We start from the raw sequence: 60948 nt of genomic DNA on the forward strand, positions 1-60948 counted from the left end.
GACGAAGGAAGTCCTCCAGGAACGGAAACATCTGGAAGCTGCTGTGGAAGGCCTGCAGCCCCAAATCCAAGCAGGTCTGGTCAAACTGGAAGAGCTGAGGAAGACCCAACTAGCTCTGGATCAACACAAGGATGAGATGGCGGCCAACAGGGATTTTGAGTATGAGGTGGAAAAAACTGTCCCAGAGAAGGAGGACATCTCTGGAAGTGGGAATTTCATAACAAATTGTATGAATTGCCATTACACCTGTCACTATCCTTGTGGAATTCCTCAGGATGACCAAAAGTACAATTGTGCAGCTATGACTTCTAATGGAAGGTGCGCTGCATGTCCTGGAAAGTGCGTATGGACTGTCCACTTCAACCAAAAGTACAAGTTTTCCTATAAAGTTGTAAAAGAGAAGCATACCTATGAAGAGCTGAAGCAAAAGTATGAGCGTGCTTCTGGTGAGTTGATGACCACAGAGAAAGTGATTGAAAACCTCAGCCAGGAGTATGAAGCGGTCAAGTATATCTTGGAAGAGCTGATCCAGCGGTCCTCTCAAAGCCTGCGGCGCCTGCAGGAGATCGCCCTGAAGCCCAACCCGCTCTCCACCCCGGAGTACATCGACCTGCTCATCATGGCCGAAAAGGAGGAGCTGAAGCCGGGATACAAGGAGAGGATCCAGTCCCTGAATGAAGTCAGGAGGCAGGCTGAGATCATACAGAAGATTGCTAACAACATGCCCCTTCTGCCCGAAGAAAAGGTTATGTATGAGAAGACTGAGCAAAAGAAGAATTCCAGCCTTGGCAAATTAAAGGAAGGTGTGATGGCTGTCAAAACTTGGTTCTCCTCCTGAGGCAGTAATGCACCCCTTTCCGTTTGCTTCTTTGCTGTCACCAGCACCTCCATATTAGATGGGTTCCATTCAGAGAGGAGGAGGAGGAGGATGTGCCAGCAATGTCTTCAGCCAGTGGCGTCACTTGGGTACGGGACGCACCAGGCGACACCCCAGGAAATGGGTGACCCCTGTTTTGGGCCCTCTTCCCACAAAACAACAACAATAAGGATTGGCTAGCAACACTTTGCAGAAGTTTAATGCCCACCTGGCTCCTAGAAAGGGTTGGCTCCTCTGAGCCAGAGCCAAGGCAGTGGGGGGACGGGGGTGGGTGACATTAGGCCCAAATAATAATGATAATGATAATACTAAAGTTTCTTTATGGTCTGTTATGGGCGAGCTCTTCAAGGAGCCAGCCAAGTCTTTTCGGCTGAACTTGGATGCAGGCTCCAATTCAACAAGGGCACCGGTGAAGGACGCCAGCAGCCCCTCCTTGCCTGCCAGGGAGGTCCAAAGAACTTCAGGCTGCCAAAGCCAGAGGGGGCCCTATGGACCATGTAGCCCAGCCCCATTCTTTCAAGGGGCAAACGAACAGGATGGGCATCCCCTGTGTCTCTCTGTGTGGGGGGAGGATCTCAGATGCCCCCTAAGGGAGCCCTTCCCCAGAGTGGGAGGAGGAGGACAAGGAGGACCCCCCTATAGAGCCCTTGCTCCACGTCCCCTCCCCTCCATCTTTTCTTTTGTTTTGGCTCCAGCACACTTTCTTGGTTCTTGCCAAGGTGCCCCTTTTTTGGAGAGGAGGGGGTGTCTGCTGGATGCTTTCTCTTTGGCTTTGGCCTCAGCTGGGTGCCCCTTCCATGCCTTGAACGGGAACATTCCAGTAGGAGCCCCCCAGAAAGACCAAGCAGCAGCCTCGCAAGACACATCCCCCTCCCCAAAAGAGAGAGGGAGGGAGGGGGCGAAGAGAGGTGCCCTTGCTCCTTTTCCAACGCAAATGTGGGGAGGGGGCAGACTGACTGACTCCCCTGGTTCTTATGTGGCAGTGCTCCACGCAAAGCGGCAAATACCTTAGGGTCACCATAACTTGGAAACAAATTGAAAGATCACAACGACAACAACAACAACAATGTTGTGATACAGGAGGGGGTAAATGTGTGGCACCATGGGTTACTGCCCCGGGTGACGCCAACCCTAGTTGATGCCACTGTCCTCAGCAAGGCCTTCCTCTGTCCATCGCTGCAGAGAAAGCGTTTGTCCACCACCGTGAAGGATATTACATACTCTGGCCTGGTCATTGTCCATCCGTTGCGTTGTGCCTGTGTTATCCTCCACCTCTTTGAAATGACAGCAGAATTGTTATTCTTGCGCTAATCTTTACACGTGTTCATTGTAACAATCAAATCAAATGCTTTGATTTCCCCTTTGTTGGGATATAGCAACTTCGCATGCTAAGACTTTCTAGTAATGCATGTCTATGGTAGTTCATTGCTTACTAACAACCCCCTCCTCACTCCCCCTCCTCAGTTCCTGTTTACCATGAGGACACCTAATTTCCTTTGTCTTGAGTGAAGAAGCAGCAGGATGAATCACCATTAGTACTAACTTGCTTGCAAACTCATCAGCATGTCTATCTCCGGAGCGGAAGCATGCTGAGGGAGCATCTTTCTTAAGATGCATGGAGACTACTTTTTCTTCCTCATTTTTCTTGCAATATGAAGCTAGACCTGTGTATCTCTTCATACACATGATTTTGTAAGTAAACTTGTTTCCTTTTTCACTTTTAACCAAGTGAGTGTGGGTTTTTATTGGGGACACTGGGGGCTGGAAGAGAAAGGAGTGGAGCTAGCTAAATGTTTTCTTGCTTGCCCCATCATTTTTCTGCTGTGTAAGCTCTGCTAGTGAGATTAAACAATCTTGCTTACTTTCCTGAGTTTTCTCAAGAAAGAACTACATTTCCCAACACCCTTTCACTGTGATGAGATGGATGACACTCTATGTCTGTAAACTGATCTACTTGTATCACTGCCTCATTAGCAGTAACACTTGCTTATTAACCCTTTCCCCCTAGAATCCAGATGTTTTTTCCCATTTAGAATATAGAAACCATGTTTTGTAAAGCTGTTTTGCCAGGTGTCCTCCTGTTTTTGATTGCCTGAAGTTTAGCCATTTTAAAGTTGCCATTCCAACTGGAGCACAATTATTTGCTTTCTGAATGAATCGACTTCTCTCTCTCTCTGTTTGCTTGACTTGATTAGAAATAACTGGTTTACTTAAAGAATTATGTTGTGAAGTCACTTTGAATTTCAATAAAGTGCCAAATTACCAATCAGTGTAAAGAGAGCTCCTATTCTGGCAAAGGTTGCCCCACACAAACCTACCTTAAGCACCAGCAGCTGCATCAAGCAGCAGGAGCCTGTTCTTCTGGGGATCTGGGTGCAAGAGGAGGACGTTTCCAGCAAGTGATCTCTGGGGCAACAACCAAAGCAGGGCTCCGTTGCAGCTCCCCATTGCTCCAGAGATCACTGGTGGGAGAGGGCCAAGAATGCCATCCTGATGCGCCCCAAATACCCCCAGAACAGATTTCCAGAGATGGCTGGAAAAGCCATGATCACCCCCAGAACAGACCTCCATTGCTCAGTGCAGCTGCTGGTTGCTAGCTCTTCTCTGATCATTCCCAATATCAGGACTTCCTGCATGGTTAACGGCTGGGTCATACAGTTCCGGATCTCCACCCCAGACACATCATGGGCTATTTTGCCTTTGGAGAAGCCGTCTTTCTCTAATAATGGGAGGACATCTTCAGTTTGTTTTTGTTCAAATGTGGATTCATATTAAGGATCTCTGTTTAAATAGACTATCTGCTTAAAAGGTGCATTGCCACTTTGGGAAGACTCAGGAAAGTGGCAATCTGCTGCGGAGGAACCAACTGCCCCTGAAAGCAGCCTCAGGGGCCATATTTGTGGGGTCCTCATGTGCAGCCAAAGGTGAGGGATAAAATCCACTCTGTGTGCCCTTCATAAATGCAATAAAGCCATTTCATGCCAGGTCTCTTGTTAGGAAAAGAAAGCTTTAGCTCCTCACAACCCAGACATTTAAACTGTTCCAAAATCTGTTCACAAGAGTCATGAAGATCTTGAGAAGCACAAGGGAGAGGCAAAGGGATGGAAATGTAAGCTTGTCCGGGGGATAATAATAATAATAATAATAATAATAATAATAATAATAAACTGCAAGCAGAAGACTTACAGAAACGGAGGTGTGATGAAGAGCTGCAAACCACAGAATCTCCCACCGGCTGCTGTGGGATTTATAGCCGCCTGAACGTGAAATGCCAGGTGCTTCATTGCATGGTCTTCCTTATTTCGGAGGCATTGGCTCTGAGAGACGGCTGCTCCTTGCCTTCTCAATGCACCAATAGCAAGTGTCTCCTCAGGGTCTGCCAGTTCTGACTGGGATAGGGGTCTCCGGCTGAGGTTCTTTGTCAACTACCTCTGGCAATGGCTTTTAGGATTTGGAGCGGGGTGGAGGTGGGGGGAACACAGTGGCGCCATCATCCGGAGCCAGAGGCCTTTCCAGACCTGACTCCTTTCTATCACAATCCTGGACTCTACATGGTGACTTATGGCAAGGGTGATGTCTTCATCCAAGGTAATAGGAGACCTAAGCATTCAATTAAGCATTCCTGAAAGTTTGAAAGAAAATGAGTTAAGTTATGGAACTTAAGAATTGGAAGCTGCTATATCCTTATGGTTATGAAACACAACGTGCAGAAGAAATGTGTGCTGTTCTTCATTTATTAAAATATAGTATCTATTAAAAAAATAAAAATAAACATTAAACCCAATGAGGAACTTGGTTGGGGGAGACGGGTAGGTGTAAGTGACTTAAACCTTGGAGACTGTGGTGGAGCCTCCTTCTAAGGAGGCTGGGTGGCCATCTGGCAATGGGGATGCTTTGAAGGGGAGTTCCTGCATGGCAGAAGAAGGGGGCTGGACTTCATGGGCCTTCTGGAGGTCTCTTCCAACTCTAGGACTGTATGGCTCTATGAATCCCGCCTGAGGCTGCTGTACTCTTGTTTGGGGAAGTTCTCAGGGCCTTATTTTCCCACTGCATCAGATTGAAACCCCCCCCCCTTTGACATTTCAATATGCGCATTGTTCATGCTATATTGACCACCCACACATTTTAAGGAGCACATACCTCTGCTGATTTTTAAAAAATATATGCCTTTTCCAAGCATATTTTCCATTCAGTAACTTGTCCTTTTCCCTTGAATTTTAAGAAAACAATGCATTTTTGTATGCATTATTTTAAATATATACATGTTCATGTGCACTTTCCCAAAAGCATGTCTTTTCCAGCCATTTTCAGAGGGAAAATTCATTTGGGCTGGAGACCACAAAACATAATGCTTGAAATAAGATGGTTACTCTTTTTTTGAAAGGCCAAAAGACTGCTTTTCTCCCTTTTATTCATTCTTTGAGGCAAACTCCAGAGGAAGCTTCCAGAAACGGAGGTTTCCCAGGTTTAAGTGCATTGCAGTATGTACTTTGTTTTCTGGGCCATGTTGGATTTTTGGAGCTCTCTTTTCAATGCCACTTGAATGACTTTCTGGAGCCATTCTCTACTTCTTTGCAAGGGAGCAAGCAGGATAAACTGTCAGCCTCAGGTCAGCAGAGGAGTGAATGGCACACTCTGAAACCTCTATGCATGGCCCTGGCACAAATAAAGGATGCCATCTTGCCAGGGACTCACCTGTGGGTATGTCTGTGCCAAGGATCTCTCTCTGCGCTCAGGGCTACTTCTGTGCCAGCTGCGTTTGAGAGCTCCTCTGGCCGAAGTGACAGAACCAGTCCAATTTACTGAACTTTGACCAGTTTCTTTTTGCCTTGGCAGCTCTCCCTTGGCCAAGAGACGTGCCAAAGTCTGGCTGAGGAACCAATCTCTCTTTCTGGGAGGGTCTCTGACTGCCAGCCAGGTTATTTCAGGAATGAGGAGGTATATATACAGATATATACAGCCGAAGGGACCCTTCCTTTGCCTACTTTGCCCAGAATAAAGGAGAGGCCAGCCCTCCAGGCAGGAGGCGAGAAAGAAGGAGACCCAAAGCCAGATGAAGACCCACCATTGCCAGCAACCAAAGAGAGCAGGTACAGCTGGCTCCCTTGTCCTTCTGCTTCAGGGCCAATGTAACAGTGAACAGTGACCAAATTATCAATGGGGAATTTAATTAGCTCAAGGTCACAAGAGGAGGCCTGTTACTACACCTCAGATGGGATCGCCCCTTCGATCTGGATACCACACAGGCACATACACACATACATTCATACCAGACTCAGGAAATAACGTAGTAAATGTGGGATAGATATTAGGCTTTCTAATGGAAATACTCACCTGATGTGGAGGTTCTGTCTTGGGAAGTCCAATTTTTGTGTGGGTCTGAAGGTCTGCGTAAGATGTAAGGTTTAGCAGACAAGTCAGAGATAGACTCTGACTTCAAACTGACATAGATGTTGGCTGCAAATCTGATGTGGGAGACGAGGGAAGGAAACCAGCCCTCTTCCTAAATAGAAGACAGTTTCAAAGAAGAGGATGATGGGCCAGGAAACAGACAATGTTAACCGGGAAGTAAATGCCCGAGGAAAGAAAAAATGCTTCAGTTGATGACGGAAACATGCAACATCAGCAGACATTGCCCTCTCAATGCAGACATTATTCTCCTCTGCACCAAACAAACCATAGAAAGACCAGGAGAGCTATCCTGAAAATGGCAGACTCTTGGATAATCCAGTCCAGTTCAGCACAGAGCCTTAAAAGTGATAGCCTGCCTTTCTCCCAGTAGCTAACTGGAAACCAGTGCAGAGAGGGGGTTCCTCTGAGCAGCTTAGCTGTTGCTATCTGAGGCCTGTAAACCATCCTCATGGGAACCTCTGACTAGGGATGCCATAACCCTGCTGTAGGCGGGACAATCCCGCTTTTGGCAGTGCTGGCCCGGTCTGGGTCCGGCTTCCTGCCAAAAGTGGGACTGCCCCGCCCGCGGCCACCTCTGCCCCCGTGCGCGCCTTCTTTATGGCCAATGCGGCCATTGCCCCAGCCGGCGGCCAATAATGTGCCGGCCGGCCTGCCGGCTGGCCAACCACCCACCCACCCACCTCCTCCTCTTCCTCCTCCTCCACGCTCTGCCTCCTGGGTGGGCTGTGGCAGCAGCTGCACCGCCCAAGGCAGCTGTGCGGCCTACGGATGGCTGTGGCTTGCGCACGCCATGCATTAGCACGCACGCGCCGTGCTAATTTGCACAGCTCCAGCAGGCCAGCCAGCCAGCCAGCCAGCCAGCCACCTCCTCCTCCTCCTCCTCCTCCTCCTCAATGGGCTGCAGTTGCCCAGGCCGCGGCTGGCTGTAGTTCACATGCACACGCACCCACAATCCTAATTGGCAGCACCTCCTCTCCATCAGGCTGGCTGGCCAATAGGAGAACAGCAGAGGCAGGGCTGTTTCTAGCCCCAGTCTCCTATTGGCCAGCCTCAGGAAGCTTCAGAGGAGGAGGAAGCTTCAGAAGAGGAGGAGCACTGAGAGCCTCTGTCTCTCGGCCAGGGGCAGGAGAAGGGGCCATTTCCTGGCGCAATTTGGCGCCAAGTATGAAGAGGAGGAGGAGGGTGGCTATTTGCACAATTTGTATTTTCCTCATGTGCTTTGATATCCTTGGCTGAAGAGCGGGGTATAAATAAATATTATTATTATTATTATTATTATTATTATTATTATTATTGGTGCTTTTAATGCTAACAGGTCTGCCTTGTTTTAAAAAAGATAGTGATGATGATGGAATGGAGAAGGGTGTTTGGACAGAAAGGGAAGTCCATTTCTGCCATCTGTCTAGGAATAATGCCCAAATGTCCTCCATTTTGATCTTCATCTTTTTCTTCTAACATACAAAGCAACATTGTTTCAGCTCTTAATGTTAATTTAACTCCCAACATATTATCAATTTCAGATGGTATCTCTTTCCAAAACCTTCTTGCCTTATGGCATGTCCACCACAGAAGATGATCGGTCCCTGTCTCTTTTGGCAGTTCCAACACAACGTCTTACCCGTCTTGTACATATTGGCTGTTTTAACTGGTGTTAGTGCCATCTATAGAGAATCTTATAATAGTTCTCTTTTATATATCGTGATCTTGAGTAGCACCTTCTTTTTGTCCATGCTTTCTCCCATTGACACAGATCAATTGATCTGCCACAGTTTTGTGCCCATTTGATCATTGAGTCTTTAACCATTTCCTCTTCCGTAAACCATTCCAAGAGGTTTTTTATACATTTTAGAGATTATTTTCGACTCAGATTCCCAGATGATTTCTTCCATATCATTCTTTGAGTTAGAAAAACCGACCTGTTTCTTATCCTCTTTGTATCTACAGCTAAGTCGCCTATACAAAAACCAGCCTATGTCCCAACCTTCCTGCTTTAGCATTTCTTGAGTTCTAATGGATCCCTTTTTGTTTAACAGATCTTTATACCTGATCCATGTCTGGTTTTTCTTGGGATCAAAGCAATACGGAGCCTGATCTGGTGATAACCTCCCAGGATATTTAGGAGAGATTCGTTTTTTATATTTATTCCAAACACGGATAAAATGATCATTGAAACTTTTGTTAGCTTTTCTTTCCCCATAGAACAGAAACCCTTGCCAGCCAAACCTAATGTTTCAATCATTTGCTCTTTTCTAAAGCCATCCACTCCTTCAGATACATTATGGCACAAGCTTCAAAATATGGCTTTAAGTCTTTCCTTGGCATCGTATCCTATTTTAACTCTAATTCTGGGTTTCTTCCTGCCACACGAATTCCGCCAATTGCTTCTGCCAATCTTGGAAGATTTTCTCATTTTTAATAGTGGGGATGCATTGGAAGAGAAATAATAACTTAGGGACCACCACCATTTTAATTGCAGATATCCTTCCTAGCAATGAGAGATTTAATGATTTCCAGTTTTTCATGTCTTTTTTGATTTCTGCCCATTTACTCATATAATTATTTTTAATAAGATTTGAATTCCTATTAGTCAGAATCACACCCAAATATCTCACTTTTCCAGTTATTTTAAAGCCTGATTTTTCCGTTCATCTATCTTGTTCATATTTATCCATGTTTTTTGTGATCGCTGCAGATTTTTCTAAGTTAATCTTTAACCCGGCTATTCTTTCAAATTCTTTTAGGTGATTTATTAGTTTATCACAGCAAGTTATTGGGTCCTCCAATGCAATCACAATATCATTGGCATACGCCCTTGTTTTCAAACCTCCCCCTTTAAACTCAACCCCTGTAATCTCTTTGTCCTCTTTCAAATTAATTAATAAAGATCCTAACACCAAAATGAACATTAACGGAGACAGAGGGCAACCCTGTCTGGTACCTCTAGACAATGCAATTACATCCGTTCTTTGCTCATTAATAATAACTCTGGCAGTTTGTCTGCAGTAAATGGAGCGGATCCAGTCAATGAATCTCTGACCTGCTTTTATCCGCTTCAGTGTAATGATAATAGATGACCAGTCCAGGGAATCAAAGGCCTTTTCAATATCCAGGAAGATCAAGGCAAGTTTTCTTTCATGATGCCAATCATAGTGTTCAATCACATTTATAATTATCTTAGATTTTCTTTCAGTTGTCTATTAGGAAGAAACCCACATTGATCTTCCTGGACAATTGTCTGTAATACTTTTTTCAATCTGTTTGCCATAATATCAGCAAAAAGCTTATAGTCCACATTTAGGAATGAGATCAGCCTGTAGTTCTTTAAATATTGATGGTCCCTTCCCTCTTTCGGAATCAAGATGATGTTGGCCTCTTCCCAAGTCGGCGGTAGTGGATCTCCTTTGATCGAATTCATAACTTCCGTCAGATGCTGTTCAATTTCCATCTCAAAGGTTTTATAAAGTCTAGCTGTAAAGCCGTCTGGCCCCGGTGCTTTGCCGGGTTTAGCCCGCTGGAGAGCCTGCTTTAGCTCCTTTGAGGCGATGTCGTTATTCAGTTCCACCCCTTCTTCTTCGTTTAATTCCGGAAGTGGGCATCTTTTTATGTAATCCTCCGCTTCTGCTTTGAATGTTGGAATTCTTCTAAACAGATGACTAAAGTAGTCAGATGTTGCCTTCATAATGCCCTTAGTATCTGTGTAAGATTTAACTTCATCACTGATCTTAAAAACTGATTCTTTCTCTTTGGTTTCACAAAGTCTTTGGGCTAGCCATTGACCAGGTTTCTTTGCTTCTTGAAACTGCTTGATTTTAGCATTCTTCATCATGTTAGCCAGATCTTGCGCATTTTGCATATTGTATTGTTTCTGTAGGAGCTTTATCTCCCTTAGAGTCTTAGTATTTTCTGGGTTCTGTTTAAGCTCTACTTCCCTTTTGTTTAGTTGCTCTGTAATTTGCTTTACATTTGATCTTTTTCTACTCGACATCTCCCGATGTTTCTTAATGAAAGAACCCCTAAGAACCGCTTTACATGCCGCCCATAACATACTATTTTTATGTCAGTGCCTTTATTTAAGTTTTCTCTGAAGTAATTGTTGATTATGTCTTTAGCTTCTTATACAACTTTTGGGCATGAGAGCAAATAGTCTTGCGTTTGCCATCTAAATTGCGTAGTCTCTTTCCTTATAGACAACCCAACAGGGTTGTGGTCAGAGTAGGATTTTGTCATGATTTCCACTTTGTTCACTCTTGGGGCTAATGCTTTTGAAACAAAGAACGTATCAATTCTGGAGAAGGTCTTAAATCTATCCGAAAAGAAAGTAAATTCTCGTCTGTCTCCATATTTATATCTCCATATTTATATACATTTCAATTAAAGACGGCGTTAATAAACTTAAAACAAGAAGCCGGCAGCTTGCCTTGATTAACTTTGATTACTTTAGATGAAAGTCTGTCCGTATTTGGCTCCACCAGCCGTTCCAATCTCCACAAATTATAATCTCCTTATAGCAAAATTCTTGTATTCTCTCCGGTAGTTTTTGATAAAATTTCGCCTTCTTGTTGTTCGGTGCATTTATTGCCACCAAAAGAATATTTTTTCCGCTCAACTTAAACTCAGTCCCAACATAATGTCCTTCTTTGTCACAAAACAGCTGCTTGGAACATAATTTATTTGTCACATAAATCACAACCCCTTTCTTTTTTTGTTTATTTGCAGCTATATAGTGCGTCCCCAATTTTTTGTTTCTCAGTCATCTTTCATCCTTTTGTCTAATATGAGTCTCTTGGAGACATAAAATTTCAATTTTTTCTTTCCCTAATAAATGGAAAACTTCCTTCCTTTTAGTTTTGTTGTTCAAACCATTTATGTTCCATGATAGTATTCGTATGTTTTGCCCACCTTGCAACATTTCCCTTTTCCAGTATCAGTTTATTTAGCCTTAGTCTTCTTTCTCTTCCTTTTATTATCTCTAGGCTAAGATCTAGATCCACTGTTTTCTCAGTCTGTTCTTCCACTCTATTGTCTGCTTCTTCTTCTCCATCCAGTTCGCAATTTCCTGAACCATCCTCTTCCTCCTCTTCTCCTTCCTCTGATTCTGACCATCTTTGTTGTTCTTTATCCTCTGCATCCTTTGGATCTTTCAACTCGCCTTTTAATTCTTCCGATGTTCCTTCTTCTCCATAATCTTTATCTGTCTTTTTAGGCCTTTCTATTTCTTTCCCATGTCTCCTCCAGAATTCCTTGGCCTTCAGGGTGGAGTTCAATTTGATCCATCGTTGTTTGAAGAAAACCAATATCCCTTCCAATTTTTCCCATTGATATTGTATCTGATTCGCTGATTTGTTAGAAATGTATATCCATCACGTTTTTGGAGAATCCTTTTGGGGACATCCTTATAAATCTTAAGTGCACAATCTTCTATAATTATTTTTTCTTGGAGTAGTTGTTCTTTCACATTTTGCCTTAGAAAATATATCACAATATCCCTTGGCAAATCGTTATCTCTGGCAATTTTAGAATTAATCCTGTATATTTTGTCCGTGCTCCAACTTAACTCCTGGAGAGAGAGATTCATATATTCGGCCAGGGGAGGTAACAAAACATCATACAGGTTTTCTCCTTTAGATTCCTTTAGCCCTCTTAATTTCAAACCATTCTGTCTAAATCTTTGCTCTTCCAGAGCTCTAGAGTCAAGACATTTTTCTTTGTCTCTATCTTGGTTTATTTTAATATCTTTGACTCGTTCCTCCGTAGAGTTTGTTCTGTCTTCCAACTTTTGGACTCTGGAGCTAACATGTCCAGTTTCTTTTGTGACAGCGTCCAAAGATTGTTTGAATTCTTTCATTTCCGATCTAAAGTCTTTCTTAATATCTGCCCTGAGATTTTTAATCTCCCTTGAAAGATTTTGCTCCATATCTAGCCTCAGTTTTTTAATCTCCTCCAAAATAGAAGGTAGCTCTTTTTCTATTGAGTATCTCCTCTGGGAGTAACTAGAAGGCAGAAGCTGCCATGCAGCTGTTCCTCTTCTAGCAGCTGTAGCCATTTGGCCTCGGCAGCTCAAAGGCTTTCAGCTAATTAAATTTCAGTTGCCAAATGGTTGAAATACTAACTGTTCCCAACACTGGAAACTTTGTTTTAGTTACACTGTTGTTTCTTATTAAACTTGAAATTGTGTCCAATGTCAATATTTGGCAGCTAATCCTTTTAGCCCATTCAAAACCAAGGTTCTTAGATTCAATCCAGAGTTTAGAGCGATGTGAGACTAAGAGTTTGCTTAAGACTGGGGCTTTCCTTCAATATCAAACAATACTGTATTAGCACATTTGTCAGACTTCTTCTGCGATAATACAGTATTAGTTAAGCACAGTCAATACATTATTCCCCTTTTTCCTTTCCTTTCCAGTTTCTCAGGTAATGCAAAGGGGAAAGTCTGGGCAACAAATAAAGAGATGATAAGTACAAACTTCTCCCAGCCAAGAAGAAATGGGGAGTAAAATATGCCTACCCTCTTGTGCTCTGTAGTCTTGGGAGGTTGTAGATTAGTAGCGTCCCCTGTCCCTTTTCTTCATCCCAGTTATGTAGGGACCCACACTTTTGTAGTTGCTTTTAGAGGCTAGAGAGCCTGAAGCTTCAAAGCAAAGGGTTGGTGCTGGCGTTATATGCCTAAAAGGCTGCTGCCGTGCCGCTGGGTTTGTCGCTCAGGCTTCAGTCTGAGCTATCTCCTCGGCTCCTCCTTCTCCTCCTTCTACCGGGGCTGGATGCCTTCCAGAGCCTCTGCAGGCTACCCACCGAGACCCCTATTTCTGGGGGAATTGTAGCTGCTTTGGGGTCCCCAAGCTGTTTCACGGACCCTGTTCTTTACGCAGCACCACCGCATGGAGCGAGTGTTCCCCGGAGCACCGCGGGTGCGCTCCTCTTGCTTCCGCACCAAACCCGGAAGTTCTTAGATTGATTCCATATATTAATTAATTAATCATAAAATCATAGAGTTGGAAGAGACCCCAAGAAGGGCCCTGATCCAGTCCAACCCCATTCTGCCATGCAGGAACTCTCCATCAAAGCACCCCCATTGACATGCTAAAAAGGGGCCAGCTAACTGCATTTTATTCTCTTTGTCTTTTAAAAAAGAGAAGAAACAAGGCTGGAAGGAAGCCTCTTGCTTTTTGCATCACAGACCCTCCTCTTTTTTGTTGTTGCAAAAATCCAGAAATGATTGTTTTTGAAAACCTGAGTTCATTCTCAGGAGAAATGTCCAGAGTAGAGTCTGAGTCTCCTTTCTCTGGACTTCCAAAAGCCCCAAACTGACCCTGAGAGCATCTGGCCTGACCCCAAGAAAAGGATACCTGGGAATCCTGAAGGTTTAGATCAATGACTGAACTATTGAATGATACAAGGCATAGTGGTCTCAGGGTTTTGCTGAAGCTCAGTGTGCAGAAGCACAACATTATTTTGAAAATATTGTGCATTAAATTACCTTCAGTCTATGTCTATGAGATGCATATGAGACATAGATGGACCCATCTCCCAATATAATATCCCATTAGACATATATAAATATACCAAACTCTGAAAAACTCCAAAATCCAAAATACATCTAGTCCCCAGCATTTTGGGTAAGGGATATTATTATTATTATTATTATTATTATTATTATTATTATTTTACTATATTATATATGGATATAACTGCTGAAAGGAAAGTTAAAAGTCACCTATTCTTCCTTTTATATTTCCCTTTAGAAGCTTCCTTCCTTCCTTTTTCTTTCTTCCTTTCTCCCCTTCCTCTTCCAACCTTTCTTTTCCTTCTTTTCTTCAGTTCTCCCTCCCTCCCTCTCATTCTTCCTTCCTTTTTCCCCTTCCTTCCCTTCTTCGAAGACTTTTATTCTGGCAAAAGCAGAAGGGAGGAGGGGGGGAGGAGGCGGAGGAGTGGAAGCCGGACTCCAATGGAAACGAAAGGGAAAGAAATCACAAGGACCCCTCCCTCCCCCTCCTCCCTCCCTCCCTCTCTCTCTCTCTCTCTCTCTCTGAGCTTGCAACTTTTGTCTTTCCCCTCCAAGTTCTCCATAGTTTTGATGGAGGGGGGAGGAAGGAGCTTGAAGGCCCCCAGGGCCTGAAGGGGGGGTCCGGACCCCCAAACCCCCCCCCTCCCTACGTCTCTGGTGTCTAGATCAAGGGAAGTAATAGTGCCACTATATTCTGCTCTGGTCAGGCCCCACCTGGAATATTGTGTCCAGTTCTGGGCACCACAATTCAAAAAGGACATTGAGAAACTGGAGCCATGTGTCCAAAGGAGGGCGACTAAAATGGTGAAGGGTCTGGAAACCATGAAGCCCTATGAGGACAGACTTAGGGAGATGCTGGGGATGTTTAGCCTGGAGAAGAGAAGGTTAAGAGGTGATATGATAGCCCTGTTTAAATATTTGAAAGGATGTCATATTGAGGAGGGAGCTTAATTTTTTAAAGTTTTTCCGTGTCATTTCCAGGATTGCTAAATTTTGGGGAAGATTCTGGGAAATACAACCTTCCTGCCCAAAAAACTCCAAAATACCTTCCCACCCCTCAAAAAACCTCTCCCAATTCCTCCCATTCTGGAAGCCCCGCCCTCTTTAGCCTTCCCATAGTGCCTTGCGCGCGCCCCTGACTCGGAAGCCCCGCCCTTTGACCCTGAAGTCCTGCCCCTATTCTGGGAAATTTGGGGGCATTCCGGGAAACCAATCAGGGAATTTCCTTCAAGGGTGGTTGGCATCACTGCCTTGGAGTCTGTTTCAACTTTATGATTCAATGATAGTAAGGGCAAAGAGGGAGCAAGGAAGAGGAGGAGGAGGAGGAGGACACACCTTCATCCAGGAAGGGGGTGTTTGGGGAGGGGGTGGTTTGGGTCCTCTAAGGAGTCAGGGCACTTCCAATGGAGCAAAACGGTTCCTAGCCCTGGGCCAAATGCCCTGCGTTGCCCTCTTGCTTCCTGGATGGATGCATGGATGGCTCAGAACAATAGAGGTATGGCCACCTTGCTTGGCCACTTCTTATACTGTTCCGCTTCTTTGTGTTAGCACCAGAATGGAGGATTGTCATTTTTGGTAAGACTGGATCTGGGAAGAGCGCCACGCGAAACACCATCCTGGGACAGGAGCGCTTTTTGTCGGCCATATCAGCTGGCTCAGTGACGAAGGAGTGCAAAAAGGGCGAGGCGCTAATCGGTGGCAGGAGAATTGTGGTTGTTGACACCCCTGGGGTTTGTGACACCGAAGAATCACTAGAAGAGATTTGCAAAGAAATGAAAAAGTGTGCGAAGTGGGTTTTCCCAGGTCCACATGTACTTATTCTAGTCATTAAACTGGGACATTTCACTGCAGAGGAAGCAGCAGCTGTTAAGTCAGTCCAAAAGACTTTTAGCGCTAAGACAAAGAAATACATGATCATTTTGTTCAGCCACAAAGATAGACTGGAAGGTAAGTCTTTGGAAGAGTTCTTGGAGGACAGCGATGACCTTCAGGCACTGATTTCCGAATGCGGGGACCGGTGCCTGGCTTTCAACAACAAGGCTCAAGGCGAGGAGAAGGAGGAGCAGGTGGCCAAACTCTTTCGGATGATCAATGCCATGCTGAGAAGGAACAGCAGAGCCTCTTACTGTACTGAAGACATGATGGGAAACGACCAAGAAATATCTGAGATGTACAAATGATTGCAAGAGGAGTACAAACAGCTGTTAGAAAAGGTAGAACAGCTCAAAAAAGAGAAAGAGCAGGCGAGTTCCGGTGGGTGCAGCATCCTCTGAGAGATGCAGGCTTGGCTGTGCTGACCGTTAAACAAAGGGCGCGTTCCCACTCACTTATACACTGGTTTACAAAGAAAATCCAGGCTGTATCGTTCCCACTCAATCCCAAATTAACTCTAGAACAGTTCTAGATTTACCCTCTATTGTTCCCACAGTGATTTGAATTTGATTCGAATCCAAACATTTAAACCAGATCAGAAGCCTATAAACCGGTGCAAAAAAAAATAGTAGGTTTTACCCTGGGTTATCCTTTGTGCCGATATACGAATCGCTGTATTTAAATGGGAACGAAAGGGTGTCTGATTCGGGAACCTGGAGATGGGAGGAGCAGCGCTCAAGGGGCTGGCCTGGGGCTGTCACCCTCTTTGGTCTCTTTCTGCATCGCCAGCGCCATTTCCTTCCATTCCCATAATGGCCTTTCCCCTCTGCTCCTCATTCATAGACTGATGTGGGAGGAGAGCCATTGAGCACCATTTTAACTATCCTTTTTTCTTTTTCACCTCTGCCTGAGCGCCTGAGCAGCAGATGGGCTTTGCAGTACATGGCTGCTGGATTGCCCCCCCGACAGCCCAGGGAGCAGTGGGGCAGGCAAAGGGATTTGGGGGAATGGAGGCTCTTTCCAGAGGAACTATGGGAAGACACAGATGGGCTTTGCAGTACATGCCTGCTTGATCGCTCCCCAGACAGCCCAGAGATCAATGGGGCAGGCAAAGCGAATTTGGGGAGTCAAGGCTCTTTCCAGAGGAACTATGGGATGGCTTTTGCAGGACATATCCCTGCTTCATGGCTCCCAAGACAGCCCTGGGAGCAATCTTCCCCAAAGATTCTCTCCCCAATGAAGCCCTGTGCCTTCTCCTCCTTGATCTGATTTGCTGAAAACACAGGCACACACAATATATAGATAGGTAGGTAGGTAGGTAGGTAGGTAGGTAGGGGTGTGTGTGTGTGTATTTATACACACACATATTTATATATGAATGCTCTCACACACATGCATACACACACACAAACATACAGGTATATACACACATACATATTTGTATGTTTGTGTGAACGCACATATATATACACATATGAATGTATATTTGTGTGTGTGTGTGTGTGCGTGTATTTCTAAAGCAAATGACAAAGTAACAACTTTTTTAATTTACGGGGAAAGAAACCTCATCTGCAGTTCAAAACCCAGTGTAGAAATAATACCGTTTAAGACCCCTTAACCTTCCCTGGCTCAGTACTAAGGAATTATGGGAACTGTTGTGTTTGTGAGACATTTATCCTCCTCTGCCAGAGAGTGCTGGTGCCATAATAAACTACCATTCCCAGGATTCCCTAGCACTGAGTCATGGCAGCAGTTAATATGGGGAGACGCAGAAGAGGACGAATAAGGCTCCTTCTTGTCTGGGGAGACGCAACAGAAGAGCCTTGGATGCAGACGATTTTCATTGGCTGCTGCCCCTCCAAAAACTCTCTCCCCAACTCTCCAAGCCAGAAGGATGACTGCTTCTCTGGGGTCTTTCTTCCAAGGCAGCAGCCAAGCAGAAGTGCTTTGGGGAGGCAGGCAGTTTCCTCTCTCCTTCAGCCATCCTTCCCCACGAACTTCCTTCCAAATCAACCAAACAAGAGTTCTTGGGAGAGGCATCGGTTGCCTAAACCAGCCCTTCCGGCACCTTCCAGGCTCAGAGGCACTTATTCAGCGCCTCCTCATTGGCTCTTTAAAAAAATAACAACCGCGAAATTTAAAAAGAATGAAAAACGGCCAGGTACAGGATACATCGAGGCATGTCACTCCGAAGTATTGTGACGTCATGATGACATCGCTTTGATTGACATGACAGTCATAGCCAAAACAAGTGAATGTGAACGAAAAAGTAACAAAACCAGTTTAAATATACACTGATTCAGCCATGACTGGGAACGATGCTGTGTCCATTACAGCGAATCAAAATAAAACGATAAATGGAAACGATAAAAATAAAGCGATTTAAAAAGCGGGACAACACTCGCGGTATTTTGAGTCGTTTTAAAACGAACCGCTGTATTTAAAATCGTTTTCAATCGCAAGTGGAAACGCCCCCTCTATCCCCAAAACACGTTGGGGTACCTGTATTGGACACCCCCAAAACAAACAAACAAACAACATCCCCCCCAAAAGAAAACCCACTTAGAGACAGTCTCCCTAAAAATGAAGCCCAGTCTGGGCATAAATTGATCTCATGGGTGCTGAGAGTCTACAGTTCGTTCTGCTCCTCTTCGGGGTAAAATATTAATATTACCATGTTTTACATCAAGTTTCTTAATGACTAATAAAGCACCACTTAATAAGTTAGAACAACATTCAGAGACACAAGTTCGGAGGGAAAAAGACATTTTACCTACGTATAGAAGTCCAACTGAACATAAGATCATGTAAATGATGTATTTAGTAAAACTGTTGGGGAAATGATGTACTTTTGTTTACTCCTGGGATGTTCAAAAGTGACGGTTTGTATAGCCAGCCGGCACAATCTGGATCCGAAACGACCCAAAGAGCTAACTATACCTATGCCTATTTTTAATATTTTTAATAATGTAATGTTATATCTATATTATATACCACAAACTTCTTTAAAAAGCATTGTTGTTGTTTTCTTTTGTAAAGCCCATCCAAGGCAGGGCAGAACGCCTTTTCCTTTGGCAATATCCGCATGCCTACATGTGATGCTTCACGGGAATATTCAGAAGAACATGGGGTGCAGGTTCTGCTTCTTTCTGGAAACGGAGGCTGCCCCATCCCCTTTTTAGACCTGTTAAGATATTAGTTGGAAATCTCATGCTTTTTTGTTGTTGATTAAATGCATGTTTTTAAGACTCAGAATCCTGATATTGAGAAGAAGTGCATTTCAGGTTTTCAGACTGTGATGTGAGTGAGGAGAACGAAAAGCCTTCTGCCGAAGGATCATTCCATGGGAGAAGAACGCTGTGGCAGGCCATCAAGGCTCTTTGCGCTCCCTCCTTGGATGGCGCTTTAACTCAGACACAAGACGCCTGAACCTCCGGAGTTAGAGATTCCCTGCAAAGGATTTCTCTCGGACATCAAAATGTTCTTCAGGAACGGGGCCAAGGAGCCGCCTTCACATGCGCTGCCTCCATCCCCATCTGGGCAGAAGAAGATGGACTCCCAGTAAAAAAGCCCAAGGCATCTACTTGCTTCTCTTTCTATTGTAGCCACTCCTCACACTAGTTAACCAAGGATTGGCTGAATTGATTTATGGCAATAGCACTATAACGCTTATTCCTGACATTTGCCAACATCTGGCAGCTGCAGAGAATGCTGGCATGGAAGTGTGTGTGTGTGTGTGTGTGTGTGTGTGTGTGTATAAATATATATATAAAATACTGAGTGACCCTGGGTTGCGAGGAGTGATTTTGACAGGAAAGAAGAAACCCTTAGTTAGCAAAGTTTAGCTATCATGAAATCGTAGAATCATAAGAGTTGGAAGAGACCCCAGGAAGGGCCCTGATCCAGTCCCACCCCCTTCTTCTGCCATGCAGGAACTCTCCGTCAAAGCATCCCCTTTGACAGATGGCCATCCAGTCCTGAAAAACACCAAAATCAAGATCCAGCAAAATGCAAAGGAAACCCTCTCAGGGTCAGGGTTTTTCCCAGCAAACAATGGATCTCCAATTAAAGAGACCCTAATCCTCTTTGCCTATCCTCCCTCCCTGAGGCCTTGCCGTTCAACAACAGAACAAGACACAGGTTAACATGGGCATCCCTCCTCTTACACAAGGCCACACAATGTGTGTGTATCTCCCACTCTCTTCCATGCCAGCGTTTCTCTGAAGATGCCAGACACAGCTGCTGGCGAAACGTCAGGAAGAAACTCTTCTGTGTTTTACGTTTTACATTTACAATTGTTGTTTTAATGTGTTTTATATATGTGTCACTTTCAGAGAACGGTGGGATTAAAATAAAGTGGAATAAATTAATAGAGGATGGCCCCACAGCCCCAAAACCCACCCCAGAAATGTATAAGGTCACCAATCTCTATCTGCACAAGCTGCAGAGGAGTAAGGCAAGTGAGTAACTTAGTCTTTGATGCTGCTTGTATAATTTTAAGGCCTTTAGCAAATATGCACAATTCATTCTTTGAGACAGTTGTGTGCTTTTGTGGGTTTTTAAGAGATGTTAGGTATTTTAGGTAATTTCTGAGCTTCATGGCTTATATTTTTGGCTGCTCCGATCTCCTTTATTAACTGCTCTGAGGTTCTCTTAGGAGGAAACAAAGTCAACCAATAAACAGATTATGTAAGACCTGCAACAGACATTTCAGGAACCTTAAGGTTCTAGGCCTGGCAGAGCAAAGCATTGACAAGAGGACCCAGTAATACGAAGATCCATAAGTTTGTTTCCAATTGTCGACAAAGGAAACGTGAACTCAGTGGAATCAAAGTTCCAAAAAGCGGAGCTTCGAAGAAGACAAGATGGCCTCTTCTTATAGTCAGTGACACCAAGAAAGTTCTCCATCACTTCTCATTGGCCAATTACAGTTTAAACATACAGAACTCTTACAATCAGGACAGAGAGACATGCATATATTAAAACTGTAGCTTCCGCTCTTTACTCCTTCCCCAGGAATCCAGCAGCCTTCAGTAGCCTTCAGTAACCCTTGTAGATGTTTCCTTATCTCAGTTGTGTATGTTGTGTCTGCTTTGCTGGAGCCGGGTCAAGATGTACTCCTTCTTCTTCTATGCTCCAGTTTCAAGCCTCATTTTAAAAACTATTTTTCTTTTAAACAAAGTGACTCCATCTTTCTATAGCCTTCTATTATAACAGGAAAATCCCACCACTTTACACCTTTGAGACTCAATGAAAGAAAGGAATTGGCAGAATAAGCTTTCCTAGACTTCAGTCTACTTCCTCAGATGCATTTACTCATTTACTAAAGGCATTTGGGGAAGTCGACTGAAGTCTAGGAACGCTCCTCACGTTGCCGATTCCTTTCTCTCCCTGAGTCTCAAAGGTGCTAAAGATCTCTCTGACACGGCTATATCTTTGAAATAAATAAACTGTCACTCATGATGGAAGAGAGGCATCTGCTTTATACATCCATCTCAGTGGGGCTAAGCATCAACATAGATGTCCATGTCCTTTACGGAGGTTTCATTCCAGCTCTGCGTCTGGGGAAAACCCCATAGCCTTCTTCATCTCCTTCCTCGGAGGTCTTTAGGCAGAGGCTGGACGGCCATCTGTCAAAATGGGGATGCTTTGATTGAGAGTTCCTGCATGGCAGAAATGGGGCTGGACTGGGTGGCCCTTTTGGGGTCTCTCCCAATGCTACGATTCCATGATTCCCTGATTCTAGGTTTTGGAAAAGGCCGTCCCATGCCTTCAAGGGGGAAGCAGGCTTCCAGTGGCTTCCACTTTGCTTTCTTCAGTCTTTCCCCGACGGAAAGAGGAAGGAGGACGAACAAAGAACCCTCTGCGCAGACAAGGACTTTCCTCTCCAAGTCGGAGAGCTTTTTGCTGCCATTTCTCACTGAATAGGAGAAGCCACAAAAGAAACAAGGGCTGCTTTTCAGGGTTTCCCTCCAAGAAGGGCGACCAGATGCCATAACTGCAAAGGAGGAGGAGGAGGAGGCACCGTGAAATGTAGGACATCCAGGGAACATGTAGGGCAAACAAAACACTCATAGAAATTCATATTACTCAGTCATGCTCAAAATGGAGGACATTTTGAAATTCCTCTTGGGACAGAGGTTTGAAATGTAGGGCATCTCCTGGAAAAGGAGGGTCTCTGGTCACCCTTCCTCCAAGGGTGAGGGCAACTGAGGAACCTATTCTCTCTCTCTGGAGACAGTCTTAGCTTCAGTGCCAGGTACTGTCTCTCAGGGGGTCCCCAAGTGGACCCCATCCCTGGCCGCCCTTAGCTCTCTCCTCAGGAAAGAATGGAAGAGCCCACATTCAAGGCCAGACAGGACCAAAAGGCAGGAAATCTTTCCCTTTCCACCATCTCCTCCTCATCCTGGCCTTCCAGGAGCCCACCATCTTTCCCACAAAGTCTGTCATTGTGAGTCCAGCATGAGGGGGCTGCACCTCATGAGGAGACCAAGATGACCACCTCTTCCTGAGGGGACCAAGATGGCCGCCTCTTCCTGAGGGGACCAAGATGGCCGCCTCTTCCCGAGGGGACCAAGATGGCCGCCTCTTCCTGAGGGGACCAAGATGGCCGCCTCTTCCCGAGGGGACCAAGATGGCCGCCTCTTCCCGAGGGGACCATGATGGCCGCCTCTTCCCGAGGGGACCAAGATGGCCGCCTCTTCCCGAGGGGACCAAGATGGCCACCTCTTCCCGAGGGGACCAAGATGGCCGCCTCTTCCCGAGGGGACCAAGATGGCCGCCTCTTCCCGAGGGGACCAAGATGGCCGCCTCTTCCCGAGGGGACCAAGATGGCCGCCTCTTCCCGACGGGACCAAGATGGCCGCCTCTTCCCGAGGGGACCAAGATGGCCGCCTCTTCCCGAGGGGACCAAGATGGCCGCCTCTTCCCGAGGGGACCAAGATGGCCACCTCTTCCTGAGGGGACCAAGATGGCCACCTCTTCCTGAGGAGACCAAGATGGCCGCCTCTTCCTGACAGGACCAAGATGGCCGCCTCTTCCCGAGGGGACCAAGATGGCCGCCTCTTCCCGAGGGGACCAAGATGGCCGCCTCTTCCCGAGGGGACCAAGATGGCCACCTCTTCCTGAAATAGAATGAGAGGAATGACAGGAGAATAGATGTCGATGTGGCTGAAATGGAAGGGGGCTCTGACTGGGAGGACCCTTTGAATTTGGCTGCCAGGGATGGGAGAATAGAAGGGAGGAAGAAAGGGGAAGCTGTCATTCCTGTGAAAGTGGAGGCAGGCTCCTTTCTTCACCCCAGAAGTGCAAAGGTTCAGGATGCCTTCAGGGCCCCACTGGGCATGCGCAAGGGTCCCAATTCAAATCGTTGAATCCTCATGGTATGCACCGTTGTGGAAATACAATGTGCACTTACTCCGCTTTGCCTGAATCCACACCATGTGACTTCCTTGGATTTGATTCCCTTTCAGTTCGGAAGGGCAACGGAAGGGCAACCAGGTGTGAAAATACATGAACGTTAGAATGTCAATTCGCATTGTTCGACCCGCACTCACCTCTGATCTGCGCTCCAAATATCAACATGTGATAAGGGCCTGAGTCATTTACACACTTTTGGTTGTGCTTTGTGGAGTTTTCCAACAAAAACAGCAGCATCCTGGGAAGCTTTTCCAGTTCTTCTCCCTAGAGGACAGTCACCTTGAAAGTATTCCCTCCTTGAAATGATTGAGAAAGAAAACACAAGCAAAGAAACACAGTGCTGCCTTTAGTCAGTAAATGCAGAGCATGGAAACGTTCCCTTTTGGGGCTGGCTGCATGGCTACCATTTTATGTGGTCCAAAAGGGAGCTTTTCCAAGGGAGTGTGTGCCTTCCTCTTTACGAAAAGTGGTCCCTCCTCTTAATTTACTATTATTAATCTGTTTATTATTTATATCCCGCCTTCCTCCCAGTTACAGGGACTCAAGGCGGCTTTCGTTTCACTTTCACATTTCATGGAAGATAAGAAGCGGCTGGCCCTAGAGATAAGGCTCCGGTGCCTCTTTTACAATCGCTGGGCTGTAAGGGGTTGTTCTCACTTAAGATTTGAAACGATTTAAGATACAACGGTTTTAATAAAATCGATTCAAAATAACACTGTTCTTATCCCGCTATCCGAATCGCTTTGTTCATCGTTCCCATCTGGTTGTTTAAATCGAAGTTTTTACCTGCAAGCGTTCCTACTTGGCATGAAATCGGTGTTTAAATAAAGCAATTCTTCTCCTCCATACCTTATTTGGAGCTGTCAATCAATAGTACGTCAGAATGACATAACGTTAATCCGGAATATTTGGAAGCGATTTATCTTTTGGCATCGTTTCCATTTCATTGAAACCCAAGCTCTTTCCAGAGGAACTATGGGATAGGTTTTCCATGACAGCATCCCAAAAGACAGCCAGGGAGAATCCCTTCGGAGAGCACAGAGATCAATGGGATAGGTTTTCCATGACAGCATCCCAAAAGACAGCCAGGGAGAATCCCTTCAGAGAGCCCAGAGATCAATGAAGGAGGCTGCTGGAAAAGCAGGGAGGGAGCACTCTTCCCAAAGATTCTCTTTCCAGGGTTGGAGGAGAAGGCAGATTCCATTTGAGAAATGGAGGGAGAAAGGCTCTATCCCCCCGCCCCATTGATCAGAGCCCTTCCTTGCCTGGGCGAGATCAGATGCCTCCTCGCGAGGAGCCTTCCCTTCCCTGCCTGGGCGAGATCAGATGCCTCCTCGCGAGGAGCCTTCCCTTCCCTGCCTGGGCGAGATCAGATGCCTCCTCGCGAGGAGCCTTCCCTTCCCTGCCTGGGCGAGATCAGATGCCTCCTCGCGAGGAGCCTTCCCTTCCCTGCCTGGGCGAGATCAGATGCCTCCTCGCGAGGAGCCTTCCCTTCCCTGCCTGGGCGAGATCAGAGCCCAAGCGGACAGGGAATGCCTCTTTGAGAGGAGCCTTCCCTTCCTGCCTCTCCTCCGTTAGAAATGGGCTCTCCCCACACAGAGGGGAGGTTGCAATCCACCTCTTATTGAAAGACCACAGCGGACAAAGGGGTGAGGGAAGCAAAAATGGCGACAGCCATGACAGATGGGGACAGAAAGGGCAACTCCCCCAAAGCCAGCCCCAACGCAGTCCGCTCCTCCCATCCATCTAACACGATTCAAAGGCTGTCGTTCCTATTTAAATGCTCCAGTTCCTAACTCGAATCAAGGGAAAAACGTAGGTCAGACCCTAGTGTTTTTTTAACACGCGTTAAATGAGGAAAGCTCGATTTAAATTTTTATCCCGCTCTACGATTCGATTTGTAGTGGGGACGATTGCGGGTTGCTCTAGAACCGTTCTAGGTTTAAATCGGATCCTAATAGGAACGCCACTCCTTGGATTCGATTCAGAACGCGGGGTTTCACCTAGTGGGAACAACCCCTAAGAGAGGTTTTCCAGGAAACCACCTGCTCTCTCTGTTCTCAAACTCTGTCCCCACCTTCACCTGCCTCTCCTTTCTTATCAAGAAGAACAAACACGACATGCCAGGAGTACAACAAAAGAAGCAAGTGGATTTGTTGGGCCATAAAAGAAGCAGGGCCGCTTCCAACAAAATGCAAAGCCAACTGTCCTGGCATAAGCAGAAGAGATATACATTTGCAGAGCAAGAGTGACTTGCCGATGGGTGCGGAACGTGCCTGGATGCTGCTCTGCAATTCAAACACAGTGTTGTTTGTTTCAGTTTCACAGAAATGGTGTGTTCTTTGCTCAGGAGGAGCTTGCCAGCTGCAGACAGACCTTTGGCCTCATCTCAAACATCGCTGAAGACTCACGTAAAATTAAGGTCTTCTGGGAAGTCAGCTCTTTTCTGTGCCCTCGAAACCATCAGAGAGAGCCTTCCTTCCCTTCCCGCATGGGTTGTCCACCCCTTTTGCTCACCTCCATCTCCAAACATAAATAAAGTGGCCTTATTTAACCCATTTCCTCTGTCTGGCCTTGTTTCATAGTTGATCATCAAAGTCTGGGGATGGACTGCCATTGTGACTGAATAGCCCTCCGTCGAAGGTATGCAACTTCTTCTCGCAAACCAAAATCTGTCATGATCTTTGCTTCCTCATGAGGCTGCAGAACAGAACATCCTATCTGGAAACGGCTCAATATATTTTAGTGCTCGTTTCTTCTGCTGACAGAGCCGGTCCCCACTTCTTTGCCTACTTCCATGGAAAATTCAACCAGCTTACTACACATCTGATTTAAAGAAGCATGCGTTGTTGTTCTTGTTTTTACAATATAGCTACAGTGGGATCTCCCCATTTGCTGGGATTGGGGCTCAGGACCCCCACGAAAGTGGAAAAACCTCTGTTTAACAGTGGAACACACTCACAGAATCATAGAATCATAGAGCTGGAAGAGAACCCTAAAGGTCATGCAGTCCAACCCCCTTCTTCTGCCATGCAGGAACTCCCAATCAAAGCATCCCCATTGACAGATGGCCATCCAGCCTCTGCTTAAAGACAGCCTCCAGAGAAGGAGACTCCACTACAATCTCAGAGGAAGGAGTGTGTTCCACTGTCGGACAGCCCTTACTCTCATGAGGTTCTTCCTAATGTTGAGCTGGAATCTCCTTTCCTGTAGCTTGCATCCATTGTTCCATTGGGTCCTGTTCTCTGGAGCAGCATAAAACAAGCTTGCTCCCTCCAAAATATGACATCCCTTCAAATATTTAAACAAGGCTATCATATCACCTCTTAACCTTCTTTTCTCCAGGCTAAACATCCCCAGCTTTCCTCATGCGGCCTTATGGTTTCCAGACCTAAAAGTTCCTCCTACTGTCGAGGTTTTCTCTTTTCCTGTCCTTTGCATCCATTGCTCCATTGTGTCCTATTTTCTGGAGCAGCAGAAAACAAGCTTGCTTCATCCTCAGTGTGACATCTCTTCAAATACTTAAAGAGGACTATCATAGCCCCTCTTGATACACCAGGATCGCCTTCTGGGTCAGTCCTGCTGTGGCTGGGAGCAGTGATTCCACTTCAGCCGCAAAGTAAGACAAATCCTCTTTGACAAGGAAATAAACTAAAAGGGAGCAGCTCCTTTCTTCTGCTTTCAGTTGGTGAGTAATAGGCAAACTTTGGCTAGCTGTGATTACTCAGAAGGAAGCGACTGCAGAAGCCTCAGAGGCCAGACGGTGGAAGAGGAGGACAGACCCACAGCCAAGCCAGGAGGCAGGGGAACTTCGCCAAGGTAGCAAACCCTTTTTGGGAAAGAAATCTGTGCTTTGTGACATTTGGATCGAACAGAGCAAAGGAAGATGTCTTGTTTAAGGTGGGGAGCTTAAGAGACTGGATGCCAGGCAGTGGTCTCCTCCTCCGAGGCTCTGGAAGAAGGGGGGAGACTATGGAGTGGAGGGGAATTGGTAGCTTAAACAAACATGATCCCATGAAAATCATGCAATCGCAATTAAAACGCAATTAACATTTTTGCACACAAGAGTCATTCTCCCAGGAATAGCCAGGGAAGAAACAGCAACAAATCATTCATAGGAAAATCCCATAAATGATTTGTTGCTCTTTATTGGCTGGTTATTCACAAGATAAAGGCGCTTTAATCACCTTTAATAATAATAATAATAATAATAATAATCACCTTTCAAAGCAACATTGTGTGAAAACCTTTATCACAATAGCACGATTTTCACGAGATATTTTCAGGATAAATGGCACTTTAATCATGACATCGTCTGAAAATCTGAATCCTGCATGTGTGATTTTAAAGGACAATCCCTGTGTCCCTGTGTGATAAAGCCCTTTGTGTGTGTTTTGCATGCGCACAGGTTGCCAACTGGGAGTATGGGCCAGGGAAGCAGTCCTCTTGGCTGCCCCAGAGAGCTTTGCAGAGTTCGCACAAGGATCCCAGGAGGGCTCTGTCCCAAAGATCTCATAAACTGGATCCCAGCCTTACCGGGGTCTCTGTAAACAGTGCCCACCGTCCCTGTTCCTGTTCCATGTCTGCAAAAGCCCTTAAAGGGCCAAGGAGGACACTGTGCAGACGCAATGCTGGCAGAGAAGTATAATTTCTTTGCTGCCTCCATTGCCTTGGCATAGGCCTTCCAATGGCCCCTTGCTTGAATTCGGTCAGTCTGATAGGGCTGCCATAAGTCAGGACCTCCAAACCGGGACAAATGTAGGACAAAGGTAGGATAACATTTTCCAATGTAGGACACATTTTTAAACATGGAGGACACGTGAAAAAAATTGATGATTTTTTTAAAAAATGTTAATATAAATGCATGTTTCTTAGGCATGATCAAAATGGAGGACATTTTGGCATGATTCCTAGACAGAGGCCAGAAACATACTTCCCTTTCTGGCCAAACACCCCTCCCCCCATTCCAAAACACGCACAACATCACATTTGAGCATTGAACATGGTTTACTTAACATGGCAATCTCTTGCATACTTCAGAGGCTTATTCCATAACCAAACCCCTTGGGTTTAACACTTAGCATGGTTTAACATGGCTATGCATATTGAACATGTCCAGGTGGTTTCACAAGAAGTGCATTTGCCGTTTCAGGTTTCTTGAACCAACTGTACTTCTCAGAAGTGTGTACTTGGTCAAGGGAAAGCACAAAAAATACACCAAAACACACTTTGGAAGGTGACAATGTCTCGCCTTCAGAAAGAGCTCGCGCATGCCTCAGAAGCTGATTGATATCAATATCACCATCCTCATCATCATCACTATCATTGCCCAAGCAAGCCAGGCTTGTTAGCATTCAAAGCACCAAAAACACACAGAAAAGGCACTTTGGAAAGTCACACTGTCTCGGCTTCAGAAACAATGAGCGCAGGCCTCAGAAGCCAGCTGATATCAATATCACCATCCTCATCATCGTTATCATTGTTAAAACAATGTTAAAACATTGTTAATTAACAAAAAATAAATAAAAAGAAGGGAAACTTGGATATTTTAAATAACAAAAATTAACCATAACCAAAAATAATAAAAAAATAAATACATTCAAACCACTGACTCTCTGCCCTGAAAACATCCATAAAAATCAAGGGCGACCTGAAATGGCCTCTTAATCCTGCTCCTCTTGCTGTTTGTATTTGGCGCCGATGCCCCTCCCTCCGACCCAGAGTCCTCCTCCGCTCCGCTCCACTCCACCGCCTCCTCCTCCTTCTCCTCCTCTTCTGAGGCTCTGCCTCCTTAAGGGGACCAGCTCCCTTTTTAGGCCAGCGTGCGCCTGGGCAACTGCTTCCGCCGACTGCGCTTGGGCTCGGCGCGGTCGCGGAGGAGGAGGAGGCAGAGGAGGAGGTGGGTGGCCAGCTGGCCCCATGACCAGCCGCGCGCAGCCATACAAAAGGAGTGCGCGGGGCAATGGAGGAGGAGGCAGAGGGCCCGCCAGCCCCATGTGCAGCTGTGCGCGGCCATTCACAGTGAGTGCACGAGGGCGGAGGACAAGGCGGAGGCGGAAGTGTGTGGCCAGCTGGCTGCATGAGCGCCCGCGGCCATGAGGAGGGCACGCGGGGAGCGGAGGAAGAGGAGGAGGAGGGTGGCCGTGGGCGGGACAAATCCCGCTTCTGACAGGAAACCGGACTGGGACTGGGCCAGGACCCCCAAAAGTGGGATTGTCCCACCTGCAGGTGGGACATGGCATCCCTAGGTCTGGAGGGCCCTTGGGGTCCCTCCCAACTCTATGCTTCTATGCTTCTCTCCCCAGTCTCCAGGCCTCGCCTGCTGCTGAACGGAGGACCCAAGTGGATAGAGCTGGGAGAGATTAATCCCTCCAGCTTCATCCAGCTAGGTCTCCAAAATACAAGCCAGGTCAGCATGCTCCTCCAGAATCAGGTCCTGGATCAATGGTGTCTTCCCATTCACCAACATGGCATTGAGCAGCACCATTTTCAGCCTGTTGCCAAGGCTCTCCAGGCTATTTGAAATGTACCCTGTGGCTCCCCCTTCCACCAAAATAATAATGCTGCCTTCCCATATCTCCCGTTGCCCATTGCTGCTGCCACGGCTGCTCCCTGGACTGCTTCCCTCCCATGCTTTTATCTTTAGCAGCAGTATGCAGTTGGTAGGAGACCTTTATCCTGAGGTGTCTGGGGACTCTTCTTCTTGTCTCTCCACTCAATCCCAGCAGGCACCCATTTTGTATCCCTAAGGGGCACAGGTGTTCCTTGCTGACTGCATAGCCAGTACCTGGATGAGCACCTGGGTCCTGGTCCTGACAGGGAGCATTCCCAAACAGCCAGAGATCCCTCGGGATTGTAAATAAGGAGACCTTGGTCTGGGGAATTTATCATTAGCTCAAACAGAGGAGCGGTCTCTATCCTATGTATACGAAGGTAGCCAAGGTAATAGGTCAACAGAGACAAGTTTTATGAAAACTGAATACTGTTTATTATTCATTCACACATAAGACAATCATACACTCACACAATCATCCAAGAACTCAGGAATATAGTAAGTTAGCATTGGATAGATAACATGAGGCTTTCTAATGGTTATATTCACCTGTATTGGCGGTGCTCCAGGTCCAGATTGATGAAGACTCAGCAACACGGAGGGGAAGGAAGGAGGGGGAGTGGATTGGAACTATATCCGAACTCAGACTGACATGAAGCCTGTCTGAATTCTAACATGGAACATAGACAAAAGATTTGAGGGACCTTAAATAGACAAAATCTTGCCTCAGGCGAAGAGTTGTTTCCACATTTCAAAGCAAAGGCAATCTACATATTAAAGATTGCTTGATCTATAGAAGTCTTCAAGGTGAGAATGGTTCTGGCCTGGCAAAGCATCCTGGCCATAAATCTGCCTCAAAGGTGTAAATGACTCTTTTCTGTTGGCAACTCCTATCTGGGCCTCTTTGATCTATGTTTCAATAGCCTACGTGACCTGTCCGTCTTGCAGTGATGGAGAACTCTACGTCAGGTATCCCATCAGGCTCTCTGCATAGGGTCATCAGAAGAAAAGTCATACACATTTAGGATTTTAAGGCACCAATGCTGGTAACAGGATTGAGGCAACTGCTGCAGCATCAATCAGATGGAGGCAGCCTTTGTCCTGTTCTTCTGGCTCTCACAGTTCATCCTTGCAAATGGTAGGCAGCTGCTAGTCTATTAGCTGAACTGGAGACTTGCACCCAGCCTGTTTCCCTTGCCTGCAGCTGACCACCCCCAAAACTCAAGAATGTGTATCCTCCTCATCTCCTCCCTGGAGATGACCCACAAAAACTGGGGACTTGGGGGCAGGTCCTGGCGTCTGGCAAGCCCATTGGTATTCAGCAGATGGTGGTAGCCCAAGACGCATGCTTCTAGGTGACTGTTGTTTACATTACACAGGCATGGAGAAGTTCTCAGCCCAGATGTTCACTTTGCAGGACAAAGCTCTAATCCGCTTGGGAATTGCTCAGGTCCTTCTATCCAGCCTCACCTAGGAAAACTGCAAGGCAACTCGGTGCCTGCCAGGATGGGTTTCTCAGGACCTGCCCTGCCTGCTTGCCTTGTCTTTTGCGCTTTGTCCTCTGAGGTTTTTGTCTCTGATATTCTTCTTCTCAGAAGACCTGTGCCGCGAAGCCATGGCTGCCCCTGAGCAGGTGATCCAGATGGCCTCCCTGGGCCGGCCCTTCCGGCTGGGAATGGTCTACGACTGCCGGAGCGACACCCTCATCCCAGGTAAGGGCTCTCCTTTGGGGCTCTGTTAAGAAATTCTAGGTCTTTCTTGGGCTGTGGGGAAGAATGTTTTTCTAGTCATCTGCAGATTCCCAGTCCAGGTTGCTTTGGCATGTTTGCAACCCTATTTCCGCTCCTCCCCATTTGTCATATCCAGCAGGAACCAAGTTCAGAAACACAGGCTTCAGTAGTTAAGATTCTGCAAACCTTTATTCAGTAACTATAGATCCTGTCCAGAGAGGTTCATTGTCAGACATACTTTAAATAAAGAAATATAATTTCTATATGTCGCAAGAGACAACACTTTATTTTTATAAACCATAGAGTCTTAAGTTTGGGGAAGGGTCCAGAAGGCCATCCAGACTGGCCCCATTCTGCCAGGCAGGAACTCACCATTCAAGCTCTCCCTGAGACAGATGGCCATCCGGACTCTGCTTAATTATAATATTTTTGGTTTGGTTTGGGTTTTGCTATTATCTATTCTGTATATTATGTTTTATGGAAGCTGCTTGGGGAGGGTTTGACTCCAAATGGCAGGCCAAAAAATTCCAGAAAGGAAGAGAGAAAGGTTGAATATGGCACAACAGCATATTTTTCTAAACGTTTGGAGAAATGTCTTAAGGATAAGAGAAATGGCCAACCAGGCTGCCTCAGATTCTCCTTTTCTAGCAGCATTTAAGCAATTGATGGGTATTGTAGCTGCACAACCTCCATGGGAAACAGGAGTCGGACTTCACAACCTCCCTTCCAGGCCTATACCTCCATAGAATCATAGAATCATAGATTTGGAAGAGACCCCAAAACGGGCCCTGATCCAGTCCAACCCCATTCTTCTGCCATACAGGAAATCCAAATCAAAGCATCCCCATTGACAGACGGCCATCCAGCCTCTGCTTAAAGACCTCCAAGGAAGGAGACTCCACTACACTCCGAGGAAGGAGTGCGTTCCACTGTCGAACAGAACTTACTCTCAGGATCCCCAAGATCACCCAGTGAATTTCTATGGTGAAGTGGGAATGAAGATCTGCTAAACTTTTCCCCTTCCCCACCGCCATTCCCTTCTCCTTTTGTCTCTTTAGATTGTAAGCCTGAGGGCAGGGAAATGTCTAATTAACAATTTGTAAGCTGCTCTGATAACCTTTTGGCTGAAGAGCAGGTATAAGTGCTAAAGTAATATTTTGCATGCCTGTCTATGGAGAAATAAAGGGATCCTCAAGGGTCATGCAGTCCAGTCCTCTAATATGTCAAAGCTGTGTGCAAGCGCATAACAGGATTCTTCAGCCCTGGGAAAAGCCATTAAAAATAAGACACCATTCCTGGGGAGGGGAGGGATACAAATAAATAAATAGTGTAAATATTATGTATACATATGAGGGATTAGCTAATAGCTGAGAAGACTTTTGAGACATGATGGCTGAGCTGGGATTAGCACTCTAGCCTCCCAGTTCACCACAGAAATTCACTGGGTGACCTTGGACAAGTCCCTTGCTCTCAGCTTCAACTGCAACTCCTAGGGATTCATACTTGGTAGAAGGGGAGGTGGATGACCTCTCGAAATCCCTTCGAATGCTAGGCTTTATCCCTGGCAGAATTCCTGCCATTGCACCGCACTCCTTCTTGAGGATTCCTGTTTGGCAGAAGAGCATTGCCATTTGGCACCCACCCCACCCCTCCTCATCTGTGAGGGTCACACTGTCTGAGCTTCAGGGGCAGCCCATGGCAAAACTCCTCTTTATGCCAAGAAAACCCTCAGTTTGTCCCATCTTCCCGTGCCATCCTGATGTTGAGGATCCCATGTATTCCTATGTATTCCTTCATAGCAGAAGGGGGTTGGAATGGATGGTCCTTGAGGGTCCCCCCAACTCCACCAGTTCTTGTTGGGGCTTCAAGCAAAGACGGGTTTTTTTCTCTGTGTGTGTGTGCCTTCAGGGTTTTTTAAGCATAGGAATGTTCTTTAAACCTCTGCCAAACTTCCTTTTGAGATGGTAGTTGAGTTTGAAATGCAAAGTAATTAGTGTAATTATTCAACTTGTCTTTTATTGTCATTCGAGAAATCTGTGAAAAATATTTCTCTAGCTGCTGAAAGGGAGAGAAAAATCACCTTTTGGAAGGGGGACTTTTGAAACAAAATTCTCATCAAGTTCTCAATGAACGAGAAGAAAAACCTTGGCTTGTCAAATCACTATAAGCAAATGCTGTTGTTTTGTTTACAGAAAAGGAAGTGTAAATGGCTGTGTACGGTTTCCGCAGTCCCCTCCTTTGTACCTTATCCAATCTCTCTGGCCTTGTGTTTTGTCCTCTTCCACAGGCATCACTCTCTGGGACCCAAAGGAGCTAAAGAAAAACCTCGATGTCCAGCCCCAGCCCTACTTCACCTCGCAGATCATAGCCACCGATTCCACCAGCGAGAAGGCCTCCTTGCTGAACGCCTCCGCCTCGCTCAAGGGCAGTTTCCTGGCAGGGCTGGTTGAGGTGGAAGGGTCAGCCAAGTTCCTGCAGGACACCAAGAAGTCCGCCCGCCAGGCCAGGGTCACCTTCAGCTATGCGGCCACCACCCACTTCCAGCAGCTGACCATGAGCCAGGTTGGGAAGCAGCACATCACCTACCCAGAGGTATTTGGCCAAGGCTTAGCCACCCATGTGGTCACTGGGATTCTCTACGGGGCTCACGCCTTCTTTGTCTTTGACCAAGAGGCCTCCTCCTCAGAGAGCCTTCAGGACATCGAGGGGAATCTCCAGGTCTTGGTGAAGAAGATCCCCAAGTTTTCTTTAGAAGGGAAAGCAGAAGCCCAGATGAGTGAGACAGAGAAAGCAGCCATTCAGAAGTTCAGCTGCACCTTCTATGGGGATTTCAAACTCAAGAAGAACCCAACGAATTACATGGAAGCTGTAGAGTTGTACGCCAGGCTTCCTGAACTCATGGGGGAGAATGGGGAGAACGCCGTCCCTGTCAAGGTCTGGCTCTACCCATTGAGCTACTTGGACTCCACAGCTGCCAAACTTGTGCGGGAGATCAGCTCCAAATCGATCTCAGATGCTGAGAAGGCTCTGGAGCACCTGACGGAAGTGGACATGAGGACCAATGACCTCATGAGGGATCCCATCTGCACGGCCTTTCCGGAAATGGAGAGAAAAATCCATCACTTGAAGGGTCTGTGTCAGCAATACAGGCACGAATTCCAGAAAGACGTGGGAAGACTCCTACCTGCCATCCGTGGAGGAGGACAAGAAGAAGGTGCCCTGGTTAACCATCTAAAGAAGAATGAAGCATCACTGTTCAACGTCTCCCGTCTTCGGGCATTCCTGGATCTGAAACGTCAAGAGATCAGATTTGTGGAATTTTTCCTCAAGTTGTCAAAAGGAGAAGTCTCCTCATATGATGAATTCATGAAAAAGGTGCTCGACCCGAGCGTCGACTCTGTTTTTGCATTAGTTTTCAGCTCACTAGAGGCAAAGGAGCCCTACTTAGAAGAACTGGTCTTTGGCTTACAGGAAGTGGCTGGACATGCTCCAAAGGCTTCCCCAGAGAAGGGCAACATCTCCACTCCGTGGTTTCAGGACAAAGCTGTCTTAGAAAGAGCCCAGAATGCAGCCACGATATTTGCAGATTTGTCTCTTCGTCCCCAAACCAAGGAGAAGGTCCAGTTTGTGGTGACCTCAAGTCCGGATGAGAGCAACCCGGGGGTTTCGATCTTCCGCTACCAAAGGGGGTCCTTGGAGGGAACCAGATTCGAGATTCTGCCCAAACCTCTTCCTCCGCTGGTTGATGAGAAAACACACTGTAGTGTCCAGCTGACCTTTAAACCAGCAGAGCCTGAGAGAAGCCGCATCTCTGGCTATCATGTCCAGTACCGAGTTTCAGGCCAAGAAAACTGGGTCTCTGTGCATGTCAAAGAAGACATATATCCCATAAGAGGACTGAAGGCAAAAACCAGCTATGAGTTCAGATACGCTGTGGAGACCAACTCAGGCTGCAGCATCGCCAGCGATGTGAGTACAGTTCTCCCTTCATGTTTGCTGGGGTCAGGGGCACAGGGTCCCTGTGAAAGTGGGAAAACCAAGAATAACTCTCGGCCCCTCAAACCATATTTAATGTACACCAGAAGTACGAGCTGCAGATTCAACCCACTGCAGATGCCTGTGAGATGGCAAGGTCTCTTGCCAAGGCAGAAGTGGGCAGCTGGTAAGAGACCCCACACCATTTTAAATAGGGACTTGCAAGCCTCGTTCACCGGTCCTTTGCCCTCCCTATTAAAAATGGCAGAGGGCAGCAGCGGAGCTGGAAGCAAGTGATCCTGTTGTTTCCCTCTCCTTTAATTTTTATCCAGATGCTCTCCGCCTGGCTTCCAGGATCGATGTCCTGGATCTCTTCATTGGTGTAAATGTCCCTGACATATAAGGCTATTCCTCCTCCTTTCCTGTTTGGCCTATTTCTCTTAAAGAGGTTATACCCCTCTGTTTCCACATTCCAATTATGAGACTCATCCCACCAGGTTGCAGTGATGCCTATTGTATCGTATTTGCTTTGTTGTACTAGGAGTTTGAGTTCATCTTGCTTATTTGCCATTGGCCACAACCTGAGAAGGCATGGCTTCCTAGAAAAGATGATAATGCTAAGAAAGGTAGAAGGCAGTAGGAAGAGAGGAAAACAGCTGCATGCCAGATGAATAGACTTCATCAAAATGGACACAATTGTGGGTCTGCAGAGCTGCTGAGTTCAGGGGATCTTTTTCACAGGATCGCCAAGAGTCAGGTTCGAATCGAGGGCAATTAACCGTTGTTTCCATAGTTCTTTTATTTCTACTTGGTCACATAATGTGCTCCACTCTTGGTTTAAATTTCCCTTTGAAATATGAAGTTTAATGTGAAATTTGAATTGAGATAGTCCTTAGTCGTTACCACAAACATGAAATGTACATTGGTGCTGAGGCCGATTCATTTTTCTTCCTAGTTCTATGGAGAGTCAACAGCCCTGGTTTACTTTCTGTGTAATGCTAGGTAATGAACAGAGCCAAACTGACCTCCTTCCAGAGAGGGTTCTGCCACAGATAAGGCCCCCTCCTGAACATGCACCAACTTTGCCTCCCTTGGGGTTGGGGGGCAGAGGGGGGCTTCTGAGAAAGACTGTGTGCATTCTGGGCCTCTATGACTGGATGTGGCTTCCAGATATCCAGATACGCCACAAGACATTTAGGGCTGGGTCAAAACCAGAACCCCAGACCGAAGGAGAATATGATTTCCTGCCAAGCGGTGAATGACAAGAGTTAAGTCAGGAATGAGTTTGGAGTTACAATTATTCTACCACTTTGTATATTATTGTACTCTGTTGTACTATAAGTGTTCTGGTATTAAAGTTTACTATGCTCTCTTTCTTTATCATTTAGATATCCCAAGCCATGCTCAATGCATTTCCATCATCACCACCCCCACCATCACCATCGTCATCCTTTTGGGGTAAAAATGTTGGTAAGTTATCCTCAGGAAGCATTTGGCAGTGGTGTGTATGTATGGGGGGGGGGGGGGACTGAGGGGTTCTACAGACCAAAAAGCGGCTCCTTTTTGCACTCTTCAAAGGGTGCCATAGCTATGGTAGCATGGCTGTATGGCTCCCCTTCGCTGCTGTGTCACCTGGATGCAGCACCAGAGGTGCACCATGATGCCACGCTCCATCTGGAATGGCACACAGCCTCATGGCGCCCTGGGGGCACATTGTCAGGATGCTGCGCCCCAACTTTGCCCCCAGGCCAGCCTTTTGGGCTGGTCTGCATAGGATCTGAGGTGTTCCAGAAAACCCGGAGGTCCAGGATAATGGGAGCTTGCGGAGCAGAAATCCCAAGAGAGGAATCCCAGACCAGTCATGGCTGAGCATGTGCTTCAAGGAGTTTCCCGTCTCTCATCCTCCACATGGTTTGATTGCACCGTCTGGCCATGAGCCCCAGTTCCAGCCCCAAGTCAAGGTGATGCTTGCTTCCCTTTCAAAAGGGAAGTTATGGCCCTGGCCCACCAGTGAACCAAACTGGGGCCTGTGGTACTCTTTCAGCAGCCTTTCTGCTGAGGCCCATTGGCCAGAGGCGTCCAGTCTCCCCCATTCCCCCTGTTCTGCCCAAGAGCAAAGAGGGAGCAAGGAGGAGGACCAGTGTCCTGCATTGGTCTGGAGGGGGTCAGTTTGGGAGAGGGCTGCTGGGCCCTTTAAGGAGTCACATTCCTCTCTGGCAGAGTCCCCAGGACTCCTTTCATGGGGCACATTGCTCCTAGCCCTGGGCCAACCAGCCTGCTTGGCTGTCTTGTTCCCTGGGTTTCTGCTAGCACATATGGGTCAGAAAAATGCAGGTGAGTCCAAGGCAGCCTCTTATCTTGTTCCACATACTTGTTTTAGCACCAGAGTCTAACGCATCACCCTACACACAGTGGCACTGAAGTGTGAAAAGGGGGAGGCTGTCTGGAGGCTGGTACCTTGCTTTCAATGCTAAAGGCAAAGAGAAGGAAAAGCAGGCAGCTGAACTCCTTCAGTCTTCCGATGCCATGCTGGGAGAGCTCTGCTCGGCATCAGAGGCTGAACATTTTAATTTTCCCATCATCTGCAGTGAAAACAGTAAATATATTTCCAGGGATGAGAAGGATTTTGACAGCTGTTTGCATCACTAGCTCCCACTTTAGTAGAATCATAGAATCATAGAGTTGGAAGAGACCGCAAAGACCACTTTCCTTGGTCCAAAGTCCCGTGGGTTTACTACTAGCACAAGTAAGTTCTAGGTTTAGTTCTGGTTCTTCCCCTAATGGTTGCTTTTCTCTCTAAGGTTGTGACAGCGATTTTCTGGGAGAGGAGATGGCAGAGCCACCATCCGCGGAAACAGAAAAGAGACTAGCATCCAAATTCCTCAATATAAGTATCCCCATAGTACATGGCGAGCCTTCTGTGTTTGCTCTTCCACTGAAAAAGGAAGCAGATCCATCCTCTCTGCACAAGTGCCACCTGGGAGAAGAGAACCTGGAGGTCCCCAACAAAGCCATCATGGTGATGGGAGCCACAGGGTCCGGGAAGACCACCCTCATCAACGCGATGGTCAACTGCATCCTTGGCGTCCGGTGGGAAGACCGTTTCCGATTCAAACTCATTCACGAAGAGACTGAGAGGAGCCAAGCTGAAAGCCAGACCTCTGAAGTGACAGCTTATGTCCTGAATCACCAACAAGGTTTCCAAATTCCATATTCCCTCACAATTGTTGACACTCCAGGATTTGGTGACGCAAGAGGAATGGAGTGTGACAAACTGATAACAAAGAAGATCCGGAAGCTTTTCACCTCTCCAGGGGGCATCGACCATATTGACTCTGTCTGCTTTGTGGTCAAGGCTCCCTCAGGCCACTTGACCCCAGCCCAGAAATATGTGTTCGAAGCTGTGCTCTCCATTTTTGGCAAAGACATAAAGGGCAATATCTGGGTTCTGGTCACTTTTGCAGATGGACAGAACCCCCCTGTTCTTGAGGCCATTAAGGAGGCTGATGTACCATGTGCTAAAGATGCCAGAGGTGCCCCCGTTTACTTCAAATTCAACAATTCAGCACTCTTTGCCAGCAATGCTGGGGAGTGCGCAGGCAGCTTTAATTTTGATGAAATGTTTTGGAAAATGGGTGAGATGAGCATGAAGACCTTCTTTGACTCAGTCAACAATTTGGAAACTAGAAGTCTAACTCTGACAAAGGAAGTCCTGAGAGAACGGAAGGAACTGGAAACTGTCCTCGCAGGGCTGAAGGAACAACTCAAAATTGTGCGCGTGAAAGTGGAAGAACTGAGGAAGACGCAGGAAGTTCTGGATCTGCACAAGAAAGACGTGGAGGCCAACAAAGACTTTGCGTACGAAGTAGAAGTTGTGGAACCAGTGGAGGAAGACACTGGGTATAATGCAATCAACTGCAGGACATGCAACTTCACCTGTTGCTATCCTGGTTGGAAAACGTGGAACTTTCTGGACCGTTTTTGCACGGCTATAAATTTGTTCTCAGGAAACTGTGAGGTTTGTCCTGGTCACTGTCCGCTGGATGGTCATTTCCAAGAGAAATGTCGATTTTTAAATCAAGTTGTGACAAAGACAAAGACCTTTGAAGGACTGAAAGAAGAGTGCAAGGACGCGTTGCTCCCAGGTCTGTTGTTTGAATATTTGAGGGCAGAGGAGAAAAAGGAAACGGAAACCTTAGCAGAACTTACTGAGAAAGTGCACAAAAGCCGCCAGCGCCTGCGGGAAACCAAACTGAAGCCCACTTTGCTGGAGTCCATTGACCTCCTGATCCAGAAAGAGGAGCAGGAAGCAAAAGTGGGGTTCCAGGAAAGGGTCCAGAAACTGAAGAGCGTGAGGAAAGACCCGAGGCTGATGCAAAGGCTGTCCTTCACTAACATTGTGCTGCCCAAAGAAGTGCACCCGCCCCAGAAAACCGACCAAGAAAACTGACCACAAAGAAAAAGGTAAGGAGACTACTGACCGCTTGCTTCAAAAGCCACACGAGCCACGTAACATCCTGCGGGCCTCAGCCTCTCTTGAGCTGCTGCTGTAGTTGTTGTTTTGTTCCCTCAAGCCATTTCCACCTCCTGGCAACCCTGATTTTGCTATTCCTCAGGACTGGGAGCCAAATTTTGTTCACTTTAAAGGTTTCTTCTTTCCACTTGAAATTATCCAGATGTTTGTGGATTTCAATGGCTTCCCTGTGCCATATCCCTGTGCCAAACACTGAAGTTCTGGACCATGCCAACCACTCCATGTCAGGATGCACAGGGAAGCCATTGAAATCCACAAACAAAATAAGGACTCAGCAAATGCAAATGGGAAACCACTCAGAGTCAGGGGCTTTCCCAGCAGATAATGATCACCAATTGGCAGACATTGATCCTCTTTTGCATTAGCCTCCCAGCCTGAAGTCTGCCACCAGCACAGAATAAGACACATGCAAATCCCTCCTGTATTCCCAGGCTCACACAGTATATATACACCCAACTTTTTCCAGGCAAAGCATCCTCTGAAGATGCCAGCCACAGATGCTGCTGGCGAAACGTCAGGAAGAAATTCTTCTGGAACATGGCCACAGAGCCCAAAAAACCTACAAAAAACCTATGGATGCTGGCCATGAAAGCCTTCGACTTTACACAAGATAATCATAATTGACCTTCCAGCCATTTTTGATGCCAGCGTCCAAGAACCACGGAAGTCCCAGGAGATCCAGAGGTGCCAAGATCTGTCCAGCCCAGGCCCTGACACTCCGGCGTTTGTGACCCAGTTCGGCCGTTTCACCCAGGAAGACATTATGGCTCTTGAGAAAGTGGAGGGGGCCTTTGACCCGGAGGCCACAAAGTACATGGTCATCTTATTCATCCACAAGGAAGACATACCTGCGATGCAGCAGCAAAAAAGGCCAATGCGATGCTAGGCAGCATCAATAGAAATATAGGGTCTAAATCAAGGGGAGTAATGGTGCCACTGTATTCTGCTCTGGTCAGGCCCCACCTGGAATATTGTGTCCAATTCTGGGCACCACAATTCAAAAAGGACATTGAGAAACTGGAGCCATGTGTCCAAAGGAGGGAGACTAAAATGGTGAAGGGTCTGGAAACCATGAAGCCCTTTGAGGAGAGAGTTAGGGAGCTGGGGATATTTAGCCTGGAGAAGAGAAGGTTAAGGGGTGATATGATAGCTATGTTTAGTATTTGAAGGGACGTCATATTGAGGAGGGAGCAGGCTTGTTTTCTGCTTCTCCAGAGACTAGAACATGGAGCAATGGACACAAGCTCCAGGAAAAGAGATTCCAGCTCAACATTAGGAGGAACTTCCTGAGAGTAAGGGCTGTTCAGCAATGGAACAAACTCCTTCCTCAGTTTGGTGGAGTCTCCTTCCTTGGAGGTCTTCAAACAGAGGCTGGATGGCCATCAGCTGGTTTTGCCCTTGCGCACGGGTTGCCAAGTGGGAGCATGGCCCAGGGATGCACACAGTCAGGCCTTCTACAGGTCTTGCTAATCTCCCTTTCCAGAGATCTTTGCAGATTTTTCCCAAGGATCCCAGGAGGGCTCTGTCCCAAAGCTTGTAAAATGTGGGCTAGACAATGCAACTGTGACATGGATTTGAAACTGGTTGACCGGCCGAACCCAAAGGGTGCTCAACAATGGCTCCTTTTCATCCTGGAGGGAAGTGACCAGAGGGGTGTCCAGTGGGGCTCTGTCCTGGGCCCAGGGCTATTCAACATCTTTATCAATGACCTGGATGACAGAATTGGGAGCATACTTATCAAATTTGCAGATGACACCAAATTAGGGGGAATAGCTAATACCCCAGAGGACAGGATCAAGATTCAAAATGACCTGAATAGACTTGAAAGCTGGGCCAAAGGTAACAAAATGAAATTCAACACGGAGAAATGTAAGGTACTGCACTTAGGGCAGAAAAATGAAATGCACAGATATAGGATTATGGGTGACACCTGGCTGAATGAAACTACATGTGAAAGGGATCTGGGAGTTCAAGTAGACCACAAGTTGAACATGAGTCAACAGTGCGATGCAGCAGCTAAAAAGGCCAATGCAATTTTAGGCTGCATCAATAGAAGTATAGTGTCTAGATCAAGAGTAGTAATAGTGCCACTGTATTCTGCTCTGGTCAGGCCCCACCTAGAATATTGTGTCCAGTTCTGGGCGCCACAATTCAAAAAAGGACATTGAGAAACTGGAGCCATGTGTCCAAAGGAGGGCGACTAAAATGGTGAAAGGTCTGGAAACCATGAAGCCCTATGAGGAACGACTCAGGGAGCTGGGGATGTTTAGCCTGGAGAAGAGAAGGTTAAGAGGTGATATGATATCCCTGTTTAAGTATTTGAAGGAATGTCATATTGAGGAGGGAGCAAGGTTGCTTTCTGCTGCTCCAGAGAACAGGACCCAATGGAGCAATGGATGCAAGCTCCAGGAAAAGAGATCCCACCTGAACATTAGGAAGAACTTCTTGACAGTAAGGGCTGTTCGACAGTGGAACACACTCCTTCCTCAGAGTGTGGTGGAGTCTCCTTCCTTGGAGGTCTTTAAGCAGAGGCTAGATGGCCATCTGCTGGGGATGCTTTGATTGTCTTATCCTGCATGGCAGAATGGGGTTGGACTGGATGGCCCTTCCTGGGGTCTCTTCCAACTCTACGATTCTATGATTCTATGATTCTATGATCCCATGAACTGAGACCCAGCCTTATTGGGGTTTTGGTCCCAGAGCCCCTGTGAACAGCAACCCACCGTCCCAGTTTCTGTTCTGTTTTTGCAAAGCCCTTTAAAGGACCAAGGAGTTACTTTTTTGACTATGAAAGATCTGTGGCTCCCAAAGAATGGCCCAGCTACCAAGTCTCAAAGGCTCCATGGGGTGTTATGTTTAACTTCGTTCTGGAAATGAAAGCGGTTGCTGTTGTTTTCGCCTGTTATAACATTAGTTGGAAACTTCCTGCTTTTCAGTTGTTGCTGAAATGCATATTTTTTAGATTCAGAATCCTGATAATGAGAACAATTGCATTCCAGATTTTTAAACTGCTTTTGCCATGGCCCCGCTGTGGCCAGCACAGAGTGCAATGCCTGGCATGTGCGTGTGTGCCTTCCTCCTTCCCAGGGCCTATCCACCTATAGTGCCCCAATGGATCTGATAGGGTCTTGCGGAGGCAATATTACACCGCACTGTCATAGCGCTAGGACTCCACTAACTTTTCCTGCTCTGAGTGCCTCCTGTGGGATTCTGGAGTCTACAGTGAGACCTAAGACTAGCTGCCTATCGTTCTCAACGCCTCTCCTGACTGAGGAGAATGAAAAGGCCTGTTGCAGAAGTCTGCCTTTCCCTTACGGAGAGCCATAGGAGAACGCTGTGGCAGGCCATCAATGCTCTTTGCTCTCCCTCCTTGGATGGCACTTTAACTCAGAGATAAAATGCCTGAACGGAGTTAGAGATTTCCTGCAAAAGATTTCTCTCTGATCAAAATGCTGAATTGATCTTAAGGAAATAATAATAGCTGCATCTGCTCCGCAGAATTAATTTGGGGTCCTAGTCTTTGGGGCAGCAGAAAGCAAGTCCAAGGAAATGGGATTCCAGCCCAAGGCGATGGTGGTACCTACAAAGACAAGGGACACTCTTGCAAGGGCTGCAGTTTGCCTTTTCTCTAAGGAAGCCACACCAGTCTCTGAACATTTCCTGCAGCTGTCAGCCTTTTAGCTAAGATATGCAAAACCATCAGCCACACATCGACTGCAATTCCCACCCCATCCTCCTCCTTCCTGGAAAACCATTTGGCACAGAGCTAATCCATTCAGTCTTTGATTTCTTCCCTTGGGACACATTTTATGGTATAAATGTTAGTGACCGCACAATAGCCTGCTCTTGGTTTGGCTGGGCTCCTCAGTAAACTGACCAACCCATTTGCCAAGGCAGCGATGGAGCCCTTTTCTGTTCCAGACCGCCATTGATTGGGACCAAGCCTCACAAATTGGTAAAGTGACACCATTTGCAAGGTCTTTCACTGTTCATCATTTCCTACCTTTGTTTTGTTAGCTCTTGTGTGTGTGTCTATAATTTATTTCCTTAATAAAATTACAAAACTAATTTGGAAATAGCCTCTGGAGTTCTCTGTGATTTGGAAGCAGTATAAACAGGGTTAATCCCAAGGCCGATGTTGCCTGGGCCACAATATCAGAGCTATTAAAATCACTCTGAAACATAGTAAATTCTGGGTGCCCTCCAAGGACCTCATTGCCATTGTTGTAGGTCCCCCTCCAAGAATTCATTTGGTGCTGAGCACAGAAACACATGAAAAAGAAGCTTTATTTGTGGCAAAACAGGTGCAGCAGGGGTTACACAGTGGAGAAAAGCAAAACAGCTCTATTGCTGATGGGTCCAGATCCCCTCACTGAGGCCCCTAAATAACTAATGCCACGCCTGGCTAACAATGCAACCCCCATGGCTGGCTAAACCAGGAGGATCTGGGCTGGGATTCAGTGCTTGGAAGTGAGGCTAATGGAAGATGGACTCCCAGGGTTCATTCAGGGCAGAAGGAAATAAAGGAAACCACATTTTGCAAGTGTGACCCTTCTTGCCACCCATCATCCCCAGAATTGTGCAAGTAGCTTAGCAACAGGGGAAAATTCACTCTGCAAGGCTGTCCTTAACCTCCGCCTCTTTCTCCACCATCAAACTTCAGAGCAAGTGCAAAGGGTACAAAGGAGACAAAGGCAAATACAAATGATATAAATACCAATACAGCTGTTAATGTTTGGCCATGATGCTGGTGAGGAATCCAAAGCCCATCTGTTTGGTGTCAGAGGCTCAGCTACAGCATGCCCCAGTTTTGCCAAAAACCAGTTGTTGGAATTCCATTTTGCTATTGAAATGGGAAGAGGAGGGAAACTTTGGGGACCCAAAAACAAAGATCTCTGGTAGGCAATTCTAAGTTCATCATGGCATGGTCTCTAGTGCAGCTGTTGGCAGCTGTGGGAGGTTAAAGGTCTGTATTAGCCCCTCAAGAGATCCTGAAGGACTGCAACCCCACCCCCCACTGCCCCCCTAAAATGGTGATTTCTTCCCCTGAAATGTCCCCCAATGGATCCTGAAGGGCCTGGCAGACATGTTAGACATATATGTCTGGCTTTCTCTGGCTCTTTTTCCAAAAGGAAGCGACACACACACACTCCCACAAATGCTACCCAGGGAGTAGGGGAGCCATAGAATGGGATGAGCTGGGATGTGGAAGAAATGGGTCACCATAACTCAGGGATGACTTGAAGGCACACAACAACAACAACGGCCTCCTCTGCACAAGCAGGAGATTGTGAGCCACCAGAATCTGATCAGCCCCAAAGTGTTTTGCATCTGCCTCTTGTAGGACCGACCTGGGCTTGGCAGTCGAGGCTGAAGAGTCGCAGGAAGTTCATCTTGGTTTCCGCACAAGAGAGGAAGCAGTGGTTTACAAGAAACTATAACACCCTCAGTGGCTTTGACACGAAAGACACCTGCGTTCCAAATATGTTTTGCGTTCTCACAGCGTTTCCTTGCATGACAGAGCACAGCTTTCACTTTTGTTGTTATCAGTCTTTCAATGGATGGGGGGTTAAAAGTTTTGGGGGGGCCACATTCTCTGGCTGCAGCTCTCCCTGAATCTTCCACTCTTTGTTGTGTTCTCTGTCACTGACTGGACCTACAGAAGAGTTGGTGGATAAGCCTATTTATTAAGAGGGTCCTTGCATCCCCTCTGAAAGCAATGCTAGTACAGGACTTCTTCAGGGATTTTCCTGTCTCAAAGGAAGAAAGTCGGGAAAGAAGCCTGAGAAAAGTTCTGGAAATCTGGGCCAGGAAAATATCAAGATGGCAAAGAGGGGACCTTCTCTCCGGCCCCAAGAATAATCTAATCCAACTTTTGCAACAGACAGGTCAATCTTCCTTTATAATAATGAATGGCTGATGTTTCCTTTCTGGAAAAGGGCCAGAGCTCAGTGGTGAAGCACAAACTTTGTGCAGACAAGGTCCCAGGCTCAGTTCCAACAGCAACCTTTTTATCTTCAGGGAGGAATAGGAAAGCCCCTGCTCTTAAATCCAGAACTCTGCTACCAGTCAATGTAAAAATGCTGAGATATAAACCTGCCCCATGGTGGCCCCAATCCATCTTTGGGGAAGTGGCTCTGCTCTCTTTTGCCAGAGCCACTCCACTTTTGCAGGGGCAGGTTATGGGAGCTCTCCATGGTGCTGAGGCATATTCCCAAAGCAGGTTCAGCAACATTCTGTGGCTGCATTCACATGGGAGAAATACCCCAGTTTGGCACCGCTTTAACACTTTTCTGGCTCAAGGCTATGGAATTCTGGGAGTTGGAGTTTGTTTTGGCCCAGAGTGTAGCATCCATTGCTCAGTCCATTGCGTCATTTAAGCTCCGCTCTGGGCCCATAACACACTCCTAGAATTCCATAGCCTTGAGCTAAGGCAATTAAAGTGGTGCAAAACCAGGTTATTTCCCCAGTGTGAACACAGCCTTCCTTGGTTAGTTTGAAGCCAGGGCAGGGAACTAATTGCAAATGCAAAAGCTGCAGCCTCCTCTTGTTTTGACATCAAAACCCATCTCTGCCTTGGCATTGGCAAGGCCTGTGATCCCAGGTGGCTGTTCTGGTGGTGGCCTCAGAGGCTCCCCATTGGCCCAAGGGCTCCAGAGAGGAGAAGGGCTCCCCAGAGAAGGAAAGGGGTTGGCACTCCGGGAGATAAGGGACCGGGAGCCGCACCTGTGAAGAGACAAAGGAAAGTAAAGTTAAGGCCAGAGTGGTGGAGGCACAGAGCCACCAGAAACATCAGTCATTGCTACGTTTGGGCCTGGCATTTCCCATCTGCCAGTGTTAAAACAGAAACAAGTCCCTCTTGGTTTTTCACTTTAATTTCAGAAACAAAGCAGAGCAATGGAAGCACAACTTCTCCGATGCTCCATAGACTCACTTTTGGGGTGGGAAACGGCTTGGGGGGCAGTGGGCCAGCCTCATGTCCAGCAGCTGCAGCCCAGACTTGCTGGCATTCCTTGAGCCCATGCCAACTGGCCAAGAGAGAGCTGGCCCACATGGCTATCTCTGGACAGAAGTGGCTGAGAAGAGGCCCCCACTGGCTTCCTTGGCTGACCGGGGCTGACGGCAAGCGTCCCAAGAAAACGGACAGCCCTGGTCTCTCCATGTCACACACAATGCCAGGGAAGCTACTGGCTTTTCAAGAACATTGGGTGGTACTTCTGGGCCGGAGTTAGCTGCCCTGGAACCCAGATTGGGAGAGAGACAGGAGACTAAATAAATAATAGAAGATGGATGGATAGATAGATAGATAGATAGATAGATAGATAGATAGATAGATGCCCAAAGGCCTAAACTGGTTGGGTAGTCACCATAGGGAACAGTTACTTGACTAGAGGTCTCCTGAAAAATAGTCTTGCTTGAAAGTGCTGTTCTTGGTCCCTAAGTGACAGTCCAGACCTAGCAAAAGTTGTGTCCCTCATCCAGCAGTGAAAGAAAGTGGCAGTGAAACACACCAGGACACAAAAAAGCCCTCTCCTTTGATGGCATCTAGGAGGTTCTGTCCATCTAGCATCCGGTCTCCTTCTGTGGCTGGCCAGAGGTCTCCAAGCAACCCACAAAGTGGACATGAAAGTGACCTGCAAGACTGAGTGCTGTTCAAGTATATCCAGATCAGGGGAAGTCATACTGCCACTCTAGATTACAAAGCTTGGCCAAAGCTAACAAAATGAAATTCAACACAGAGAAATGTAAGGTACTGCACTTAGGGCAGAAAAAAGAAATGCACAGATATAGGATTATGGGGGACACCTGGCTGAACAAGAGACTTATTCATGTGAAAGGAATCTAGGAGTTGAACATGAGTCAACAGTGCGATGTGGCAGCTAACAAAGCCAATGTGATCCTAGGCTGCATCAATAGAAGTATAGTGTCTAGATCAAGAGAAGTAATAGAATCATAGAATCATAGAGTTGGAAGAGACCGCAAGGGCCATCCAGTCCAACCCCATTCTGCCATGCAGGAAATCCAGATCAAAGCATCCCCGACAGATGGCCATCCAGCCTCCGTTTGAAGACCTCCAAGGAAGGAGACTCCACCACACTCCGAGGAAGTGCCACTCTATTCTGCTTTGGTCAGGCCCCACCTGGAATATTGTGTCCAGTTCTGGGCAAAACAATTCAAAAAGGACATTGAGACACTGGAGCCATGAGTCCGAAGGAGGGCAACTAAGATGGTGGAAGATCTAGAAACCATGAAGCCCTATGAGGAACAACTGAGGGAGCTGGGGATGTTTAGCCTGGAGAAGAGACGGTTCTCACTATGACCTCCCTTCAACTACTTAAATAGGGTTCTCATATCACCTCTTAATGGTCTCTTCTCCAGGCTTGCATTTTGAGGGTGATCTGGGTTTCAGGGCACCTGGATCGGAGATGGGGCTCGACGGGGGTGTGCGGCTCAATCCCAAGCAAAGTAGACCCATCCTAAGGCTTTGTAAAGCCTCCAGCCCCAGGAGTCATGTTGCGTCTTGGGCTCTTACCATTCTTAGATATACAATTGAAGTTGCTGTGCTTCCCATTGGCCTTTAGCTCAATGTAGGTAGTGCCTTTTTTCTCTCTGACGTCTGCAACTCTGAACGTTTCGTAGGGAGGGATGAGGACCTCCTTTTGCTTTGGAAAAAAGGAGAATCCGGTGATGTTGACTCCGAGGCAGGTCTCAATGATGAAGAAGGTGTCATTGCCAAAGGCCTCTGCAACCGTCCTGTTCATCGACGAAGAAGCAAACTGTCCAAAGCGGACGGGCTGGTTTTGGTCAGAGACGGTGAAGCGTATGCCTTTAATCCCACGATACACAGTATAGCAAGGACTGCTCTGAGCCTTCAAGGTCTGAAGGGCTTTTGTCAGGAGAAAGTGGAAGCGCTTGAAGCGGAAGCTGTCGCAGTATTCGTAGCTGGATTTCCCACCTTCTCTTACGGCTGTGTTGAAGTCTTTGTACAAAGTGCCATTGTCGGTGTACGCTGCGATGGCTGCCCCAAAGTTGTCATTGAAGTTGGGGGGCAGTTTCAGAGCGCTCTTCTTCTGATCCCATTTGGTGACTGACAGTTGCCAGATTCTGGCGTACTTTCGTTCGAAGACAGGGTCACTCTGAGTTGGGCCCCCGTCACAGCCGTTATATTGGTCATCGAAAGAATTTGGGGCCATGTCAAGGGACACGTCTGTGACACAGAAGACCTGAGAAGAAACATAAAACACCGGTCATACAATGCTAGAGTTGGAAGAAGCCCCCAAAGGCCCTCCAGTCCAGCCCCCTTCTTCTGCCATGCAGGAACTCACAATCCAAGCCCTCCTCCCAGGGAAAGATGCCCATCCAGCCTCTGCTTAAAAACAGCCTCCAAGGAGGAGGCTCCACTGTCCTCCATGGAGGCATTCAACATAGCTAGGCCAGGCAGCCTCAGAGTCATCGCAAGGGACTGAAAACAAAACTGATTTGTCCCAGGAAACATTATAATCTATGAAAGGGGAGAGAAGCAGCAGTATGACAACAGGGCTGTCGTTGCCTGGATCTGGAGATACTCCTTTGTGTTACTCCATGATCATCTCTGATCCGGACTTTAAAGGGGTTATGAAAGGTATTGAACCTCATATCCTCCAAATAAGTCCAGCCCTTTGGAAGAGTTCAGAGTAAGAGTTGAGAGTAAAATGCAGAATGGATTCAGCATCCCTCTGACATGGAGGCCTCTCCAGATTCTTCAGCTGAAGAAAAGTAGCCTCCGTTTCCCAAGTAAGACCTGGCCATGTAGTAAGACCCTGGATCTGAAGTGGATGCAGTTCAGACCCATCTTTTTCGTCCCTCCTTCCCTCCCTTTTTGGGAACCCTTTGTACCTGATATTTTCCTCCTGTGAAAAGTCCCATCAGATGGAGCACCAGAAACCCTTGGAGAGGAGGCATCACCATTGTTCACCCCTAAAAACAACCAAGGACAGGTTGGGGAAAAGGTCAATCTCTTTTACTTTGCAGCTGGCAAAGTATTCCCTTGCTGAGTCCCCACAGAGAATGGGTCTGGAGGCTGAGGACGCCTGGGCCTCCCTGGTCTCTAGCAAAGCAGGGCAGAAAGTAGGGAGAAAACGGACAAGACCCAGGTCTAGGTGTCCCTTGCAATCCTTTCTGTTTCTAGGAGTCCACAGTTCAAATTATGATACCCAAAATTGCACTAATTGAATTGACAATGCTGCCTGCGCTATTCTGATCTTTCTCCTCTTACAAAATACTGGAGGTTGACTTGCAGGATCTTTCAGAGTTTCTTTGGGGTCTCATCCTGACATTTCCCATACATTGGCCAGCCAACTGGTTGCTGGAGAAAGAAATAGCACAAGCAGACAGAAATGGTTCCCAAAACCCTATTGTTAGCCCCAGATGAAGGAGACCCATTACATCTGTGAGATTTACACTTGTAGAGACCAAACAATAGGATTCAGGCCACTGATCAGGCCTGAATTTTACCCATTGCTGTGGTCAAAATGATCAGGCGTGTGACGGCCTAAATAAACTCTCTTTAGTTGTCTGCATTTTTAAGGCTAGCAGAGGTTTTTGCTGGAGAGAGTTTGTGCCTCTCTGCAGCAAGTGTTAAGGCTGGCCGTTCTGGATAGAAATGGAACTGACCGGTGATAAGTAATCTCCATCCAATCCCTCCAAGCCTCTCCAGGCCAAGCTCTCCCTGCTAGAAGTGAGGCAGCCTTTGGCCACAAAAAGGGAGTCCATCCCAATCTGCCAGGAAGAGATGTTTGAGAGCGGAAGACGCTGCAGCCTCAACGGAGGCTGGTGGGGTCTCTCTCTTTTGGAGGCTATTTGGTAATTCTAATGATCCTAAGCCAGCCAACCGCTTGGCAAGAGGAGGAGGAAGGCAAGGAAAGGCAATGGGTTCCACAAGAATAGAAGAGGAGCCCCGGCCAATTTCTGGGCTGTTCTAGAGGAACAAGTAAGCGCTCCTGAGCTCCCCAATGTATATGCCTATTCACTGCTTGCCAGTGGGATTTTGTCTCTCCTTGGCCATGGCTGTCCTCTCTCCACTCGTTGGAGGTTCTTGAGAATAATCCTAGCAATGGCATGGATATTTGTATATCTCTGATCGGAGAACGCAGCCCTCTCTCAGCGCTTTCCGGTCTGTAATCTGGGGACTCCTTTGAACAACATCCTACAAAAGGATGGAAGGCTGAGTCAGCCTTGAAGCCCTGCGGCCGCAAGACCAGCATTTAACCATAGAACCACCAGCAATCATTTCATAAATTAAGGACATTAATTTAATCATTAAAAACAAGACCTGCCCAATCTCTGGATCTTACCCCTTCCTGCTGGACTCTCTTACTTTGGCTTCCTGGGGACTCACCGGCCGCAACCAGCGGTCAAGCAGCACAATGACCAGAGTCCACATTGCCTTCAGACACCATTGCCGTGGCTTGAGCCTTTTGGGGGGCCACAGGAAAAGACTGGTCTCCCCAGTTCATGGCTCCTTACCTTTTTCTCCCTTTCTTCACTTTGCTGTTGAGAGTCCTTTGTGTCACAGAAGTGTAGTTCCTTCACAGGCAAAAATAGGCCATCAGTTCACACCCCAAACCTCTGTTGCCGCTGCAAAGCTCAGTGAGCCACAAGAAGAGTTTTATGCAAAAGCGCACACACTTTCAGAAAGGCAAAGACCAAAAAGCAAAAGAGGAAGAGCGTCAGAGAAAAGAAGGTGAGAAGGAAAGAGTTGGCGTCCCTCTGAAACAAAAGTGGAGGCTCAAACAGGCAGAAACGACAGATTAAACCAATGGAAGAACTGACCCATTTCTTGGAGATGCATCCCTGTCTCCATTAAAAGAGCAAAACATAAGGAAGGATGAGATAGGAAGAGCTGTAAAGACATATAATGGAATAGAGGACAGGTTTATCAAATTTGCAGATGACACCAAACTAGGAGGAGTAGCTAATACTCCAGAGGACAGGATCAAAATTCAAATTGACCTCAATAGATTAGACAGCTGGGCCAAAATTAACTTCAACACGGAGAAATGTAAGGTACTGCACTTAGGAAGGAAAAATGAAAAGCACAGATCTAGGATGTTGGGGGACACCTGGCTGAACAAGAGACTTATTCGTGTGAAAGGGATCTAGGGCTCCAATTAGACCACAAGTTGAACATGAGTCAACAGTGTGATGCGGCAGCTAAAAAGGCCAATGAGATTTTAGACTGCATCAATAGAAGTATAATAATAATAATCAATAAAAGTATAGTGTCTAGATCAAGAGAAGTCATAGTGCCACTATATTCTGCTTTAGTCAGGCCTCACTTGGAATATTGTGTCCAGTTCTGGGCCCCACAATTCAAAAAGGACATTGAGAAACTGGAGCCATGAGTCCAAAGGAGGGAGACTAAAATGGTGAAGGGTCTGGAAACCATGGAGTCCTTTGAGGAGAGACATAGGGAGCTGCTAGGGATGTTTAGCCTGGAAAAGAGAAGGTGATAAATATATGAAAGATGTCATTCTGCAGCTTCAAAGAATAGAACGTGGAGCTATGGATGCAAGCTCCAGGAAAAGAGATTCCACTCAACATTAGGAGGAACTTCCTGAGAGTAAGGGCTGTTCGACAGTGGAACAAACTCCCTTGGAGTGTAGTGGAGTCTCCTTCTTTGGAGGTCTTTAAACAGAGGCTGGATGGCCTTCTGTCAATGGGGATGCTTTGAATGAGAGTTCCTGCATGGCAGAAGAAGGGGGTGGGACTGGATCAGGGCTCTTTTTGGGGTCTCTTCCATCTCTAGGATTCTATGACTTTAACAAATGGGTTAGGAAATCAAATATACAGGGTGGATAGCAGTGGGGCCATTGAGGGTGTGCAAAGGGCTCAGACCACACCAAGTGATGCCCCAGAGGAGGGATGACACCCTGCCCTTCAGGGCTCCTCCACAGCCCAGCTTTCTCTTTCAGGAGAGTCTCCAGAGGAGGAGAAGGAAGGTCAAAGAGCCCCATCCCTGACCAAAAGCCTTGTCCCCTGAAACAGGTGACCCCCGGGGCAGGGATGGCACTGGAGGACAGCATGCAGAAAATAAAGGACGTGTCTGAAAAACACGCATGCCCTCCGACTGTCCTGGTTTGGTAAGGATAGTCCTGATCCATCCTTTCCCATCCCAATTCTTCCGCTGCTTTTGAACTGCCTCAGCTTCTCCTTGCACCTTTCCCCTTTATCCACAGCTTCCTTCAATGGCTGCAAACTGAATCCGAAATGCAAAAGCAATTTGTATTCCATTAAATCAGATCAGTATTCCATTAACTCCTCTGGCTTGTGCCTTCTTCCCTATTAACAACTTTTGCCACCTTGCCCACCCTCCGATGGCGCTTCGCCACAGATGTGTCCCAGTGTTATATTTGTGAAATGTTGGTGGGTATGAAATAACGGAGACCCATATGAATATTCAAGCAAATGTTGATGTTAATGAGGAAGTCCGTGAAGATTTTTTGGGACCCAGCATGATGTCTCGGGCTGAGTGTGGGAACAGGGCTCCTGAGACAAGGGTTCAAATCCCCATTTGGCCACCAAACCCACTGGGGAAGGCAATGTCAAAACCCACTCTGAACAAATCTTTCCAAGGAAGCCCTCTCATAGGTTTGCTTTAGGGTCGCCATAAGTTGCAAACAAATTGAAGGCATACAACAACAACAACAAAACAACAACCATGAAAAGGAAGTGGAAGAATGTTGTTGTTTTTAATAAAGGCTTGAAAAGAAGTATTAGATAATATTGCAAGAGTTTGGCTTCCTTTCCTTTAAATGCGTTGGCACAAGTCTTGGTTTTTGCAGAAAAAGCCACGGCGGCAGAGAAGAGCCAAACAGAACTTTTCTGCTGCGGAGCTTTTCTGAGAATCCTTGCGATCGGAAACGGCGCTCAGGAAACAACGCCAGGAAGCCTCTTGCTGGGCCTGAGGTTAAATCAGAGGGGAGCCTCTTTGCCTGACCTCAGTCACACCGAAGACGGACTCTTGTTTTCTGCTGCTCCAGAGAACAGGACCCAGAACAACGGATTCAAGCTCCAAGAAAAGAGATTCCAGCTCAACATTAGGAGGAACTTCCTGAGAGTAAGGGCTGTCCGACAGTGGAACACACTCCTTCCTCAGAGATTGTGGTGGAGTCTCCTTCCTTGGAGGTCTTTAAGCAGAGGCTGGATGGCCATCTGTCAATGGGGATGCTTTGATTGAGGAGAGTTCCTGCATGGCAGAAAGGGGTTGGACTGGAAGGCCCTTGTGGTCTCTTCCAGCTCAATGATTCTATGATTCTATGATTCCATGATGGATCTACTCTGCTCTCCATGGTCTAGATCTCTGGTGCCTCCAACTTTATTTCAGCATGTGAAGAAAGCAACACAGCAATCTTAGATTTCGCACCACAGAGGTGTGCAGGAGGAGCCCATTCCTTCCCTCCATCTCTGTGGTGTCAAATCTAAAAGCCCTGGTATCTACAGTTCTAGATGTTCAGATAACAGCAGCTGAAAGGGAAGAAGTGGAACCCATTCAGTCACTGATACAACAAATGGACAAGAAGAGTAAACCAAAACTAGCCAGCGGGTGATGCGCTCCATTCAGTTCTGCAAACGAAGCTGGGAACTTGGTTAATTTGAAGCTGGGATGGGGAATTAATTGCAAATGCAGAAGCTGCAGCCCCCTCTTCTCTCTACATCAAAACCCCCACCACCTTGCCATTGGCAAGGCCTGCGATCCCAGGTGGCTGTTCTGGTGGCGGCCTCAGAGGCTCCCCATTGACCCAAGGGCTCCAGAGAGGAGAAGGGCTCCCCAGAGAAGGAAAGGGGTTGGTACTCCAGGAGATAAGGGACCGGGAGCCGCACCTGTGGAGAGACAACGGAAAAGCAGAGTTAAGGCTGGAGTGGTGGAGGCACAGAGCCACCAAAATCTCAGTGGTTGCTACGTTTGGGCCTGGCATTCCCCATCTGCCAGTGTTAAAACAGAAACAAGGACGTCCCTCTTGGTTTTTCACTTTCCTTTCAGAAACAAAGCAGAGCGATGGAAGCTCAGCTCCTCCGACGCCCCATAGACTCACTTTTGGGGTGGGAAATGGCTTTGGGGGGCCAGTGGCCAGCCCCCAGTCCAGCAGAAGAGGCAACCACTGGCTTCCCTGACTGACTGGGGCAGATGGCAAGCATCCCAATAAAATGGAGAGGGACACCCCTGGTCTCCCCATGGCACACACAAAACCAGGGAGGCTACTGGCTTTTACAGAAAACAGGGTGGTATTTTTGGCTGGAGTTAGCTGCCCTGGAACCCAGATTGGGAGAGAGGCAGGAGACTAGATAAATAATAGAAGATGAATGGATGGAGAGAGAGAGAGAGAGATGCCCAAAGGCCTAAACTGGTTGGGTAGTCACCATAGGGAACAGTTACTTGACTAGAGGTCTCCTGAAAAATAGTCTTGCTTGAAAGTGCTGTTCTTGGTCCCTAAGTGACAGTCCAGACCTAGCAAAAGTTGTGTCCCTCATCCAGCAGTGAAAGAAAGTGGCAGTGAAACACACCAGGGCATGTAAGAGTTGTCTTCTTTGATGGAAGCTGTCCTCCTAGCATCCGGTCTCCTTCTGCGGCCCGTCGGAGGTTCCCTAGAAACCCACAAAGAAGACATGAAAGTGACCTGCAAGACCAGGCACTGTTCAAGTATATCCAGATCCAGGGAAGCCCTAGTGCCACTCTATTCTGTTTTGGCCAGTCCTCACCAGGAATAATCCTGTGTCCAGTTCTGGGCACCACAGTTTTCCATAATGACATTGACAAGCTGGAGCATATCCAGAGGATGGTAACCAGGATGGTCAAAGGTTTGGAAACCATCCTTGACCAAGAATGACTAGGGATCTGGATAATAATATGTTCAGCTTGGAGATGGGAAAACTGAGAGGTGACATGACAGCCATCTTTAAATATCTGAAGGGATGTCACCATGTAGAAGATGGAGTCAGCTTGTTTTTTGCATCTCCAGAGACTGGAACAAGAACCAATAGATTTGAGTGAAAAGAAAAGAGATTCCACCATCAACATTAGCAACATCAGCACCTAAGAAAATATTCAGGGGCAGCCATGCTGGCCATACAGCAAAGAAAAGCTCTATGATTCTATGGACAACTGAGGACAGATCCATTCCTTGGCCAATCTGTGTTTCCTCAGAGTCATAGAATCCTAGGGTTGGAAGAGACCCCAAGAAGGGCCCTGATCCAGTCCTGCCCCCTTCTTCTGCCATGCAGGAACTCTATGTCAAAGCATCCCCATTTTGACAGATGGCCATCCAGCCTCTTTTAAAAGACCTCCAAGGAAGGAGACTCCATTGCACTCTGAGGAAGGAGTGTGTTGCACTGTTCCTTACCCTCAGGAGGTTCCTCCTAATGTTTAGGTGGAATCTCTTTTCCTGCAGTTTACATCCATTGCTCCATTGCGTCCTATTCTCTGGAGCAGCAGAAAAGAAGTTTGCTCCATCCACAATATGGCACCCCTTCAGATTTTTAAACATGGCTATCATATCACCTCTTAACCTTCTCTTCTCCAGGCTAAATATCCCCAGCATCTCCCTAAGTCTCTCCTTATAGGGCTCCATGGTTTCCAGACCTTTCACCATTTTAGTCTCCCTCCTTTGGACACATGGCTCCAGTTTCTCAATGTCCTTTTCGAATTGTGGTGCCAAGAACTGGACACAGGATTATTCCAGGTGGGGCCTGACCAAAGCAGAATAGAGTGGCACTATTACTTCTCTTGATCTAGACACTATACTTTTATTGATGCAGCCTAAAATTGCATTGGCCTTGTTAGCTGCCACATTGCACTGTTGACTCATGTTCAACTTGTGGTCTACTTGGACTCCCAGATCCCTTTCACATGTAGTTTCATTCATCCAGGTGTCCCCCATAATCCTATATCTGTGCATTTCATTTTTCTGCCCTAAGTGCAGTACCTGACATTTCTCCGTGTTGAATTTCATTTTGTTAGCTTTGCCTCAGCTTTCTAGTCTGTTCAGGTCATTTTGAACGTTAATCCTGTCCTCTGGAGTATTAGCTACTCCTCCTAATTTGGTGTCATCTGCAAATTTGATAAGTATGCCCCCAGTTCTGTTGTCCAGGTCATTGATAAAGATGTTGAATAGCACTGGACCCAGGACAGAGCTCCACTGGACACCCCACTGGTCACTTCCCTCCAGGAGGAAAAGGAGCCATTGTTGAGCACCCTCTGGGTTCCATGTAACAGTTGCCTTGTCTAGTCCACCTTTTACAAGCTTGTTTGCAGGAATGTCATGGGAACCTTGTCAAAGGCCTTACTGAGATCAAGATCTACTATATCCATAGCATTCCCTTCATCTACCAAGATGGTAATTTTGTCAAAGAAAGAGATTAGGTTTGTCTGGCATGACTTCTTTCTCTGAAACCCATGTTGACTTTTTGTGATGATGGCATTGCCTTCTAGATGTTCACAGACTCTCTGTTTAATGATATGCTCCAGAATCTTTCCTGGGATTGATCTCAGACTAACTGGACGATCATTGTTGGCATCCTCTTTCTTCCCCTTTTTGAAGATGGGGACAACGTTTGCCCTCCTCCATCTGCTGGGATTTCTCCTCTTTTCCAGGAGTCCTCAAAGACTATTGCCTATTGAAGTGCTGTCGTTGTGTATTCCTGCATGGCTGAAGGAGGTTGGGTTACATTTCCCTTGGGATCCCTTCTGGCTCTAAGATCCTAATACTTTTTTCTAGGATTCAATAGAGGAGAAAGTTCTGCTTTTTCTGCAAGAGCTCCTGACGTTGTTAGGCTTGCTTTTTTACTGTTATCTGGATTTCAGGGCACCTAAAAAGAAGGTGAGGCTCAACAGGGACGTGTGGATCAGTACCAAGCAGAGAGGACCCATCCTAAGGCCTTGTAAGCCTCCAGCCCCAGGCGTCGCGTTGCGTCTTGGGCTCTTACCGCTCTTAGAGCCACAGTTGAAGTTGCTGTGCTTCCCATTGGCCTTTAGCTCAATGTAGGTACCAGTTCTCTCCTTTCTGACGTCTGCAACTCTGAACGTTTCGTAGGGAGGGATGAGGACCTCCTTTTGATGTGGTAAAAAGGAGAATCCGGTGATGTTGACTCCGAGGCAGGTCTCAATGGTGAAGAAGGTGTCATTGCCAAAGGCCTCTGCAACCGTCCTGTTCATCGACGAAGAAGCAAACTGTCCAAAGCGGACGGGCTGGTTCTGGTCGGAGACGGTGAAGCGTATGTCTTTAATCCCACGATACACGGTGTAGCAAGGACTGCTCCAGGTCTTCACGATCTGAAGGGCTTTTGTCAGGAGAAAGTGGAAGCGCTTGAAGCGGAAGCTGTCGCAGTATTCGTAGCTGGATTTCCCACCTTCTCTTACGGCTGCGTTGAAGTCTTGGTACAAATTGCCACTGTGGCTGTACGCTGTGATGGCAGCCGCAAAGATGTCGTCAATTTTTTGGGACGGTTTCAGCGAGTTCTTCCTCTCATTCCATGTGGAAACTGACAGTTTCCAGATGTGGGCCTACTGTCCTTCGAAAACAGGGTCACTCTGAGTTGAGCTCACCTCACAGCCGTTATATTGGTCATCGAAAGAATTGGGGGCCATGTCAAGGGACACATCCGTAACACCGAAGACCTGAGAAGAAACATAAAACACAGGTCATAGAAGCTTAGAGACGGAAGAGACCCCAAAATGAGACTCCAACCTCCTCCTTCTTCCACGCAGGAAGACCCCATCCAAGTCCTCCTCTCTGGGACAGATGGACATCCATCCTCTGTGTGAAAACAGCCTCCAAAGAAGGAGGTCTTGGAGATGTCTCATCCACAGGACTGCCATGAGTTGAGGTCAGACTCATGCAATCCTACAGTTGGAAGAGACCCCCAAAGGACATCCAGTTCAACCTTCTCCTGCCATGCAGGAACTCACAATCAAAGCCTTCCTCCCTGGGAAAGATGGCCACCCAGCCTCCATTTAAAAACATCCTCCAAAGAATGAGACTCCACAGCTCTCCATCGAGTTAATGTGTTCAGCATAGCTAGACCGGGCAAGGCTTGGGTCCGAAACAGACAGGCCAAAAGGATCACGGCTGGGCCACACTGGTGCCATTTGTGCCACGACCACAGCAACCGCATGCACCCAAAGCCAGTCCAGGCCATCACTGCAGTCCTGAAGTGGGAACTGAATTTTTCCGCTCCTTATGGGCCCAGTTCTTTCCAAATGCCATAGCATTGGCGTGGCTCCCAGCCACGTTTGGGACATGCGTTGTCTAAACGGCACGCCCCAGAAAGCGCAGCATTTGGCTTGTCTGTTTCAAGCCTTAGTGGCCACCAAGTCATCAGATGGGACTGGAAGCCACCCTCCTCCTCCTGTTACCAATGAGCAGATGCTCAGTCAAGAAGACTGGCCTTAAAGGCAGAGTGACCAGTTGTCCTCACTGCAAAATAGGACAAGGCACCACAAAGTGTAGGAAACACAAGAATAATGTAAAGCATTACACAAATAAAAGCTAAAAAGATTAACGTGCAAATAAACTCATTCCATAGGGCTTATTAACAGCTATATTACCTATACTGTGGTTTTTGATGTACTCAGCCATATTTTTCTGATGAACCTACATTTCTTAAAATGCTATGTTGTCTTGCAATAGACTTAATAGAACTCTGAGCACAACAAACGCAACTCTCAGAATCCCATAGGACTGAGCTGTGGCAGTTAAAGTGGTGTCAAACCAGATTATTTCTGCAGTGTGGATGCAGCAAGACCCCAGAGCCGAAGAGGATCCAGCTCCATCAGACCCACCTTTTCCCTCCATCTCTCCCCGTCTCTTTGCGGTCCCTTTGTACCTGATTTTTTGCTTCTATGAAAAGTCCCACCAGATGAAGCGCCAGAAACATTTGGAGAGGAGGCATGGCCATTGTTTGCACCTAAAAAATACAAGAGACAAGTAGGGAATAAGAAGGTCCATATGTTTTTCTTTAGGGGCCATTCAGACTACCTTTTACCCCAGTTCAGGAACCGGATTAAAAGCGGGAAGTTCATACTGGCCCCAATTCTTCTACACCCAAATCTGACACTTGCACACCAGTTCAGGGGCAAATGCCTCTTGGCGTGGGTCTTTTGAAAGCGGAGTTTAACCTGTATCTTTTGAGAAAAAACGGGTCCCGACAAATATGAATTTCGTCCCGTCAAGATCAGGTCAAGTCCAGGGAAAGGAATAGGTCAGAGGGAGGAGGAGGGCAGAACATTCCTTCCCTTCCTCAGGGTAAAGGAGGAGGAGGAGGAGGAGGAGGAGGAGGAAGGAGCCGGAAGAAGGGTGCCATGAAGGGCAGAATCAAGGTAAAGGAGGAGCAGGAGGAAGGGTCAAATTCAGGGGAGGGATTAGGCCAGAGGAGGGCAGAGGGCGGAACATGCCTTCGCTCTCACCGGCAGCTTTCTCTCTCTCTCTCTCTCTCTCTCTCTCTCTTTTGTATTTTTATTTTGACAGACTATGCACATACTTCTAGAAGTAGATACATATATCGATGGAATGTGCGTCTGCTTGTGCTACTTTCCCTTTTTTTTTGCTTTCTCCCGGAACGGCACCTCATTTTGCAAGAGGCTTTTTCCCTAAATTATTGCTTATATCCGAATGTTACAAATGGCCCCATACAGACAGGCCAAAATCAAGCTGCTTCGGGTCACTTTGGAGGTATGCTGTTTAAATGATGCATGCATACTAAGAGTCCAGAAATTGCAGCAAAGTTACGCTCTAGTCCTTAGTACTGGATTATGGCTTTGGTGCAGCTTCTGGACTCTTGGTATGTATGCATCATTTAAACACTATCCCTCCAAAGTGACCCGAAGCAGCTTTATTTCGGCCTGTCTGCATGGGGCCATTTGTTTCTCTTTCGGTTTATCAAATTGATACAGAATGCTTTTGCTACATATGTGCATTGTAAGGCATTTGGGGTGGCAATCGGGGAAATCCGAGGATGCAGAGATGATGAATTATTATTATTATTATTATTATTATTATTATTATTTGTATGTGTATGTGAGACATTCTGGGGTGGCAAAGC

The 60948-nt window shown here is 46.9% G+C and overlaps 4 protein-coding genes and 1 pseudogene across 5 annotated transcripts in view; 3 read left to right on the forward strand and 2 right to left on the reverse strand.

Annotated features, from left to right (window-relative positions):
• The window catches only part of LOC149310221 (uncharacterized), a 14936-nt gene extending 11878 nt beyond the window's left edge, over positions 1–3058 (forward strand). The window contains exon 3 of the mRNA XM_089533901.1: positions 1–3058. This exon is cut by the window's left edge and continues 2860 nt beyond it. Coding sequence (XP_089390027.1) covers positions 1–838 — 838 coding nt within the window. The 3' untranslated portion in view covers positions 839–3058.
• Positions 3059–15266: 12208 nt separating this feature from the next.
• On the forward strand, positions 15267–15970 carry LOC149310222 (GTPase IMAP family member 7-like). The gene is made up of 2 exons (XM_089534038.1): positions 15267–15285; positions 15339–15970. Exons 1-2 carry the CDS (start codon positions 15267–15269, stop codon positions 15968–15970), a joined length of 651 nt encoding a protein of 216 aa, XP_089390164.1.
• A 14729-nt stretch (positions 15971–30699) lies between these two features.
• On the forward strand, positions 30700–41414 carry LOC149310223 (uncharacterized). The gene is made up of 4 exons (XM_089533904.1): positions 30700–31346; positions 33652–35333; positions 36728–36809; positions 38141–41414. The coding sequence occupies exons 1-4, from the start codon at positions 31250–31252 to the stop codon at positions 39787–39789; spliced, it is 3510 nt and encodes a 1169-aa protein (XP_089390030.1). The 5' UTR covers positions 30700–31249; the 3' UTR covers positions 39790–41414.
• Positions 41415–44889: 3475 nt separating this feature from the next.
• On the reverse strand, positions 44890–51730 carry LOC149310224 (GPI-linked NAD(P)(+)--arginine ADP-ribosyltransferase 1-like). 2 transcript variants are annotated; one of them, XM_089533891.1, is made up of 4 exons: positions 51379–51730; positions 49750–49830; positions 48407–49097; positions 44890–46599 (listed from the first exon to the last, which is right to left on the reverse strand). In XM_089533891.1, the coding sequence occupies exons 2-4, from the start codon at positions 49819–49821 to the stop codon at positions 46499–46501; spliced, it is 864 nt and encodes a 287-aa protein (XP_089390017.1). In that variant the 5' UTR covers positions 49822–49830; positions 51379–51730; the 3' UTR covers positions 44890–46498. The 2 variants fall into 2 exon arrangements, with proteins under 2 accessions (XP_089390017.1, XP_089390018.1); XM_089533892.1 differs by lacking the exon at positions 51379–51730 and having other exon boundaries at positions 49750–50841.
• A 5631-nt stretch (positions 51731–57361) lies between these two features.
• LOC149310225 (GPI-linked NAD(P)(+)--arginine ADP-ribosyltransferase 1-like) lies at positions 57362–59810 on the reverse strand (annotated as a pseudogene).
• Positions 59811–60948: the final 1138 nt, after the last annotated feature.

This window comes from Sceloporus occidentalis, unplaced genomic scaffold, assembly GCF_023333645.1.
Source record: "Sceloporus occidentalis isolate IW3139 unplaced genomic scaffold, rSceOcc1.0.p SCAF_7, whole genome shotgun sequence".
Taxonomy (NCBI): Eukaryota; Metazoa; Chordata; class Lepidosauria; order Squamata; family Phrynosomatidae; genus Sceloporus; species Sceloporus occidentalis.

Bases quoted from the DNA above. Each gene is read 5' to 3' on its own strand.
- LOC149310223 (XM_089533904.1), top strand. From the start codon at position 31,250: ATGGCTGCCCCTGAGCAGGTGATCCAGATGGCCTCCCTGGGCCGGCCC. The intron at 31,347-33,651 runs GTAAGGGCTCTC...CCTCTTCCACAG, and splicing joins GAGCGACACCCTCATCCCAG to GCATCACTCTCTGGGACCCA. The intron at 35,334-36,727 runs GTGAGTACAGTT...TTTATCATTTAG, and splicing joins GCTGCAGCATCGCCAGCGAT to ATATCCCAAGCCATGCTCAA.
- LOC149310224 (XM_089533891.1), bottom strand. From the start codon at position 49,821: ATGGTGATGCCTCCTCTCCAAGGGTTTCTGGTGCTCCATCTGATGGGA. The intron at 49,098-49,749 runs GTACAAAGGGTT...GTTTCTTCTCAG, and splicing joins TCACAGGAGGAAAATATCAG to GTCTTCTGTGTCACAGACGT. The intron at 46,600-48,406 runs GTAAGAGCCCAA...GTCTCTTCACAG, and splicing joins CAATTGTATATCTAAGAATG to GTGCGGCTCCCGGTCCCTTA.